Source organism: Micromys minutus (genome assembly GCF_963924665.1).
Source record: "Micromys minutus genome assembly, chromosome: 2".
In the NCBI taxonomy this organism is placed as follows: Eukaryota; Metazoa; Chordata; class Mammalia; order Rodentia; family Muridae; genus Micromys; species Micromys minutus.
The window spans coordinates 70,297,032-70,367,996 of NC_137971.1; the positions used below are offsets into that span (position 1 = coordinate 70,297,032).

At 47.4% G+C, this 70,965-nt stretch overlaps 1 protein-coding gene across 1 annotated transcript; it reads left to right on the top strand.

Moving 5' to 3' along the window:
* The first annotated feature begins 20,588 nt into the window (after positions 1-20,588).
* Positions 20,589-60,362, top strand: RGS10 (regulator of G protein signaling 10). Its single transcript, XM_080913193.1, has 5 exons — positions 20,589-20,692; positions 34,826-34,944; positions 36,028-36,114; positions 47,796-47,939; positions 60,006-60,362. Exons 1-5 carry the CDS (start codon positions 20,644-20,646, stop codon positions 60,150-60,152), a joined length of 546 nt encoding a protein of 181 aa, XP_080769319.1. The 5' UTR covers positions 20,589-20,643; the 3' UTR covers positions 60,153-60,362.
* The last annotated feature ends 10,603 nt before the right edge of the window (positions 60,363-70,965 follow it).

Here is a 70,965-nt window from a genome sequence, read left to right on the forward strand (position 1 = left end):
AATAGTACCCTAGTAATTATGTTCATATAGATGAAAATTGAAGACTTTGGGGGAGTAGATTGATCAGCATGCTAGGGATGGAACACTGCACCATGCTAGGCAAATGCTCTACCATGAAGCTAACTTCTTAGGAGACCCTTCATTTGGGGAAGAGAACTTGAAATGGGATTTTCTATGTAGCCCAGACAGGCATAGAACTCCTGATCCTCCTGCCTTAGCCTCCCTACTGCTGGGATTACATGTATGTGCCACCACACCATAGTGTTTGAGCACCTTGCTAATGAAAAAGTTGGTTCCTGTTCTCTATTGAAGTTGGGCTTGAAAGACAAGCTAGGCTGGGTACTATAATTCTTAAGGTGCTTTGTGCAAATCTCTCTGTTATGGCAAAATTGACTAAGAACCTAAATGTGAAAGAACATTTAGGGATTATGCTTGGCAGTAGAGGGAATACACATTTAAAATTTTATTTTTTTAAAGCATTTTCAAGGGGGAAAGGGTTGGGGGGGCGGAAAGGTAGCTCAATTGTTAAGAGTTCTGCAAACAGGAAGACTAGAGTTAGATACCCAGCACCCATGGTTGGGACAGAGACAGGCAAATCCTAGGGGCTTGTTGCTCAGCCAGTTTTGATGAAATGAGGTGTTTTAATTACAGTGAGAGACTGTCAGAAAAGGGTGTCAGTCTGGTGAGACGGCCTCACTAGCAGATGCTTGCCATCAAGCCCGATGACCTGAGCTCCGTCCCAGGCATTCATATTGCTTAAAAAAAAAAAAGACTTAGGCAAGTTCTCTTTCTGACCTCTCCACATGCATTCCCACGCAGTTACATACACAGGTACTAAGTACTAAGGAAATACGGTACAAGTGAGGCGAGATAGAGAAGCTATTGAGGAAGACATTCAATGTCAATCCTGCTCTATGCTGGCACAGTTGAGATGAACACACCCTAAGCACATGTCCATGAATATATTCCACAATGCAGGGGGGTGCCAGTTACTGATAGCAGTTGCTTCTTTAGTAGATTTAGACCTGTTTAATGGAGAGAGACAGAATGAATTGTGGCTTAGTTTTGTTTTTGTGCGAGAGTTTACACCTGGGGATTTGCTCTTGCTGAGTATGTCCTTCAACACTGAGCTGTAGCCTCTCAGCACATTGCTCTTCACTCTCCTTTTGTTTCTTTAAAATCTGTTGTGTATGAATGTTTTGCCAGCATTTATGTCTGTGCACCAAATGAGGGTCTGATATCTACAGGGACAGAAGAGGGTCGCCTGATCCCTTGAAACTGGAGTTATTAAAAAATGGTTGTGAGCCATCATGGGGTCTGGAAATAGAACCCAGGTCCTCTGGAAAAGCAGCCAGTGGCTCTGAGCTATTTCTCCAGCTCCTCCCTTTTGTTGAGTCAGGATATCAATATGGTGCTTGCGCTGTCTTCCAGCTAGTGGGCTCAAGGAATCTTCCTGCTACAGCCTCTGGAGTAGCTGGGACTGCAGGTTTAAGCCCGTGTACCTGGCTGTTTTCATGTGTGATGTTTTGAAGTCACTTAGAAAATTCACAAAACAAAGCTAGTGCATCTGGACGGCTGTTAGAGGACAGCACAGCTGGCAGTCCTGTGCTGGAAGCAGTGGCTTCTGGTTAAGGTACAGTCATTAAGCTTGAAGCTGGGTTCTGCTTTCCTGGACCTCATTTTGACTTCCATCTTCCCACTGAGGAATTTGTACCATTTCTGGTTATTAAGTGGCACTGTAGAATTGGGTCATTTTAAAGATTATCTGGATTTTAGGATATATAGCCAGCAGATAGAATGCTGCAATCCCCACCCCTCAATTTAAAAGACATTAAATTTGAATATGCCAGTAAACAGAAATTCAAACTTATTTAAGCAAAATGGCAAGAAGAAGCCATATGCAATATTGTGCTAATAATTGATATGTGCATATCCCAGATTTCATAGTCAATAAACTAATTAAAAACTAAAGCTAAGCCAGCTGGAGTGATCTCCCAGTGGTTGTAAACACTGACTGCTCTCTCATAGGACTCAGATTTGATTCCCAGCATCTATATACAGATAGCTCACAGCCATCTGTATGTAACTCCAGCTCCAAGGGATGTAAAGTCCTCTTCTGGCCTCTGCAGGTACCAGGCCCACACATGGTGAACATATATACACTCAGGCAAAACAATAATAAACCCCTAGAGTTGAGGCTGAGGCCATAGCTTGGTCCATAAACTTGCCTTGTAAGCAATGAAGACCTGTCTGTTCAGTCCCCAGAACCCATGATGAAGTTGGATATGGGGACGCACAATTGTAATCCCAGTCCTGGAGATGGGAAGAGAGGCGTGGGCTCTTTAACCAATCAGTTTAGCCCAATGTAGGAGCCCCAGCTCCCACTGAGAGACTCTTTCAAAAAACAAGGTGGGCAGCTTGTGAGGGACAACACCTAAGTTTGACCTCTGTCCTCCACATTCAAGCACACATACATGCACACAAATTTAATGTTTATTTTTCTTTTAAAGTAAAATGGGTTTAGTGGTTGGATGTATTTATTGCTCCCACAGAGAATCTGGGCTTGATTCCCGGCACCCACGTGATGATTCACAACCATTCATAATCCTAGCTACAGGGTATTTGATACCTCTTCTGACCTCCATGTACATCAAGCATGCACATGATGCACATATATAACATGCTGGCAAACTCACAAAATGTATAAATCTAATTTTTAAAAAGTAAAGTGGGTTGGTGAGATGGTGGAAGGGAAAAACTAACTCCTGAAAGTTATCTTCTGACCAGACACTATGGCACATATATACTCTACAACACATTATTCACATAATAATTTTTAAAACAAAACATGCATAGGAGACCACACACACATACACACACCTTTTAATCTTAGTTTGCTCCCTTTTAAAGCAAGGAGTAAACGTGAAAGCATTTTAACTCTGTTTGGCTAGGCTCTAGTATGGTGTGGCTTATGCCATGCCAACTTGGCTGTTGATATGCAGTGTGTCACTGGTTTAAGGGTGTACATATTATCAAGAATAGCAAGGCTGGGCATGGTGGCTTATAATCTCAACATGAAGCATGAGATTCACAAGTTTGAAGCCAGCCTGGTCGACAGCATGTTTCAGGGCAGCCAGGGCTAGAGAGCAAGATACTGGTTCCTCTAGCCACCCTCCCCCAACCAATATATGGCCCTGTTAGCTTCAGTTCCTAGTAAGATATATTTATATTTAGTAAAGCAAATTATTCCTGTATATTGCGCAAATATTACTGGTTGAAAATAACTTCATTTGGGCATTTGCAATGAAAGAAAAGTTCTTTTAAACTCTTCATGTAGTGTGTTATAACCAAGGAGAGATATATAGAATACTAGGATACACACACACACACACACACACACACACACACGTGTGTGTGTGTATACATATATATACATAATATACATTCACATATACATATGTGTATACATATATACAGATATACATATAATATACACACATATATATGTATACTCACATATATATGTATATGATGACCTTATTCCCTGGTTACTTAACTTGATTGAGTCAGTCTTCTTCCATGAGAAGGAGCTTCCAGTAGCAGCTTTTCTCTCTCTCTCTCTCTCTCTCTCTCTCTCTCTCTCTCTCTCTCTCATCTCTTTCTTTTGAGATCAGGTTGGCCTTGAACTCACAGAGAACTTTTTAATTAAAGTTATGTGTGTGGGTGTCTTACCTGAGTGTATGTCTATGCACCATATGTATTCTTAATGCCCTTGGAGGCCAGAAGAGTGTGCATACATATTCAATTTTAGTTACATTTTCAACTGCTTCTTTCTTGTTTACTGTGTGTATGTAGTAGCACATACAAGCCGTGATGCATGTGCAGATGTCAGAGGATGACTGCAAGTTTGACTCTCCTACCATGTCAATCCTGAAGTAATTCAGGTTTCAGGCTTGGGAGCTAGCACCTTTACCTGCTGAGGTGTTTCCCTGGGCAGTATTTTATATATAAATAGGAAATTCAGCCTTTCCTCTGCCATGTTATCTCGGTTTTTTATAGCCCCTGTGATGGCTGCTCTGTGTATCTGTATAATTCTTTGCTTAATGATGCTCCCCAGAGGTTGGCTTCCTTTAAGGTATTCCCAGTGGGGCTTGTGAAGGTGCTTGTGTGCATATTGGAATAGAATTTCCAAGAGTAAAGTCAGCTTAGGTGTACATTCTTACCTTTACCCAGGCATGCATGCCCTGTGTTCCCAGGTCAGGCTGTTCACTGAGACTTTGCTGTGTGCATCTGATGAATGCTTGTTCTATTCCCTCAGCTCACTGGTGACTTGTCACTGGGTGTAGTCTCTGTCAGCTTCTCAGGAACAAGAATAAAGAAAGGATGTGTACAAGAAGTGGAAATCTAAGCTTAATGAAGGATTTGAGATAGTACAAAAATTTCATATCCTGGGAACAGTTCTAATTAACTACATTAAAAAATGTAGGCAGGGAGAGAGGGAGGAAGGGAAGGGAAGAGAGAGAAGGGAGGGAGGGTGGGGTGGGAGAGAGAGAACAGGCATATATACCATGACATAGGGAGAGAACATTGGTTCTCTCCTGCCACCTTGTGGGATCCAGCATGAGGCCTGTGCAGATGTGTCTGCCTGCTGAGCCACCTCCCTGGCCTCATTAAATGTAAAATCAATCCTTTATTCCATGCATTAGTAGAGAATGGACAAGAACCATGGTGTACACACAGGCTAAAGGGCAGCTTTAGGGAGTCAGTTCTCACTTGTCACCCTGTGGGCCTCAGGTATAGGATTCAGGTCATCAGGTTGCGTAGCTTTTGCCTTTACCCAACAAGTCATCCTCAAGGCCCCCAATGTCCCTGTGTCATACTCAAAACTTTTATGTATTTTTTTAAATCCACTGTTATCTGCCTTCCTGCACTGACAACTTTACTGCAGGTAAAGTGTATCATTTCAATCAGGTGCTAAGTGTGGTGGTTTACACCTATAATGACAGAACTCATCGAGCTCAGGCAGGAGGATTGCCCATGAGGTCAGAATGGGCTAGAGAGTTAACTCCAGGCAGTCTGAGCTGCAGAACAAAACCTTGTCTCAAAACAATGATTTTAATCAAAGCGTTGGCAAGACTGAAAAACTGGGATGCTTGTGAACTGTTAGCGGGGTGTAAAACAGTGGAGCCGCCACGGGCGGCAGTGTGGAGGCTCCTAAAAACTGTGAAATAGAATTGTCATGTGACCCTAACCCCACTTCTGGGTGTATACCCAAAAGAACTGAAAGCAGATTTTCTGAGATTTGCATGTCTCAGTTTGTAGCAACACTTCACAGTTGCCAGAGGTGGAGGAGCCTAAATGCTCACATGCAGAGAGATGGATGGAACAACAAAATGGGGTCTATACACAATGGAATATTGCTCAACCTAGAATTGAAATTAAGTTGGATGGATGTGCACCTGTAATCCCAGGACTTGGGAGGTTAAGACAAGAGGGGTCTTAACTTGACAGCCAGCCTGAGCTACATATTGAGACCCTGTCTTATAAAAGTGGAAAAGGAGTGAAAAGAAGAAATGGAGACAAAAACTGGAGGGAGAAAATGAAGCTGTCAGCTTCCATAGCATAGAAGAACCATGAAATCATTTTGCTAAATGAAGTAAGCTAGAGACAAGCAATATGATTTTGTTTACACTATTAATTAAGGCAATCAAATTTAGAATACCTAAACTAGAGTGTCCGCAGTGAAAGGGAAGGGGGTGAAACTAGTTAACAGGTAGACTATCAGACTGACAATATAGAAAATTATGGAGAACTCCTTTGCAATGTGAATTTGTTCCATGTGGTTGAGTTGGACACCTTAACTATGTGGAGTGTGATTTGATGTTGTGTTTAAGGTTTTTTATTTCATTGAATTTTATGTTGTTTGCCTGTATGTATGTCTGTGCATCACCTGAGTGCCCGGTACCCACAGGGGCCAGAAGAGGGTGTCAGAACCCCTGGAACTGGAATTACAGATGGTTGTGAGCCACTGTGGGTAGGTTGGAATTGAACCCGGGTCCACTGGAAGAGCATCCAGTGCTCTTAATCACTGAGCCATCTCTCCAGCCCCTAGAGAAGCTTCTGTTTGCAGTGGGTGCTGGCTAATGAAGGGATTCAGAACCAGTAAAACCACAGAGAATAAGTAACCATCGGGTGCTCAGTCCCAGAGAGAATATTGATACCAGCTCCTTCAAGGCTCAGGAGTCATTACTGATGCAGGAGTAGGAAGAAGTAAGAAACCAGAGGAGAGGAGGCTCCCTGTCTCCTGGACATGACAGCACCTGTCAGCTCGCAGTCTCTATGGTTACCTGCACAACTGTACAAGACTGGGCTCACTGACATACCATCAGGAATGGAGAGAGAGCCCTTCCTTGAGGAGCTATGGACAGTTAATGGTTATAGGAGAGGCCACCCATGCAGAGGCCACACACGCAGGCCTAATTTATCCCAGTAGGTCATATATACAAAAATGGACATGAACGTTGACATTAGGTAGTTCTTCCTCCCAAAAATATGACTCAGACTCAAAATATATTTCCAAATACCTTGACTATATTGCTAGACTCTTCCCTGACTAGATGTAAAATATCCCATTTGTTCTTATCTACATTCTGCCACATGGCTGGTGACCTGTGCTCAAAGGACCATGCATCTCTCTTGTCACATCTTTCCTGGTGAATCTCTCACTTGGCAGTATCCCAGAATTCTTTCTACCTCCTGGAAATCCCACCTAGTTTTTGCCTTCGCTAAAGGCCATTAGATTTATTATTGACAGGTGCCACATCCACACAGACACAAGATGTTCTCTCTACACAAGAAAGCATGAGCTGGGGGAGGGAGCATTGTTAGGAAGAAAGGGTTTCATAGAGAGGAGAGGGATGAGGGGAGCAAAGAGTGGTGACAATGACCTAAACTCATTTACATGTGTATGGAATTGCCAAGGTGGGGAGAAAAGGAGCAAAAGAAAAAAAGAATCCAGCTAACTGTTGGCATATCAATGGGTTGTCTTTTTCTCAAACTGGTATGAGGTAGTTTTAATCTGCTGGCACTTAAAGCCTAATGGCATAAAATATATCTGCAGAAATAATCTCAGTAGTTTTGTTGGTCTCTAAATGCTTGGCAGACACAGTGGACACAGGATGTGTGCTTCAGATGCCACAAGTGTCAGCTGGGACTGGTGAGGATGTAAGGGGAACTCTCCTCCATTGCTGGCAGGACTTGAGAACTTATACAGCCACTGTGGAAATCAATGTGGTGGTTCCTTAGGAAGATGCAAATCAATCAACCTCAAGATGTAGCTATAGCACTCTTGGGCCTATACCCAAAGGACATGTCATCCTACCACAGAGACATGAACTCAGCCAGAAATTGGAAACAACCCACATATCACTCAACAGAAGGATGCATAAAGAAAATGTGGTATATTTACACAATGGAGTATTACTAAGCTGTTAAAAATGTAATTCTCAGGTAAATGAATGGGACTAGAAACATCTGGAGGAGGCATCTCAGAGCCAGACAGACAAATGTGGTATGAGTCTAATCATATGTGAATATTAGCTGAGAAATCAGCGATGACCAAACTATAGTTACGGGTAAATGGGGGGAGCTGAAATGGAAGGACCAAGAGCAGAAGGGAAGGAAAGAAGGGGGTCTGGGAGAGAATATGGGGAAGAGATGGCTAAAATTAAGGGCCACTTGAGAGGCAGCATGGAAACCTAATACAGTAGAAGCTTCCTAAAATACATACACGTTAAGGTGATCTAGAAGAAACCACCAAATAATGAAGGAGACAGAGCCCCAACTGGCCATCTTTTGCCACCAAATGAAGCTTTTAGTACTAGGACTGGCTTACATTTAATTGAGTTGTTGGCCAAAAGGGTCCCATGGTAATCCCCAAACAACCCAGGCTGTTGCCAAGACTATAGGTCATTCTCCACAAATGGATGGCAAGGCCCCATTGCTTAAAACAGCACCCAAACAAACAACTCATCAAACATGGAGAAGTCAAGCTGGTGCCTTCCTAGAGCCTTCACCCACATGTGCTAGCATCTTTGGTACAGGAAGGCATGCTGGATGCTACCAACAGAGAAACGTATACTCCAATCCGGCCACAAACCCAGATCTACACTGGTGTACTATCTGCAAGATACATGAGTGCAATGGTGGCACAAAGTTTGTGGAGTAACCAACCAGTATCTGATTTGACTTGAGGCTCACTCCACAGGGGAACCCATACCTGACACTGCTTGGGTGACTAAGAACCTGAAACCAGATAGACCAGGGACCTGGGGTGAAACTAAATACCACTTACTGTTCTAAACAAGCAAATATGTAGGGCTAAAATGACTCCTCATGACATTTTGCAACCCTCATAAATCAATAACTTGCTCAGCCATCATCAGAAGCTTCCTCCTGCAGCAGGTTTAAACAAATACAGAAATCCACAGTCAGACATTGCTCAGAAAATAAGGGGCCTTGGAATACTTAACCCTAAACTGAATGTCTCTATCAAATCCCTTGCCTTATGGTTCAGGGTACTACGTAGAAGATGCAGAAAGAGCCAGAGGGGATGGAGGATACCAAGAGAACAAAGGCTCTAATTCATCATGATCACAGCACATGTGAACTCTCAGAGACTGAGGCAGCATACACAGGGCCCATGCCGGTCTGCACCAGGTCCTTCCTGTGTATGTTATTGGCTTCTGGTCCAGTGTTTTGTTTTGTTTTATCGATGTAGGGGTTTCTCTATGTAGCCCTGGCTGTCCTGGAACTGGCTCTGTAGACCAGGCTGGCCCCAAACTCACAGAAATTTGATTGCTTTTGCTTCTCAAGTGCGGGGGGGGGGGGGGGGGTTTAAAGGCATGTGCTGCCACCACCTGGCCAGGTCAGTGTTTTTATGGGATTCCTGGATGTGCAAACAAGTTTTTTGTGCCTTCTCTTGGGCTCTTTTCCTTCTGTGTGTTTGTTCTCACCAAATCCAATGTGTTGTTTTTGTTTTATCATTTATTATTATTATTATTATTATTATTATATTATTATTCCTTAGAAGTCTGGTTTTTTTTTTAATGAGATACAGAAAGGGAGTGATCCAGATGGAAGGAAGGTTGGGAGGAATTAAGGGGAGTAGAGGGAGCAGAAACTGTAATCAGAATAAATTATTTTTAAAAAATCTATTTAAATAAAAGGTGGGGACAGAAAGCAAACAACTCAAAATAACTTCAGGAAGTCCCTGAAACTGACCATATTCACTAGGGGCCCCTCTAGATGTGTGTGTACCATATCTCCCCAGGAGAAGTTCATCACACAACAATGCTCCAAGTAGGACATGTGCTTGTTTCTGAAAGCTATCACCTGACATTTTCCCCATTATGGGTCTCACAAACCCCTTTCCAGTACTTGGAAGTGCACTGGTGCACTGGTCCAGCCTAGCTGTATCCCAGTCCCCACACCGATTTCTCTGTTCACTGTCACCAAAGAGCTTTTGGCAGTTTCCAAAAGCCAGTGAGAGCCATAGATAGAGCTATGAAATACTTTTCCAGAAACACTTACGGGACTGATACAGTCTCAAGGAGAAGTTTCTGAGAAACCCAAGCATCATGTAGCCCAGACGAACATTAGAGGCTGTGTGGTAGCAAAGGGTGCTTGCTGTATTGTAAAACCACACTTTCTGCAGTGCCAACCACTTGAAAAGACTTAGTCAACAGTACCGATGCCATAACCAAGTCTGGCTGTGGACTAGACTAGTGAGGTCAGCAGAGCTTTCAAACTGCGTTTTTATTTTCAGTGAATGACAGGTACATACTATAGTGGTGTGGAAACCCAGACTCTATTGGCAGTGTTTGGAAAATACCACCTCCTTCCTGGGTCTTAAGGGCTTTCTCCAGGTTGGTAGGTTTTACTCCCTGGACATTTTTAGAGATTTACTCTCTAGGTTCACAACTGAAAACAACTCACTTTCTCCCAGAACCTATGATAACCAAAATTTCTGGGCAGGGCAGGGGACATTGTGTTTTAGTTGACAAGTAGTATTCCATTATAACCACAAAAAGGATTTTCCCTTCCAGTCAACAGTTGATGGGCATCTGGTGTTTTCAATTAGTGCTATTTCAAATAAAGCAGCTGTGGACATTTTGTATTCAGCTTTTACGTACACTTCCATTTAAACATTTTATTATGTTTTAATTTTTTGAGTGTGAATTGTGTGTGTGTCCATGCATGTGTGGCACAGCGTGTGGAGGTCTGAAGACAACTTTCAGGAATTGCTTTTCCCCTTTCACCATATGGGGTCCAGGGACTGAGCTCAGGTCACTGGGCTTGGGAGCAAGTGCCTTTAAGTGCTGAGCCATCTCGCTGGCCAAATGCTTCCATTTTTCTGTGGACTGTTTGGGTTATTCAATAGACATGTGTCAAATTACTTTTTAAAAGTAGTATCTCTTGTACCAAAGCTGGCCACAACCTCACTGACGCTAAATATGACAATGAACTTCTGGTCCTTCCGCTCCTACTCTGTGAGTACCTGCATGACAGCCATGTACTGACTCCCTTGTAGTGTTGGGGACTGACCCAGAGCCTTGTGTGTACTGGCAAACACTACCAGATGAGCTGCATCCCATGTTGTTATACAGCCCAGGCTGGTCCAGAACACTCCTGTCCTCGAGCCTCTGCCTGGCATGGTGGCATGACAGACTTGCACCTCCAGCAGCAGTTTATGTTGAACTGTCTGTTGTTGAACTGCTTACCCATTTATGCATTTATCCATATGTGCCACAGTAACAAAGAAAAGGAGGCCATGAGTTTGAGAAGGAACAGGGAGGAACAGGCTAGGGGTATAAAGAATGGGTTGCAGAGAGGAACAGGGTAGGGGTATAGAGAAGGGGTTGCAGAGAAGAAGGGGTTGAAGGGAGGAATAGCTGCTACATGTGCAGCTGGAGCTATGGGTCCATCAATGTGAACTCTCTGGATAGTGGTTTAGTCCCTGGGAGCTCTGGTTGGTTGGTATCGTTGCCCTTATGGGGTTGCAAACCCCTTCAACTCTTTCAGTCCTTTCTCTAACTCCTCCATTAAGGACCCCATTCTCAATTCAATGGTTGGCTGTGAGCATCCGCCTCTGTATTTGTCAGGCTCTGGCAGAGCCTCTCAGAAGACAGCTATATCAGGTTCCTGTCAGCATGCACTTCTTGGCATGGGCAATATTGTCTGGGTTTGGTGGCTGTTTATGGGCTGGATTCCCAGGTGGGGATGTCTCTGGATGGCCTTTACTTCTATCTCTGCTCCAAACTTTGTCTCTGTATTTTCTCCTGAGAATATTTTTGTTCTCCCTTCTAAGAAGCACTGAAGCATCCTCACTTTGGTCATCCTTCTTCTTGAGCTTCATGTGGTCTGTGAATTGTATCTTGGGTATTCCAAGCTTTTGGGCTAATATCCACTTTCAGTAGGTACATATCATGGGTGGGGGTTTGTTTGTGTGTGTGTGATTGGGTTACCTTATTCAGGATGATATTTTCTAGTTCCATCCATTTGCCTAAGAATTTCATGTAGTCATTGTTTCTAATAGTTGAGTAGTACTCCATTGTGTAAATGTACCACATTTTCTATGCCCATTTCTCTGTTGAAAGACATCTGGGTTCTTTCCAGCTTCTAACTATTATAAATAAGGCTGCCATGAACATGGTTGAGCATGTGTCCTTGTTGTATGTTGGAGCATCTTTTGGGTATATGCCCAGTGGTATATCTGGGTCCTTGGGTAGTACTATGTCCAATTTTCTGAGGATTGTTTTGTTTTTTCAAGACAGGATTTTTTTGTGTAGCCCTGGCTGTCCTGGAACTCACTCTGTAGACCAGGCTGGTCTTGAACTCACAGAGATCTTCCTGACTTTGCCTCTGCCTGTGCTGCTGGGGTTAAAGGTGTGCACCACTACTGCCCAGCTTGTAAATCTATTTTAGTTTCAAAATATGCTAAGAAAGATAGTAGAAAGGGGATCATGAGAGGGGAAGAAGATACCTTTTTTTTTAAGTTAGTTTATTTATTGACTTATTTAATGTTTATGAGTGCTCTGTCTGCATGTATACCATTCAAGAAGAGGGCATCAAATCCCATTATAGATGATTGTGAACCACCATGTGTTTGCTGGGGATTGAACTCTAGGACCTCTGGAAGAGCGAACAGTGCTCCAAAGAAACCCCCCCCCTTTTTTAAAAACTACTTTTTTCCCCATACAATGTGTTTTGATAATGTTCCTTCTTCTCTCATACGTTGACAAATTTAAGGAGCCACTTTCCAAAGGATTGTCCTGTTTTCTGGTCCCACCAGCAAATGCGCTGCCCTGCGTCTACCACCAGAATGTTCTCAGTGGGTTTTTCTGACATTGTTTTTGTGCTTTTTGATATCACACTGGCCCTCTTTGTGCAGGGCTGTCACTGCGGCCCTTTTAGGCTCTTTTCTTTAGCCTGGGACATTTTCTCAAAATGCGTCTTTTATCTTGTCTTTGGCACTCTCCCGGTAACATCTTTGGACACTTACTTGCCTGGGATTGGCTCACTAACCTTTGTTCTTTCTCTCTAAGTGCCCCTTTCCTCATCGGAGTTTTAGGAGCATTTGATTTCAGTGTCAGACTCTCTTGCTGAAATGTTTTGTTTCCACTTTAGTTTCTACATTCCAACTTCTTTATTTTTTTTTTAAGATTTATTTATTTTTATTTTGGGTACATTGGTGTTTCATCTCCATGTTTGTTTGTGTGAGGATGTCAGATCACTTGGAGCTGGATTAGAGGTAGGTTGGAGCTGCCATGTGGGTGCTGGGATTCAACTCGGGTCCTCTGGAAGAACAGTCAGTGCTTTTAACCTCTGAGTGATCTCTCTAGCCCCAAGATCTTCTTTTAGAGTCTCTCTGTGCCCCTGTGCCTGTTTCTCTCCAACTTTCTTTGGCATTTCTTACAGGTCAGCAATCCTTGCATGTGTGGCTTTCATCTTGGAAAGTGGCTATTAAATGTCTCTCTGGGTTAGGAAACTGTTTTCTTGTGATTGGGCACTGCTAACTGTGATTGGCTGTGGAATTGAGAGAGGGGCAGGACCTGTGGAAATGGCACTGAGTAGGACTCATACCAGAGAGGAGGCTCTAGATACAAGGCAACAGGCAGCGAACACTGGCGGGGCACATGTGCAGGCAGGTAGGGAGCCCCGAGGAGGGTGAACTGGTCACCAGGAGCCTCTCAGGTCTTCCTCTCAGGGTCACATGGAATACTGCCACCAGTGTCAGACAGAGTTTTGGCATGATAAGATCCTTCAGGACGGAAGAGTCCTCTTGCATGCCATAGACAGGTCCGAGTGGAGAGGAAGGAGCCTGGGAAGAAGCCCATCAGCTGGCAGAAGTGGTGGTGTGGATGGAAAGCAAGAGCTTGAAGTGTCAAATTCTGGATTCTAAAGGACTCCCGGGCAGATGCGACCCAAGATGGGATAATGGCTGGCAGATACTTGTCCGAGTGGCTAATGAGGTACTGTTGCCTTTAGCTGGGAGAGAGCAGCTGTGGGAGGAAGTGTCTGTTCTAGAGATGCTGCATTTGAAACGTCTTACTAGACTGCCCAAGGAGAAGTCGAGGAGGTGCCTAGGGCTGAGGATGCAAGTCCCGGGTCTGGAAAGCACACTTGATATAAGCTCTGGGTGACAATGGTGTGCCAGTATAGGCCCCGCCACAGGACCACAGATGCCTCTGTGGTGTGGGAGGCTTGTTGTGGGGAGGCTGCCCACGTGTGGGTTTGGGAGGATAGCAAAGCTCAGTTTAATTTTGCTGTAAACCTAAAAATTGTCCACAAAGTAAACTTGATTTTTTTTTTTTTAAAGATGCTATTCCATGCCCTGAAACTCGGTGGAATAGCAAGGGAATAAATGAGCATGAGCTATGAGCCGGCCCTGAGGAGCAGGCCTGTGGTGCACCATTGCCAGAAGAGGGAGAGGTTACCGTGGGACAGAAAGCCATGGGATGGTGTGCAAGAAGCAACAGGGTAAGAGAGAGGGGCCCATTGTGGACTGCTGAGAGTCAAGTGATGCAGACAGAGGGCTGACTGTGAATCTTTTCACTGGTAGAGATAGGTAATGGACTAGTAAGGGCTGGGAGACCAGGAGGAGAGGGGGGCCAGGAACAGTGAAGGATGCTCTTCACTTGAGGTATGTTGTTGAAAAGGATATGATAAAATTGGGCAAATAGAATAAGACACATTTATTTTAAAAGACATGTTTCCCTATGTAGCCCAGGCTGGCCTCAAACTTACGATTTTCTTGCCTCAGTATCCCCATTGCTAGGATTATAGATGCACACCTCTACGACATTAGGGAGAGTTTAATTTATTATTTGCTTATCTCATTAAAAACTGTAAATGGGAGGACCAGAGAGATGTTGGCTCAGTGGTTAAAAATGTGTACTACTCTCGAAGAGGAGTTCAATTCCCGGTACCCACACTGGGTGGCTTTAGGGAGTTCAGCATCCTTTTCTGATATCTTGGGCACCTACATTCATGTGCACACTCCTATTGGAGGCACACACCTAGCTGGAACTGACACCTTGTGATAGATAACCCAGCTTCCGTCTTCCTCATGCTCCTGCCCCCGGCAACCACCATTCGCTTGGAGGCTGTACAGACGAAGATACCACGGATCCCTTCTGGCATTCGTCTTTCTGTGTCTGGCTTAGTTCACCTAGTACAATGTCCTTCGAGTTCCCCCAGTTTGTCAGAAATAGCAGGATTTCCTTCTTTTCTTCTCGGGACTGTTTTGAATTTGAGATTGGAGAAACATGAGCCTGGCTACAACTGGACAGAATTAATTGGCCTTATTTTTATCTTATGATCTTTTTCTTGAGGTAGGATCTCACTGTAGCCTGGCTTAACCTAGAACTCATTTTAGTCTGGGTTGGCTTCAAACTCTTGGCAACCTTCCTAATTTAACCTCTGTACTTCTGGGATTATAGACTTGAACTAACATGCCCCCCCCCCAATCTGCCTGTTTAGCTGAAATGCTAGCCAGAACCTTCAGCTTTCTCTCCACGGATGCAATGTAGCCTGAGGAGGCTGCTCCCAGTAGCCCTAGGGAGGGTGCTTCCAACACATTCCAACACATTCATTAGCTGAAAATAGCCAAACCAGGTTCAGCTGCTGTCTGGCCTTAAGCTTCCTGATTTGCAACCCGAGATGCTGACCTCCAAGAATCTCTGAGGCCAAGAAGGTATGGTGTGATGTTCAAGAGAGATCAAAGCTGGGAACAGCAGACCCTGTCTGCCTGATACTCCCATGGGAAACCGAGAGTTTTAAGAAAGAAAAACCAATGATGTAAAAATGGCCACCATGAAAAAGAGGACAATGATGGAGCATTAGTAAGTGTAATGATACTATTATGTTACATAATTTCTGTATAACCCGTTAGTTTGAATACTCACTAAAATGAAGTAAAATGTTATTAAAAAAAAAACAGAGTCTTACATATTTGTATCATTAAACCCAAATGGAGCTTTCAGTTAGGCTCCAGTGTTTGATTTCTGGTTCTCTGGTAGAAGTAGATGGATTTTGGTGAGTTCCAGGCCAGTCAGGGATACCTACACAGTGAGACCCTGTCTCAAAAAAAAAAAAAAAAAAAAAAAAGTATAAAAGCTGCAGCTATCTTTCAAAACATTAGTATATAACATAAACATTGGCCTCATCCATTCAAAAGCTCAGGGCTGATTTTACCAACTGAGCTATAAGCTTAGAAAACTTTTATTTCCTCCCTTCCTTCATCCCTCCTTCTCTTCCTCTCTTCCTTCCTTCACTGTATATGTGTTCGCTTGTACATGTGCCACAGCACACATGTGGGACTTTACCAAATGAACTATATTCCCAGCCAGGCTTATCCATCCATCCGTCCATCTGTCCATCCATCCATCCACCTACTGATTTATCTATCTGCTACCTACCTATCTGTTTATTGTGTATGTGCATGGTTAGTGGACAACTTGCAGGAAATCAGTTCTCTTGTTCCACTACTTGGGCCCAGGGGATCCTATTTTTTTCTGTGGAAGTTTTGTTAAACGTCTGCTTGAGCAATACCACACGAGCTTCATTTGGTCTCTTTTTGTAGTTGTTGTAGTTTTCTTTTTTTTTTTTTTTTTTTTTTTTTTTTTTTAGATGAGGTCTCGTATAGTCTAGGCTGACCTCAAACTTAGCACGTGGTCAACAATGACCTTGAATTTCTAACCTCTTGAGTGTCAGGATTAAAAGCATTCACTACACCACCCAGCTTATGAGTTGCTGGGGGTTGGGGGGGGATCCAGGCTTCCTGCGAGCTAAGCACGTGCTCTACCAACTCAGTCACATTTCTGTCTAGCACATGGTCTCTTACAACTGTTAAATAGTCTTTCATAAGAATGTCTTATAGCTTGGTCATCTCCTGAGTGGGCATTTTTATCTACCATAAATAGCACCAAGAAGAGCCCTGAAATGATACATGTAATAATTGCGCTTATTCTTTTTACTTTTTGGCAAAATGACTGGTTGTCAAATTATTTACTGGCTCAATGGACATAAATACTTCAAAGACTCCCATTCACAATGCCAAATAGCATCTTGCCATGTCTGCCTCCTTGAGCAACTGAGTAGCTGTAAGGGCTTGCTCTCCCCTTACATTTTGCAAGAGTTGCTATTAATAATTATACCTTGGGCGCATCACACCATTACTATCATGTCAACTTCCTTTAATGTAAAAAAACAAGTTCAGGACTGAGGTCTAGCCCAGCGGTAGAGGGAGCTTGCCTAGCACTCGCAAGGCTCTGGGTTACATCCCCAGCGCCACACATAAGCAAAGCCAACACTCCCCAAAACCTTTCCGACTGTGTGTAGGCTGAGGCTTTCTATTTACAGAAGCAGCTTGCAGTGGGAGTGCAAGTAGTCTAGATTCCAGTGATTTCTTTGTGCGCCTACATGTGCCAGGCACCATGCCAGGTGCTTTTTGTGTTTATTACGGCTGCAACCACACCTTCAGAATGGTAGGTGGTATCCTGTCCCCACTAGGCTGTGATATGGGAGGATCAGTACTGGTCAGTTTACACCGTCAAGACCGGTACCAGGTCACTTGACTTAGAGCCTAGCATTGATCCATTTGTGTTTTCAACCCTACCTCAAAGGGTTTTACATACACATGTAAACACACGTGTTACATATTATATATGATTATGTATCTATGTCATACCAGCTCTCTCTCTCTTTCTCTCTCTCTCTCTCTCTCTCTCTCTCTCTCTCTCGACTAAATTTCATGTAGCACAGGCTGGAGATCAAACCCACAGGTTGGTATTTGCCTGGCAACTGAACTACATCACCAGCCAAACTTACCAAAGTTTTACTACATCTATTTATTTCGATTTTTCCCCTTGCGTATGGATGTTTTACTTGCACAAATGTATGTACACCACATGCATGCTTATTAGATCCTCTGGAACTGGGGCTACAGGTGGTTGTGAATAACGATGTGACTCCTGAGAATTGAATCCAGGTCCTCTGCAAGTGCAACAAGTGTTCTAATCACTGACACACCTCTCCAGTCCCCACATTGTATAAGTGTATATGAGTATACATTTTGTCTGGGTGTAGTGGTGCATGCCTGTAATCCCAGCACTAAGAAGGCAGAGACAGGTGGATCTCTGTAAATTTCAGGGCTAGCCTGGTCTGAGTAGTGAGTTCTTAAGAGCCAGGCAGGACTGCATAGAGAGACCTTGTTTCAACAAACAAGATGAAACCTGAATGCACATTCCATGGTGTGAATGTGGAAGTTGGAGGACAATTTGCAGGAGTTGGTTCTCTCTTCCCACCTGTGGGTTCTGGTACCTACTGAGCTATCTCACCCATCCTCACCAGAGTTTTTAAACTCCTGGGTAGAATAAGCCGACTGACCCACAAAACTCAATTCTCTGAAATTCCAGCCTCCAGGAAGAACTCCAGGGCCACTGCTACTTGTCTGCTGTGAGAGGTGGCCCTTGATCCAAATGTAAAGCTAGCAGCAGGGAGGAATGGGGCCTAATCTATTTGCCTTTTTGGCTAATCAGCTGCTATCATTTCTTTTAAAGGTGTGAACCAGAGAAGTAGCCACCAGGAGTGACTTGGAGGAGTGATCCTTGGAGGGTGTGTGCCTTTCCTTGGGATAGAGACTTCCAGAACGTACCTGTGTGAAAAGTGAGCTCTACTTTGACAGTTTGAGGTGGTTTCCTCCCTCCCTCCAACTTGTTTGATTTTGTTTTGAGACAGGGTGTCATTGTGTAGCCCTGACTATTCTAGAACTCTCTATGCAGATCACTCTGGCCTCAGACTCCCAGAGATCCACCAGCCTCTGCCTCCACCTCAGTGCTGGGCTCAAAGGTGTCTCTCACCACAGACCTTTTCCTTTAATTCTGGGGCTTCTGCACACACCGTGCGAATGCTGGCTCTTGGATCTTTGGACATTATGCATAAGAATGTTTTATCTGCATGTATGTATGTGTACCCATTGTATGTCTGGTGCTTGTGGAACTCAGAGGAGGACATCAGATCCCCTGGAACTGGAGTGGTAGCAGGCTGTGAGGTGCCATGTAGGTGCTAGGAATCAGGTGCTCTGCATGACCAAGGGCTCTTAACCACTGAACCATCTCTCCAGCCCCGAGTACCAATTTCATGAGTCAAACAAAAAAAGAAAATTAAACTGTTTACTCGTTCTTAACCCTGGTCTTTTGACAAGCTCACAGGACAGAGAAAGGGATCTAAAGCTGTTAACCTTCCCCATTATTTCCCATTGTCTAAGAGGCTCGGAGCTCTCGGTGCAGCCTCAGAGCATACCGCTGGCCACACCAGGCTTGCCGAGGGCATGCACGGTGGGAGGACCCGACTGCTAATGCTGGGTTTAGCTGCCTGCGTCTAACTTCTGCTCCATTGTGCTAGAGTCTCCTCCTTTCCTGTGTTAGCTTCGGTGTATTTGTGATCAGCCTCTGGGGACGCTTTCAATGGAGGTGGGCAGGGAAAATTCTGTTACTGGTCTCAGAATGCAGTGATCTCATTGGGATGGTTCGACTCTCCCTTCTCTCTCTCCTTCCTCCCTTCGTTCTGCTCCCTCCCTCCCTCCCTCCCTCCCTCCCTCCCTCCGTCTCTCCCCCCTCCCTTCCTCCTTTCCTTCCTTTTGACTCCTTCCCTCCTTCCCTTTCTGATTCTATGTAGCCCTGGCGGTCCTAGACATTGCTATGTATACCAGGGTGTCCTCTAACTCAAAGAAGCTTCCTGCTTCTGCCTCCGAGTGCGGGGGTTGCTGGGATTAAAGGAGTGCACCATTACGCCCATGTTGGTTTGGGCTCAGCTTTACCAGAGCCTATGACCCAAGAGCGATTTCAATGACCAGGAAGCTTGTCCCGGGAGTGGGCCAATAGCAGCTGGAAACATTCAGAAAGCCCCGCTTGGAAGCCAGGCTCTCTGGTGGAGCTCACCTGCAAGCCGCAGCTGAAGACCTCTGCAGCCTTCAGGGGACGGCACATCCTCTTTGGAAAGCACAAATGGCCGTGTTTGGAAATGATGGAGTGGGAAAGGGTAGGGAGAGAGATATGGAGAATAACCACAGAGGGCCGGAGCTGAGGTGGCGTTGGGACTGCAGGGTGGACAAAAAGGGAGGAAAATAGAGCAAAATGGGAAGCTCAGAATAGAAGATATAAAGGAAAGTGCCAACTAGTGAAAATCCTGCGAAAGAACGCGCGCGGGGGTTTGGGGGGGCGACTGGGGAATGGTTTAGAAAAATAGCAATTAGCACAGCTAAAAATAAAGACCAATTTCGAGACAAAGCCAGACCCACAAGGAGAAAAATAAAACTCGCCAGAAAGACAATTCCTTGCAAACCAAATGCTCAAGAAAATGGGGCTAGCGACACCCCCCTCTTGGGCTGTTTGGTAAAAAGAAATGGGAAACTAGATAAGCGTGGAGCGCGGCGCTAAGCAGGTGACAGGCACCAGGAGAGGAGCGTTGAGCCCGGCTCTGGGATCTACAGGATTCCGGTAGTTGAGCGCAAAGGTCCTCCCGAGACTGCACCCAAGTGTTGTCCAAGTTAAAAAATGTGCCGGCGCGCTCCGATCCACTCTGGAACCGCAGAGGCTCCGGCAGCTTTCTCCGAGGTCTGTCCCGGAGCATTGAAGCCCCGGCACAGGCGTGGCGTGGGCCAGAGTGGGCGCCCACTCGCGGTGGCTTGGCTCGGGACTCTGGTGACGCCTCCCGGGCTTTCGCGGCGTGAGCAGGCCGCGCGCCCACGGAATCGGGTAGACCCGGGGGCGATCTGGGAGGTGACTTGGGCCTGGCAGGGACACCGAAGGCTGTATGTCTCCAGGCGGCGAGGGGAGGGACCGGGATGTGCGCGGGAGCTGAGGGTCACCCGGGGCCACCGCGCCCTGCCCTGCGCGGGTAACTGGGGGCTGGACCCAGTGCCCACGAGCGCGGGTGGGCAGGGAGAGGGGAGCGCGGCGGGGAGGAGGCGGCGGGCGGGGCCTGGAGGGGCGGCGTCGCGCGGACTCCTCCTCCTCCTTGCCCTCTTTGGGCTGAGCCGCCGCGCTGCCCGGCTGCTCTGTCCTCTGGACGCCCGCGGCGATGTTCACCCGCGCCGTGAGCCGACTGAGCAGGAAGCGGCCGCCGTCTGGTAAGCGGCTGCCGGCACTGGGGCGCGGGAAGGACCGGGTCGCGGGGTCCCTTGGCGCGGCTCGCCTTGCCGCCCGGACAGCAGCCGCGCTCCTCCCCGCTCGCTCTGTCCCAGCCGCGGCGGGAGCGCAGAGCCGGGGAGCCGCCCGGGGAGGAAGTTGGGCTTGAAGCGGGAGTCAAAGCAGCTTTCTAGAGAAGGTATGGGAGCCACGGGAGACACGTTAACAGCCCCACACTCCGAGGCAGCGTGGGAAGCCAGGCTCCCCTCCTGTGTGCAGCCTCCTCCTCGGGCGGAATGGGAAGGATGCTCCGCCGGACCTCTGCATCCCCGGAGTGGCCGGGCCCCGGGGCGCCAAAAAAGTGGAGTCTCAAGGTGGCTGCACACCAGGGCGGGGGAGGAACTTGTGTGACCCGGCGGGGGAGTCACTTTGTTTTTTCCCCTGGACCTGCCCGACCCACAGTTTGGGGCAACTTGGCAAGACAAAGGACCCACGGTGCAGAAATGGTGATTTGAATCCTGTCATCCTTTTTGTTCTTAATAACACCTACTCTTTGATGGCTTATGTTGTGGCCAGGAGCTGTGTTGACACCTTCTATGCTTTCTCTTGTCTTCACCCTTAGAGCAGCCGCGTCGGAGGGGTGGGGCTCTAAAGCCAGGGTGTTGGGTAACCTGCTCTACTCTTAGCTAGCTGATGGATCTTTTAAATGTAGGTTTGTTTGCTTGACTCTGGGTTGGGGGGGTTCGGGGGGGTTTCAAAGGCTTGTTTTCCTGTCGCCCGGAGATTCACTACGTGTTAGCTGGTTTCCTCTTTTCACGTAAATATCAAACGCGGTTAAAAGACTGCCATCAGACATAGACCCAATTCCACTGCCTCCACTCGCCAGCTGTGCAACTTCTTTGTGAGTAGGGATGCGCAAAGTGTGGCTTTAAGTGCTTAATTGGAGCCTCCCCTCCACCCATCAACCTCATGCAAATCATTTCATTAAATATTTAAGACAACCCCACTAAAGTCAGTCAGATTCCATAGAGTTATTGTCAAGAGTTTGCACCACTGTCTTAATATGCGTTGAAATGCTCCATTAGTGTTACCCGAGTGGTCACATTCCCTTGTGACGTTGATGGCTGACACGGAGTGGTGGTCAGATTCTAGGCACCGGAGTTAAACTCCAACCTTGACTCTGCCACTCCGCCACCCTGAATAATGAATGTCCTTGGACCTTTCTGTGCCGCAGAGCTGTGCTGGTGCTGGCTCGGTGTAGCTTGCAAGAACCAATTGCTAAATGTTCAGGGCATCTGGGAACTGGTTGCTAAGCCATAGGTGGACTGAAATGAACTGTGTTGGGACATATCAACATATGTCAGACATCAAGGCTTGATGAACAGTGGATTTCAGAAAGCTGTGGACTTAACTACATACTTAATTTTTAATTTAGATTACATTTACGTTTGTGTGTGTGTCTTCATGTGTGTGTGCGTGTGTGTGTGTGTGTGTCCGTGTGTGTGTGCTTGTGTTTGTGTGTTCGTGTGTGTCTTCATGTGTGTGTGTGTGTGTGTGTGAGAGAGAGAGAGAGAGAGAGAGAGAGAGAGAGATAGAGAGAGAGAGAGAGAGAGAGAGAGAGGGAGAGGGAGGGAGGGAGGGAGGGAGGGAGAAAGAGAGCGCTACAGCTTTCATGTGGAGGTTAGAGGATGACTTATGGAAATCAGTTCCCTTCTACAGATAGGTCCCAGTAATCAAACTCAAGCCATCAGGCTTGATGTAAGCATCCTGCCCAGTGAACCGTATTACTGGCCGTTAACTACAGATTTTAATTCTGATAAATATATGCTCACATTACTCATAGTAGCATAAGCAGTTAAACATGAGAAGCCCCAAGTGCAATGCTGGATACATGATAAAAGGTGTAGGCTTATTAGCTTTCTTTTTCTTATTATGTAGAGGAGCTATGTCAAGCCCTGCATAGGTTGCTTGCTGCTTAGAATTGTATTTGGCCTGAATATAATACAAATAGAACCACTGAATCATGACCGATACCTGGATTTAGGATGCTTTTGCATATGGCCAGATTGCAAATCCCAAACTGAAGTTTGCAGCTTCACAATTGGTGGTACCGTGTATCTGTTCAGGGCAACAGACTAACCAGTGATAGAAAAGCCAGGGGTTAAACATCAGGGCTTGGTGTTAGATGTTTGTATGGCAAGAGCCCAGTTTCCTTGGAATCTGTGGACACAAGCCCCTGCCAGTTTGGTCCCTATCCTTACCACCCAGCATCAAGAAAAGAAGCAGAAAGGAGGGAGGGTGAAGGCTCCTTACAGAGATGCTGTGCAGCAGGTAAGCCATCCGCAGGACGGTTATGGATTTGGGGGAGGGTAATTTTCATGATTTTCTATTGTGGTGTTAGGGGTGTGCCCAAGGCCTTGCACAAGTAGTCAACTGGCCTGCCCCAGAGTGACACCCCCACCTGACCTTCACTTTAAAAGAGGTTTTCCAGAATATCCAACGGAAGCCCCACCAAAGCTGGAATCACCTCTGTAAGAGCCTGGGCTCGGGGTTGCCTGCAAGCCTGTCTCCCCCAGAGCATTTTATGTGAGGCAGAAAGAGCTGAATCTCATCAAAGATGGTATCTATAAGCTGAGACCTGGAAGCTCTGCCTGTTTCTAAGGCTCATAGTCGGAGGCCATTGTTGGAGGCTCTATGTTCTGCCTATCAGGTAGGGGAAGCAGGGGCTTGATGAAAGTCAGACTCCAGTTCAATCTTGGGGAACCACAGAGCTCAGGAAGAGTCACAGCATCAGTTTTAGCAAGTACCCCAGTGATTTTTTTAGACTGGTGTGTGAGGAACCCTCAGAGGACCCTGGCCTCTACCCACAACCCACACTACTAGTAACTGGCAAGATCCTACCTCAGAACCAAAGTAAAAGCCACACCCCTACAGCCAGACCGGGTGGTCTGTCAGAGAGAAGTAAGTCCTCTTTACATTATCCTATTAAACCTTGGCAATGCTTTCAGAGTTATTGCTGGGCTTATGTTTTTTTTTTTTTTTTTTTTTTTTTTTTTTTTTTTTTGTCTGTACAGAAATTTAACAAATTTGTTCTTAACAGTTTTACAGTGGAGTGTCTTGGCAGTTGGGGAAACTTTCCTCTGTAGAAACTCATGGGCTGGGCCTGGGGGTTAGAAGAGAGCAAGGCTAGCCTTCCAAGTGTGGAAAGGCTAGGATGAGATGGCCTTTTTGTACAGATGACATTAGCTCTGTCTGCTTGGGTCCCACCACGAGCAGCCTGTAGACAACCTGGGTAAGCAGAAGGTGAGATGTGGCTTCAGTTGCCGTCACTTGTCAATATTTTGTCTTTCACTTTCTTAGATGCCCAGGCAGGGTCTGGGCTGCCCATTTCCAAAGCTTTCACTGGGAAACCAGGCGCTTCCCTCCCTGAGCTGAGTCCCCTAATGCTGACTTCTGAGGACTTGTTTAGATGGTACTGAATTTATTGTGGTCGCTTCTGCTTCCCCCAGATAGCTGTCCACTGCAGCAGCCCTGCGGGCGACAATGAGAGAAGCCGGGCCTCCGGCAGGCAGGAGCAGCAGCCCCTTGATAAGAACTGTCAGGAGGCGTCCACTACGAGAAACAGTTCCTGCAGACTTTCAGGGACAAATTTCTCTTTGGACCTGGCTCCCATTTCTTGAGGGTCATGCCGAGTGCTCAGGCTTGCCTTACTGCCTCTCCACCTGACTCCCCCTTCGTCTCAACCCAGTTTCCTGCCCCCCCTTACTCTGCCTGCGAGTTATTGGGTATTCCTGTCTCCTTGAGGGTGTCCTTCTAGGCCTGACTGGTCCTCTGCACCTGACAGTAGTTTGTCTCAGAAGTTGGGGTCCCTAGGAATGGGGGCTATTCCACAGATATTCGTCTCTAAAGAAGCAGACAAGATTAAGCTGTTTTGGATCCTCCTCTGGAGCCACCTGAATGCACATCTACTCAGCCACCTTGACAAATAGTTAAGGAGTAATACGGAGGTGACAGCTTCTCCTCTGTCTTCCTCTATCGTCTGGTCGTTTTCCCCCCCTTAATTCACTGTAAACCCGTGACTAGAACCTTTCATTTCTGGAATCTTATAGTGTCATTCCCAGCTTCCTCAGCCAGCTGACAGAGTCCGGTTTCCTTCACTGCGTTGCTTGTCTCCATTCATTTCCTTGTGCTTGTTGGGTTGCCATACATTCTCGGTGATTGTCACCTGTTCTCAGTGGCTCCCTAGTTTTCTTTCAGCACCTCTTGATCAGGTGCTAACCTTAGCTCATTCCTCAGAAAGTGTTGATTATTATAAACTATATTCTGGAGTACCAGATGTGAGGTTGACCCTCGAGGAACACATTGCTTTTGTTCTTAAGAAATGCCTAGGATGGATTGTGGAGAGAGAGCACGGTTGGCAAAGGGCTGTTTATTCAACATAAGACCTGGGCTGAATATCCAAAACCCTGAAGGTGGTGCCTGCTTGTAATCCCGGGGAAGTGGAGACTCATGGCCAGTGAGTTCAGCTTATTTAACACTCCCAGGCTGGCGAGAGACTCCATCAAAAGAAGGTGGGCAGTGCCTGAGAAGAGATACCCAGGTCTGTACAGGCACTTGCACACATACATCAGCACACACAGGGACACACACACTAAGAAATCTGTGGGCTGGGGCTGGAGTTGTAGCTTTCTGAAGAGAATGCTTATTTAGCCGGCCCGACTCTCCGAATTCAGTCCCCAGGACAGCATAGAATTGGCTGTGGTGGGTTTTAGCACCAGAGAGGTAGGAGGGATCAGAAATTCAGGATCATCCTTGGCTACGTAGCAAGCCGAGGCCAATCAGAGCACACACACACACCAACACTCATATCCAAAACAAAGACAAAAGAAAACACATACAACAACAACACCCCCCAAAGAAACCCTACTGTGTACAACAACAAAAGCAAGCAAGCAAGCTAGAAAATAAATGTATGGCTTTATTCATGAATGATAGTGACTCGGGAGGCTGTACTTCAAGACCAGTCAGAGCTACATAGGAAGTTCTTGCCTTAAAACTGCCTTCCCCTAACACACAAAGAAAGCATGACTGATCCTGACAAACTGCGTTTACAGGATTTGGAATCAGCCCAGGACCTATGTGCGTTGGGTAAGTGCTCTACCACTGAGCCACACCCCTAGCCCAGGAGTCCCTTATCTTGAATGGGGGAAAGGTATTTTATGCATATGTCAAGACTCGTTCTTGGAGACAAGTAAAGGAACTTGGGCCATTGTCATTTTTCTGTGTCTTGGGGGCCATTATTGTTTTTCTGGGCCCCTGGCTGCCTAGAAAGTGGGGATTCTTGGGAGGGTACGAACGAACGACAGTCTGGCATTCTTGTTTCCTTCCCTCCAGTCAAAGCTGGAAACTGGCCACCTGGTGTTTAGTGCACCCAAAAGAGGATGTTGAGGATAGTTTTCTGTTTAGACCCAAGAGCGTCAGGGAACCCTGAGCCCCTGTTGTTCTACAAATTGGCTCTGAGAAGGCAGCGGTACTCTGGCCTGCTGGATCTTCCTGGTGGACCGGAGCATGGAACGTAAGGACCATCCCCCTTCAGAACACACTCTCAGCTCAGTTGGGGGGGGGCGAGCGGAACAGGGCCTAGGGAGGAGGGTGTTGTGCCGAGACAGCATGTGACTTCTGAAGGGCTGCTGGGCACACTTGCCTTGTTGAGTCCTGAGCTCTATGGTCAAAGTGTCACAGTGTACCTTCAAGGCTGTGCCACCCTCTCTGGCCTGCTTTCCTGTTCTTGTCTTATGTGCCATTTCTTAGTAGGACTGTTTTAAAATTTTAAATCGTCATCTTTTTTTTTTTTTTTTTTTTTTTTTGCTAATTGTAATGAATTTCTATGACCTCATTTGGGGCCTTGCGTGCCTGATAGGTCATTTTCAGGGGCTAGATACTAGTGATAAATATGTAAAGTATTATTTAGATACAGAATTTCCATGACCCAGTTTCTGTGGAGACAAGTAGATCACCAGTTAAAACAAACAGATTCTCGGATTCTATATTGGGATGTAACTTTGAAAAAACATGTATCATGCTTGATGTGGTATAGGTGATATGAACTTTCTGAATAAGTTTTGTGGGTATAGCTTTCCCCTAAACTACATGCAGAGGAGAATATAGTTTGCTTTTCTCCCTCGTTCCTTTTCCCATTTCTTTCTTTCTAATTTTATGGGCCAGGGTCTTATAGAGCTCACAGTGGTCTCAGGACTCTGCTATGTAGCAGAGGCTAGCCTAATCCTCCTACCTCTTACCCCTTTAAGTACTGAATTCCAGATGAGAGCCAGTACACCGGGCTCGAAGGAGATGGCTTGAAAGGAAGGTGGGGTGTTCTGTCTAACTGCTTTGGAATTTGGGGCTAACATCTCTGCCTTTTCCTGCATGTGAATGTCTCCTTTGTCTCCGTCAGTGTGCTAGAGATTTATGGGCACTTAGAGCAGAGTCTGTGAGAATGTATGTTGCTATTGAGGAAGTTGCATGTTGAGAGCTTATTAAAATATTATTTGGATTGGGGAAATGGTCTACTACACAGGGTCCTTACACGGCTCTCCCTACAGAGTCATAGCAGAAATCTAAGCTGTAAGCGTTCAGGTCTGATGAGTGCCCCAGATGCCTTTTGAGTATGGATTTCTAGGGAATTCCTGTCTGGACAAAGTCTCGATTAGCTGTGACATCATAGCTAATATAAATAATGTATTACGAAATGGATCGCAAGCAACAGGCTCCAGCCATCTGTAGGGCAATGCTGCATGCATCTTTGAAGACAGGCTTTTACCGAAGTCAGAAGCCACACAGAACAGCATAGATGGAAATGAAACTGTCTGCACATTCTGTATGCTAGATGCTCCCAGCTTAGTCTTACAGGACTCCTACCCGACTTCCCCAGTACGGAATTTACCCCAAGTTTCTGTCTTTACACACACAGTAACAATGTAATTGTTATTGGTCAGGCTCATGTTCCTTGACCCACCCCCTCCCCACCCCTTCTCTCCCTCTATTCAGGATCTTACCACATAACTCTGGCTGAACTCTCTGTATAGGCTAGGCTGGTTTCGGATTCAGAGATGTGCCTGCCTCTGCCCTGCAGATGCTGGGACCAAAGGTGTGCACAGCCACGCCCTGCTGTTGTTAGCCTCTTCAAAGCTGCTCCCTTCTGGCCTCTCAATGTAAAGATGAGCAGAAATCAAAATTAAACAGCAATGAAACCTTGTGAGAAAGAACAGGTTCCCTGGTGCCAGACCACCGACCTTCCGACCCAGACTTCCCTTCTTTGCCTGTCTCCCATCTTTGCATCCTCACCTGGAACACTGGGACATTATAAATGTCGCACAAGAGGGCTTTCAACCCACAGGAAAGTGTGGCACACAACCTCACACCTAGAGAACGAATCGTAAGTAGTTTTATCATCAGCTAAAGATAAATGCACTGAAAAATTAGGCCCAGACATGCAAAAAGAAATTTTGAAGAGGGAGAAGTCAAAAGGAAAAGAAAGCAAAGCAAGATGAAGCAGGAAACAGCCAAGCAACGACAGAACCTCCTTTCCTTTGACATAACATTTTAGAGTTGAAATAAAAACGCAAAATATAAACAGACAAAATTGAGACAAACTAATATCACTCCAAATTGCTTCTTATAGCCTGAGAAATCTTAAAGCTGCTAGAAAACCATGTTTAGTGTATTTTCCCCACCTGGGCATTTTAAGCCTGCTTTCTTGCCTATTCACCAAAAATGGAAACTGCCGATGGAAGTGGATGAACAGGCTGGGGAGCTGGCTCAGGCAGTGCAGTGCTTGTCCTGACTGTGAGAGGGCCTGAGTCCGACACCCAGGCCAGGGTGGAAGGAGCCAGTTTACATTGTGATTGTAACCCCAGTGCTAGGGACACCAGGAGGATCCTGGGGCTTACAGCCAGCCAGCCTGGCAGAGCCAGCCAGTCTGGGTAAAAGTGAGAAACTCAGATAAAAGCCAGGTGGAGAATGGCTGAGAAGGACCCTGGGAATTGACCTCTGGCCTATACACGCACACATGTACACACACACACATGTATTCATGCACAAGCATGAGAAAATATCTAGATTTGGGAGACTCTTGGATAAGGTTTGGGCAGCTGTGGAATCTTGGTGTTCCTTTTTTTAAAAAATGTTTTTATTGTCATTATTAATACTAATAATTTTGAGAGGGTCTCCCCATATAGCCCTGGCTGGTCAGGAGCTCCCCATATGTATTGGCCTGGCCTTGAACTCTTGGGATCCTCCTGATACTGCCTCCATGTATGGGATTAGAGATGTGTGCCACCATATTTTAACGTTTAGAAGTAAGCTATTGATACAATTTATTCTTTCAGGGTTGGAGAGATGGTTCAGTGGTTAAGAGCACTGACTACTTTTCCAGAGATCCTGAGTTCAAATCCTAGCAACCACATGGTGGCTCACAACCACCTTTAATGAGATCTGATGCCCTCTTCTGGTGTGTCTGAAGACAGCTACAGTGCACTTCTATATAGTAAATAAATCTTTTAAAAAATTACTCTTTCTCTTGTATGTTACTAGGTAAAATATCATGTTTAAAATGAAACGAGATGGCATAGGATCCCTTAGTCTATATAAAAAAATAGATTAAGTTTTCTGAGTAGGGGACACTGAGTTACAGGTATGTTCTGAATTCAGGTGACTCCTAGGGAGATGATGCCTTGCTGTGACCTAGGTGAGGTCACTGTGTCTCAAAGCTCCTGTGTTGAAATGTAGTTTCCACTGTGAGGTATTAGGAATGTAGAAGAAACATTTTTTATTTTAGATATATTGTTTAGAGTTGGGGGCCTTTGGGAGTTGAATCAATGAGCCAAAACAAACCTCCTGTTTTATAAAGTATCCTGCCTCAGGTATGTTGTTACAGAAATTTAAAAAAAAAGACAAAATATAGATGTCATTATTGTGAATTGTGTTTGTAGATGTTGCTCCAGGAAGATCTGTTTGTTGTAAGAACAACAACAAAAATCTTAATTTTCAGAATGAAGGAGGAGAGACGAGAGGGAGGAGGAAGTGGCAGACAGGAACTCAGCGGTAGAGCAGTTGCCTAGCATGTGCAGGGTCCTGAAGTCAGTCCCCAGTACTGAAAAACAAACAACAAAAACCCTTAGTCAGTCTGAAGTCTTGGAAAAGGTCCAAACCAATATCTAAGGAAAGAGAAAACACATGACAGGAGCCGGCAGAAGAATCCTGTGGGAAAGTTACAGTGGCAGAAATGGCCAAAAGGGAAGGCTTTGGTTAGGACTGAAGTTCAAAAGCCGGCTCAGCAACTAGGAGTGCATACTGGTCCCTGGAGACTGGAGTTTGGTTCTCAGCTAGCTGGTCCAGCAGCTCACATCCACCTGGAAACTCAGCTCTGATGATGCCCTCTTCTGGCCTCCTCAGACTCTGCACTCATTAGCACATACACCCACCTTACACACACACACACACACACACACACACACACAGAGACACACACAGAGACACACACACAGACACACATGCACACACAGACACACACACAGAGACACACACAGAGACACACATGCACACACAGACACAGAGAGAGAGAGAGACACACACACAGAGACACACACACAGACACACATGCACACACAGACACACACACACAGAGACACACATGCACACACAGACACACACACAGACACACACACAGAGACACACAGAAACACACACGCACACACAGACACACACACACACAGAGACACACACAGAGACACACACATGCACACACAGACACACACACACACAGACACACACACACAGAGACACACATGCACACACAGACACACACACAGAGACACACATGCACACACAGACACACACACAGAGACACACACAGAGACACACATGCACACACAGACACAGAGAGAGAGAGAGACACACACACACAGAGACACACACACAGACACACATGCACACACAGACACACACACACAGAGACACACATGCACACACAGACACACACACAGACACACACACAGAGACACACAGAAACACACGCACACACAGACACACACACACACAGAGACACACACAGAGACACACACATGCACACACAGACACACACACACACACAGACACACACACACAGAGACACACATGCACACACAGACACACACACAGAGACACACATGCACACACAGACACACACACAGAGACACACACACAGACACACACAGACACACACACAGAGACACACACAGACACACACACAGACACACACACAGACACAGACACACACACAGAGACACACACACACACACACACACAGACAGACACACACACACACACACACATACTCGTAGTAAAACACACACTTAAGAACTCCAAAGTCAAAACACCAGTAACCAAAGCTTTTGAGAATCTCTCCCCTGAATTACACAGGATTATTTTTACTTTTGATGCAAGTGACATGGAAGCCCTGCAATGTCCCTTGAGGGACTACTATTTTCTGTGTTCCAAGGACCCCGGAGTCCCATGGAGGCATCCTGATAGGACAAATAGGTCTTTCTTATTGGTTCTGTGTAGCGATTCCTTAGCACGTCACCCAGGACATGTCATTGTCTTGAACTTTTGCTTTCCAGTCTAAAGAAGCAGTCTAGACAGTAGCCCTGGAATTGTGTAACTTCGTGTGTACTCACACACGCTCGTGTATGTGTACATGTATGTGCATGTGCATCTGCATGAGCACAACACATGTGGGAACTAGAGATCGATGCCAGGCATCTTCCTCAGTCATTTCCACCTTGTTCTTTGGGAACATGGTTTCTCACAATGCACCTGGAATTCTGTGACCCGGTTAGTCAGCCTTGTCAGTGAACCCCAGGAATCCTCTTGCCTCTACCTTTTCAGCCCTGGGATTACATAGGATGCTAAGCACGGACCTCAGGTACCAAAGGGGCCAGCTCACTTCTTGCTCAACTGAAAGTTGCCTCAAAAAGTTAATGCACAGATTAGTAGTCAAGGGTGTGGTTTGAATTTCCCCAGCGGTGAACCCAGCTCTCAACTGCCTGGGGACAATCTACCATGTCACTTATTTGTCAGAGAGCAGGGCAGTGAAACCCTGGCATGGTATGGTTGATTATTTAAGGGTGCCAAACATTTCGGCATCCTTTCAGACTAAGGCTGAAAACGTGGAAGAAAGCGTGTGGCTACCTGAGGTAGTTCCTAGAATCGTGTGATCCTGTCCTGGTGTTTATTTGCTTAAGAGGATCTGCTGGGGCAGTGGGATAAATGGTCAAACCGTGTTCTCGAGAGCACAGAGGTAAGTTGAAGGGATGCTTGGTGGAAGGAGCCCTCCTTCGGGAACCTCTTGTAATGCTTTTAAAAACCTGACATTTGTGAGAAACTGTGTCTAGAGATAGACATTCTATGGTAGATAAGGAGCCAGGAACTCTTTCTTACCCACGAGCTGCAGAGTCACTTTGGAAGGCCAGCAGGGTCATGTGGTCAATTGTTCTAGGGAGCTTGCTTTGCCGAGAGGCAATGGCGCTGCCACAGATACTTCCCCATATACTACCCAACTAGTGAGCACCGATGCGCAGTCCCTCCGTTTCTGATGACGTTCTGTTTTATAGAGATGCAGGAAATGGACCCCAGAAGAGGAATAGGTTAAGGTGTCAGTGTGGGTGTGGTGGTACAGAAAAGCAATTCCATCCCTGGAAAGGCTAAAAAGAAAGATTGTGAGTTCATGAGTTCTAAGCCAACGTAGGCTACACAGTGAGGCCCTCTCTCTCAAAAACAAAGCAGAACAAACAAAATCAAAGTTAGGATGTGTTGTTTTGACCCCTAAAAGGACATCAACTAACAACTATTAGGTTTATTTTTCTCTCTCCCTCCCACCCCTTGTGCATATGTGTTGAAGCTAGTGGACAACTTCAAGGGATGTTCCTTAGTACATATCTGCTTTTTATTGTTTGGAGATTGGGGTCTCTCAGTGGCCTGGGGCTTTACCAGTTTAGCTAGGCTCACACCTAGGTGCTGCGAATCAAACTTGGGTTCCCACGCCTGTGCAGAAGGTACTTTACCACTAAGCCAGCTCCCTGGGTCCAAGTCTGGTATAGTCTGATACAAATTTTCTTTAAAAATTATTTCACTTTATGGTCTTTTAGTTATTTTCAGTGATTAATATAGTGTTTTTCCCAATCATCATTTAAAAATGATTTGCTTTTTGGTCTCTTGATTTTCTCCTAGATTCAAGCTTTTTTTTTTTTTTTTTTTTTTTTTTAAATAGAACCTTGACTTTAGTGTTTGGAACAAAAATGTCAATTGTGGAAAAAGTACTAGCTGGTGGGTCATTCTTTGTGGAAAAGGGGAGAGAGACTGTCACAGTGTGCTGCTAGCTCTCTGATGGACCTCCTATTTTGTCCCCTGATGGATACATGATAATTATACATATTTGTTAGATACAGTGGGGGCATTTAAGTGTATGTTATATATAAGGATTAGGTCAGGGCACTTGTCCTATCTACCCCTTCAGAGTCTTCTTATTTCTTTGTGCTGGGGACAGGCAGAATCCTCCCACCTGCAGTGGAAGTATTTTGTACTTCTATCTTGAATGTTTAGATAACCCCCAGCTCAGAGGATTTTCCTCAGGTGCACAGACAGATTTTATTCAAGACCCTGTAGCACAAACGAATCAAGTTGGTTTTGAGCTTGGACTCAACCAAAGTCACACACCAGCCATGATGGTGCCAGTCCTGCTGCCCCCACCCCACCCCTCTTTTTGGTAAAGAGGATTTTAAGTATCAAGCTTGTTGATGTAAGATGTCCTGTGCATTCACCCTGGGTAGCAACAGGTCAGTGACATTTAACTGTCACTATCCATCCATCATCCATCCATCCACCCACCCATCCATCCATCCATCCATCCATCCATCACCCATCCATCCATCCATCCACCCACCCATCCATCCATCCATCTATCCATCACCCATCCATCCATCCATCCACCCATCCATCCATCCATCCATCCATCCATCCATCCATTCATCCATCCATCCATCACCCATCCATCCATCCATCCATCCACTCACCCATCCATCCATCCACCCACCCATCCATCCATCCATCCACCCACCCATCCATCCATCCATCCATCCATCCATCATCCATCCATCCACAGGCAGGATCTCATTTTCTCAAGCTGGTTTTGAACTACCTGTGTAGCCAAGGTTGACAGAACCCCCGATCTCTTGCCTCCCGGGGGCTAGGATCCCAGGCATGTGCTGCCATGGCTGCTTTCGTGCAGTTCTGAGGCTGGAGCCCAGGGCTCTGTGTATGCTAGACAAGCACTCTCCGAACAGAGCCACATCCCCCGCTACATGTTTAAGGATATGACATATTTAAAAACAAAAAAACTGATGAACTGAACTACAGGAGTTCAAATAAAAACTGGATAAGTAACTGTGTTGGCAAACCACTCTGGAGGTCCAGATGAGAGCCAAGATGCAGACCGTTGATGCTTTATTTAAAATGTTGGCATTTGTTTGTCATGAGCTTTATCCTGGGACTCAGGATAGAACCCAGGGCTTGGTGTATGCTAGACAATCATTTTACACTCCCCCCATATCCCTAGCCCCATCATGGAGGTCATTAATTTGTATCACACGAAGACATTTATCTCAGTGCTTCAGTATCTTCACTCTTGGTGTGACTGTCCTCATCCTGGCCCTGCTTCCCACTCTTCCTGTGCCACACAGGCTGACGCTGCTGCTCTATAGGAGCAAAAGGGCGGGGGGGGGGGTGAGCTGATGCTGAGTCGGGGGTCAATGGGAGGTGGGTTTTAGAGAGACTCAAGGGCCAGGGGACAAACTGGGACATAACAGAGATGGCGAATCCCTCCATTGTTTGTTTGTTTGTTGTTTTGGTTTTTTGCCTGAACAGTGGAGGGAGCGGTGACTCCCACCTCGGTAGACTAGGTGTGTGACAGGCTCTAGAGTGTGTCGCTTTGGTGCTGATGGTGGTGATGGCCTTACTGTGAGCCTTACAGCCATTTTCTCACATGCGCTGTCTGCATGGGACAGGGTCCTCAAGTGGTGACATTGTGCTGTGTTTTGCAGACATCCATGATGCCGAAGGGGGCTCAAGCAGCGGCCACCAGAGCCTCAAGAGCACAGCCAAATGGGCGTCCTCCTTGGAGAATCTTCTGGAAGATCCAGAAGGCGTGAAGAGATTTCGGGTTCGCCTTTTCATTCTTCATTAGAGTTGATGCAATAGGAAACGTTGTGACACGTGTGGGGTGGGGGCTGGGAGTGAGGGGACCAGGGCGGTGTTTAATACTGAGTGTCTTGGCTACAGACTAAGAACTGTTCATCTGTCATGGCCACCTTGGACTCCCACTAAGGGACATGGAGCCTGTCTCAGGGTTTTTAGTAATGGGGAGGATGGGGATGATGAGGGAAGGATGCTCTACCCAAATGAGATCTAAAAGAGGGTTTCCAGGACTGGCAAAGGTGATCTGGATCTCTGAGATAAAGGTTTGTTCTTTCCAGTCTCAGACCCTCTGGATGCATCACCGATGAGGGAGGTTGGATGGTAACTGACAGAGTGAAGCCGGGGAAGGCATCTCCCAAAAGAGGGCTGATGGACAGGAAAGAGCCAATGCCACCAAGAACTGGCCTTTCCTGCTAGCATAGCGGCAGCTACCCGTGGCAGGTCACACGTGAATCCCAATACTCACGCTGCAACATGGTTTTTTAAGTGATGGGGCAAGGTGCCTCTGGTCCCCATGGAGCCCCTGGGGTGGATGAGCATTGTCTGGATGCCAGTGAGGTTTGAACACAGCCATAGAGCTGACCACGTGCTGACTTCTCCACCAGCGGTCCCAGGAAAGCACACCTCCAACTTAAAATGGTCTCTATCACTGTGATTTGGACGGGCTTAATGTGTTTTCTTTCCTTTTGTTTAAAAAAAAAGGGCCTGGCTTTGGAGGAATGCGCTTTGTTTAAACAGTGTCTGGAAGGGGCTGATATATCTTCCACTTTAATTTACTTTTTGGTAATTTATTGTCAGCCCAGAAATGCGAGTAGATTCCCGCTTCATTTTTATTGTGCCTTGCAATGTCAAAACCATTAAGGTGAAATGCGTAAGAAATACTTGCTTCAACATTAAACACGTTCTTTTGTTTTTCCGGGTGGAGTTTTTTTCAAGGGCTGACTAATCCAGGCTCCTCAGTTCACTTTTGCCAAGTCATCTTCTAAAGGAAGCGCATCGCTTTCTCAGTGAACACTGTATGATTCCCTCTCCCCCCTTTTATCTATAGGAATTTCTGAAAAAGGAGTTCAGTGAGGAGAATGTCTTGTTTTGGCTAGCGTGTGAAGATTTCAAGAAAACGGAGGACAAGAAGCAGGTACTTCTCTGCCATCTGCTTTCCTGATGGAGCTTTTCCTCTCATTACCCCACCTCAGACACCTGTTGCCTAGATTTGGGGAGTGTCTAGACCATTCTCACTTATACCAGGCTCAAGGGAAGACGTAAACATTTCAACGGGTACCTTGTGTTGACCAAATATCAAAAAAATTTTTTTAAAAAGAGAGCAAGTTAGCCATTTCTAAAGCAGGCCAACATTCAGAACAAATGCAGACATTTTCACTTATAGAGTTTGTCATTCTGAGGACTGTTTTCTTCATAAATAAGTCGTGCGGTGTCTCCTCTTCGTGACACTGGTGTCAGATGTGAGCCACGCGATTAGCAGATGTATGTGTGGCTATGAACACACATGGTTCATCAGACAGACTGCCAGTCAGCGAGTCTGTGAATCCCACCAGCTGACAGGCATTCTGTGTAACCCCTCCCAGAGGTGTTGTCTTTTGTCAGAGGCGGGCCTTAGTCTCCATGTAGCCAATGAAGGATGGATGCAGGTGAGCTGGGTGGGTTTTTGATGTTTACCCCTTGTCTTTCTAAGGCCGTAAGTCCTGTAAAAGAGTGTGAGTTCTAGCCATAGCTGTTGGAAGTGAGGGGAAGGGGTTGAGCAAAGGACGCCATGTCCTGTTTCTAGCACCTGCATGGCTCACTGAGGGGCCCCAGGGCTAGACTTCCTGTGCTCAACCTCTGTCTTCAGCCCACTTCCAGGAGGATGCTAGACCTAGGCTTTGCTACGTTTGTACTTCTGTCCCTGAGACCTGGGGGACCCATCTTCCTATAAAGTCTTCTCCCATGATTAGACATTTAGATTCTTCTTTTATTCCTTCTAGTGTTTGATTCAATCTAGGGCGTGGTCCATGTCAGGCAAACACCTTACCACTGAGGCTTGTGCCCAGCCCTCATTGCGTTATCTTTTGAGACACTAACTGTCCAGGTTGGCCTTGAATTTAGTCCTGACAGGCCACTGAATCTGATTAGCTGGAATTACAAGCCTGTGCCTGTAATTCTAAAGTGAATCCATCTAATTTGTCATTATTGGAACTAATTTTTGTTTTTAACCTTTCTGTCTTAGTTACTGTTCTGTTGCTGTGAAGAAACACCATGACCAAGGCAACTTATAAAAGAAGAAAAGCATTTAGTAGGGCTGGCTTACAGTTTCAGAGGGTTAGAGGGTTAGTATGTGATTATCATGGCAGGGAGCATGGTGACAGGCATAGAGCTAGATCACACGTGCGCGCGCGCGCACACACACACACACACACACACATACCAGGAGGGGCAGGCAAGGAGGGAGAGATGGATGGAGACACAGAGAGACAGAGAGACAGAGACAGAGAGAACACCATGAGTAGATATAAGGCTGGTCCTGGCATGGATTTTTGAAACCTGCAACAAGGCCACACCTTCTAATCCTTCCCAAAGAATTCTACCAACTAGGAAACCAGGCAGTTGAGCAAATGAGCTTACAGAGGCCGCTCTTATTCAAACCACCGCACTTGCCTTCCAAACAGAACATTTTCCCACACAGATGTTGCTTGTTGGCTGCCAGGTTTGGAGGTTCTATTTCTAAAATTTGGAATATCCAGGGCCAGCAGCCATTAAATGTTTGCAGACAACAGACTGGGAAGTGTACCTTACTGTTCTCTCTCTAGGATGGAGCAGCCTTCCTCTTTGGAATGGGCAAGAAGCCATTCTGAGATGGGTTTTTCTGGCTTGAGTCTCCAGGGTTGGCCCAGCTCTTCTAGGAATGATTGTGTCTTTCTGCCGTTTTCTGCTCATGGCAACCTGAATGGGGAAAGGACTTAGTGGGGGAAGAGTGGAAAATTGTACCAGCATTGGAAAGGTAGGATTCAGGGGTAAGGTTCCCTGGGAAGGAGCACACACCATTCTCTGTCCCCAGTACTGAAGACAGGCCTGGGAGAACCTTTGTTGCATTCTGGCCTTGAGCATCTGGTGTGACCAGCATCACCCCATGAGCATATAGCTCAGAGTCAGGTGGCCATTCATCTGCTTTGTTCTTTGAAGGTCAGGGGTGGGAAGGACCCACAAGAGAACAAATCTGTCCTGTGGCTCAGAAAGGAAGTAGAGTTCCTGGGCAGAGCTGAGCTTAAACAGTGCACTGGAGGCACCCAGTTATCCTGCACCACACCTACCCTGTGTGTGTGTTCCCCTGGAGTGCTCAGTCTGCGCAGAGTGCCAGAGAAAAGCCCCAGACACACCCACCTCACAGACAAACCAGACAAGCTTCTCTGGAGTACAAAGCCCTGCGAGTGTGAAGCCCGCAGACACAGGAAGTGTGAAGCCTGAGGACACTCGGGTGGTGGAGGTCACTGAGGTCACTGGGAAGTGAGTTGTAGCCTGAAACCTGCAATGGTGGTTGGGGGAAGGGAAGCGGTGATTCCATAAGTAGGAACAGAACTTAGGAAGAGCAAGAAGGAGGGTGGGAGAGTCCTGCTCTCCGCGAGTTGCTGGGATGTGTTTGAAGCTAAGGATAGGCGGGACCAAACTGGGGATGTGTGTGTCACAGCATGGAGGGGACCTGGTGCCCTGGCCCTGGCATGTCCCTATAGGACCGTAATGTTCCGTGTGGCAGAGGCACTACCCCGCTACATCCTATGGAGATCTAGAATCAGCAGCTTCTCTCTTTACTTCCATGCCCAACACCTATCCCAGGGCACCTGGAAGGCTGGTGTCTTTAAGTCTGGAACATACCGAGCAGTGTAATGAATGCCGTATTGATTCTCTACTCTGTCTAAGGAACAGAGATGCTTGTCTCAAGCTCTCCTTTGGAACAGCACGAGCTGGACTTCCATCGCATGCAGTTTCTCAGTGCTCTGATCTCCAAGCTCCGACAGACCGACTCACCAAGCTTTGAATGGTGGCTTTTATAACCCAAAGTAGTAACCTCAGGCTTGGCCACCCACACCCAAGTTCACAAAATAACAACTCTGAGAATGAATTATTATGAATAATTGCCTAGCCAAAAGCTAGGGCTTGTTCCTCGACTAGCTTGTAAGTCAGGTATCCTGTTTGTTCTAGTCTGGGTCTTGCCGTGTGGGGGTGACCTCTCCTCAGGTTTGTGAAACTGTCTCCATCACTTTTTAGGGACAGTCTCCTGTACCTCTGGCTCTCCCAGAAATCCTTTCTCTATACTGGGGCTTCAGCATTCCTATTTCCTGCCTAAGCTCATAAGCCAACAGCCTTTTATTGGCAGGTGAAGTTCCCACACGTTGTACCAAAGATTCCCTCTCCACAAAGTTTCAAGGTCTTTCTACAGTCCTTCTCAGAATGACGTGGTCAGGATGGCATGGGAACACTTTCACTCCCCGACCAATTTCTGTGCTAGTTAGGGTCACCGTAGCTTTAGTGAAACAAAGCAGCTCGGACAGGAAAGGCTATATGTGCTTGAAGCTTCCACATCACAATCTACTCTTGAAGGAAGACAGGACGGGAACTCAAACAAGGCAGAAACCTGGAGGCAGAAGCTGATGCAGAGGCCGTGAAGGAATGCCGCTTACTGGGCTGCTCACCATGGCCTTCTGAGCCCCCGTTTTTATAGTACCCAAGACCACTGGCCCAGGAGTTGCGGCACTTATAATAAACGGGCTCCCATATCAATCATAAATTAAGAAAACTAAGGCTGTCTACAGCCTGATATTATGAAAGCATTTGATCAATGGAAGATCCTGCCTCTCAGATGACTCTAGCGTCTATCAAGTTCACATAAAACTGGCCAGAACAACGCTGCTGGGGAGGGTGGAGCCACTGATGATACCTGGACATCTGAGTCTTGGTCGCAGCATCAGGTTTTCACTCTGCTGTCATGCACGGATGCAGGGGTGTGATTGGAGAGGTCAGCAGCAGCCAGTGTTGGGCTATTACAGGTTAGTTACACAAGCATGCGGAGCCAATCTCTGGACCCACAGGCTCAACTGGAGCCAGCTGCTGGGTAGGTGAAACTAGGCAGTCAGCTCTGAATTACTAGTTTCCAGAAGTGGAGGAGGAGGCAGGCCCTGCAGAAGGCACCTAACTGAATTTCACAATCATACTTACCACATCTGTCCCAAAGGGAGCGTGGGAGGCCTTATCTCTATCTGCAGTCAATTGAGGCAGCTGTGAACCTGATGCAGATCAGCCATTCAAACCTCTGCTGGCTTAAGGACAACTGGTCCACTTTTTTTCTTTTGCTGGTGTGTGCACGTCTGTGTTCCTCACATGTGCACGAGCGCACACATGTGTGGTGTATGTGTGCCTGTATCGTGCATGTGTACATGAGGCTTTTTTTGTATGTGTGTGAGCACACGTGTGGAAGTGCTCATGTACATGTCTGAACACGCATGTGGAGGCCTGAGGCCGATGTGAAGGTATCGTCCTCCATCGCTCTTCCATTTTAGTCACTGAGACAGACTCTCTCAATCAAGCCCAGAGCGTATTCACATGGCTACTCTCACTAGCCAGCCGGCACTGTCTCCTCTTCCCAGGCTGAAATTGCAGGTTAAGGCACCATACATAAGTTCTGGTGTTCACTGTGGTGATGGCTTCACCTCTGAACTTCTCCCCCGTGACGATCTCACACTCACTGACTCTGAGCATCTTGTATAACATTCTTCTCCATCTTTTGTAGTTTGTCTTTCTGTCTCCTATGCCCACAAGCCCAGGCATCATTGTCTTTCTTCCTCTCCACAGTATCCAAACATCTGGATTTATACCAGGCTCACAGTTTGCTTTTCCCCCTCTATGGGATGATGGTGTACCCCCCCCCCCCCAGTTTGGTTGGAGTCTAACCTTCTGAAACCCTGGACATGACAATGGCCCTGAAAGATAGGAATAAATTCTAGCCTGCTGGGGCTTTCATTCTTAGATGCCCCAAAGGGTAGAGCAGCCCTGAGTCTTGATCGTCTTCCTCCGTGGTCCTACAACTCTGCAGACTCCTGGGCAAAGCAGGGCCATGGCCTAGGAAGGTCGCATTGCATGTGTCGAGGGAAGGCTGGGGACTTTGGGAAACAGGGAAAATGACACGTCCTGCCTCCCGTCCTCAGGTTCTCTTGTTCCCTACACCTTCCTTTTGTCAGTACTCAGCACATTCCATTTCTCTGTGGTTTAAAGTTTAAAACCTTTCTCTCATGTGCCTTTTCCCTATGAGTTATCATGTGAGGTATTTGTAGCTTTTAGGGTAATTCGACATTTACGGTTTATAAAACCACAGAGACAGGCTGGAGAGCTGGCTCAGCAGTTCAAAGCCCAGTGTGCTCTTCCAGAGGACTGAAATTTGGTTTTCATGACCCATGTTAGGTGGCTCACGACTCCTGTAACTCTAGTTATAGGGGATATGATACCTCTGGCCTCTATGTGCACCCACACTTATCTGCACAACCCCCAAACATATATAGATAATAAAAATAAACCTTAAAAAAGAACAAAGAAAGCTCCAACCAGGTATATATATTTTGGCTAACCCTGAGTTCACTCATTCATTCATGTAGACATTCGTTCATCCATTTTCCCATTCCTCAGTCAGATCACGTGCGTTTACTATGTGTCAATCATTGAAGAGGACGGCCTTGTGTACAGATCTGTGCAGACCACACCGAGAATGGGACAGAGAGGTGGCATAGGGACTGCTTTTTAGCGTTCACAGCTTGGAGAGAGCTCTGGGCCAGCATATAAATACGATACTGTTTGTATTTTAATAGTATTTTAAAGCTTACAGTCATGAGAGTCCATGGTATTGATTTTGGGTGGGGGGTATATTTTACTTAACACTACAACTTGATCTCATAACTGGATCTATTTGGGGATGATTCTTTTAAAAAGTGCTTTTAAAAGGAGTTTCAAATGTTCCTTCCAAGTGGTTTGTGCTCTGTGAGTGAGTGGGTTGCATAGGAAAAGCACACTGCCTTCGCCACCAGCTCCCTGCAGAACTCAGGTGCTGTCCTGTGGTACAAAGCTTTAATTCATTTAATCCATTTTCACCGTGAGAGTGGCAGTGTCCACACTGAGCCTGAGGAACCTGCTGGGACCCTGCCATTGTACTCACTGCGCCATGCCTCCGAGGCTCCCTTTGTGAGCTGCAGGATGGAATTTGGGGGTAGAGACCTGGTAATAAAGCACCAGCTGCTCCTCTTTCCCTCCCTCCCCACTTCCTTCTGCTGGAGACAGATCTTGTGGTGGTGGTGTGTGTGACACACGTGTGGGACCAGCAGAGAAGGCCAGGTGTCTGGGTCTATCTCTCTTCACCTCATTCCCTTGAAACCGGGGCTCTCTCTGAACCTGGAGCTCACTGTTCTCCAGCTAGGCTGGGTAGACAGCAGGGCCCAACCGGTCTTCCCAAGACAAGCTCTTGTTCTATTGCCCATGCTAACCTTGAACTCTTGGCTTCAAGTGATCCTCTTTCCTGCAGATGTCTGCAGCCATACCACCAGCTCTCTCTCTCTCTCTCTCTCTCTCTCTCTCTCTCTCTCTCTCTGTGTGTGTGTGTGTGTGTGTGTGTGTGTGTTTCCTGTGATAGCCCCTCTCCCCTGAGTTGAGCTCTTAACTGTAATCTTTTTCTTTCTTCCCTTCTCATTTCTTTGGCTTTTCATTCCTACTTTTATTTATTTATTTACTTATTTATTTATTTATTTATTTTAAATATTCCAACTTTAGATGCTCTTTTGGACTTTCCTTGGTTTTGTGTTTTTTCTTTTTTTTTCTTTTCTTTTTTTTCCTACAGAAGGGGCCTTTTAGTCCCTTCCTAGTGAGCTACAAGCCTGATATGTTCATAAACTGGACACATTTCCATCCAGCTGTCAGGGAAGGCTTTGCTGGTGATTTGTATTTAGAACTCATCTTGGCCACCTTATTCATCTTGGCTCGATTTCCCAGGCTCGTCTCTCCTGCTACGGTCCTCTCTGTTCCTACTCTGGTTATTCTCCTTTTCCCGGCCTAGTTCTCGGAAAGTTTTTTGTATCATTTAAAACTTTTAAAGTTAGTGCAGTGTGGAGGTCAAGTTGGGGTCCTGGAGGGGTTGGTGGGGTCAAACCCAGGTCACCAGGCTTGGTAACAAGTGTCTTTACCTGCTGAGCTATCTTACTCACACCCTTCTATTTATGTGATGTGCCAGCTCCATTCTCTTTGTGAAACAAATATGAATGCGGTTCATACACAATCGTGTCCTGCTTTTAAGTGTTCTCTCTTGGGTCAGGAGCAGAGTAGAGAAGAGTGGGCTGATGGGAGATGTGTTCCAGAGTCAGTCGTGCCAGCAGATAGTGTGCGGGTCATATGGAGAGATGTCACAGGGCCTTGACACCTTCCTAGAGGAGAGACTAGAGGAGCACTGGTCAGGAGGTAACCCTCCCTTCTCTTGGTGTCTCTGGGACTCCCTACCTGTGTTGCCAACAGTCAGTGACTCATGGACCAGTATCTTGGAAGACTGTTGGGCTAAATGGTAGTTACAGCATCCAGGGCAGGACCCAGTTTAGAGAGTGGCTAGGAGGGCACAGGGCCTGCTGAAGGAGAAAGGTTGAATCTGAGACTCTCGAGAGAACAAGGCTCTTCTGACGAGAGAGCAGGGTGAAGGAAGAAGGCAGGCACAGTACCCAGGACTGGAGCCAGAGACCCCTGCAAGAGCTTGGCAACCAGAAGTAGCCAGGAGCCCCCAGGCAACTGTAGGCTTCAGCTGAGAAGGTGGGGCTCAGAGCAGGTGGGAGGAGCTACCGTCTAGGGAGGCTGTGAAGCAGAAGCTTTTATGGTGGGGGACATCAGCACGTGCCCCAAGTGGGGGAGAGGGGACCACACCGCATCTTCCCGAGTGCTAGACAATGGATGACTTTGCTGTTCTGAGCAGACAGGTGTCTGGGGCTCCGAGCAAACTGAATTCACTTCTCTTAAACCTACATTGGTTGGGGGCAGGGTTTCAGGTTGACTTCCTACCCAGTGTTGGTACAAACCAAGCATTACAGCACCTGCAAGACAGCATCCGACTTGTGCCTGGAAGGGTAGAGACCGGATACGTCTATCTGTCTGTCTCAGGAAAAGAAGGGCTGTGCTGAGGGTGTGGCTAGCTGAGTGTGCTGACACTTTCACACACGCAGAACTGACTCCACCAAGGGTGCGAGTCTGTTCTTAGTCTTACGGCGGCTAGAACGGGGTTAACGAAACTCTGGAAAAATCTACCAGAATAGCTCAAGTGAGCAGTTCTTCTTTTCTGAACAGTGTTCTCAGCTTGGACACCAGGCCTTCCCGTGACTGGCCTGTGGTCAGCTGTCTCAGGGTTTCCCTTTTCGATCACACTTCCCATCCCAGTGCAGATAAACTCAGCTGCTCACTCATTCCCCTTCACCCACTGGGTCAGCACAGGGGTGCACCCTGTCTTCAGTGACTGGGGAGGGACAGCTAACTTGAGAGGGTTGGTTGAGAGCCAGGGTCAGGACACCTGCAGCCCTGGCATCTGCTTCCTCTCCCCTGGGCCACCTGTCCCCGCATATGGAGTCTCAAGCTTCGTACTTATGTGTCTCATTTTCAGAGCCTGAATTCATGTGGGCCGTGTGTGTGCATGCGTGGTGCGCGGCAGAACACGTGTGCGCGTGTGATGTCTTGGGAGGGGAGGCCTGCAGACTGTTGGATCCACTTTGCTCATCCGGCCAACTGAAATTCTACTTTCATGAAGTAACTTTAAAACAGGAAGTGGGTTTCCAAAAATGTTTCCTTCTGACAGAACGGGGGTGGTGGGAGAGGCTCGTGGCTCTGTGGAGCTGGTGGGTCTCTGAGAGACATGAAGTTTCAAACTGCTGTTCCAGACGGGCCTCATGATGGCCCCCAGACCCTTCTTCGGAATAGTCATATTTATCTTAAGAGGCTCCCATGTCTTTGGGTTTGACATTAATTAATTGCTGCTGTAGTCAGAGAGAACAGACACAAGGCTTTGAGTGCTGACCCCCTCTGGGCACTGTTCCTGAGTCAGCAGAGACAGAGTCAGGCCTCAGCCTCATAGGGTCTTTTGACTCCGGGTCTCTGGCACGAAACGAGTGCATCCTCTTCTATTTTCAAGCACGGTCCATTGAGAACTTCCATGGATTTTCATAAGACCAGAAGTTGTCAGAGCCAGGTATTCCTTCAGCCGCGCTGTGCTGTGCAAGCACCCTCAGGCTGAGAGCCTCTCTGGGGGAAAGCGTGTTTCCTTAGGGCCTCCTGACTTCCCCTGTCTCCTCCACAAACCTCAGCCGTGTGCTACATGTGAAAGGCCTCGCTCTGTGGGGTCGGAGGGGGCCTGAGACCTGAGGTTCACACAGGAGCTATCTCCGCTGCCACAGATGGCTCCATCCCCTTCAAGAAAAGGAAGGGAAGCTCTAGGGAAGTTCCACGTAGAGTGCTGAGTCTGCAGCCCTGCCCACCACAACTTTGAAGACAGGGCTTTAAATAAAGCTGGCTTCTGCCATCAGGGAAGGTCATAGCCCTGTCACGGTTCTTAATTGCTCTTACTATCAGGGCCTGTCACAGCCCTGCCACAGTTCTCAGCGTAACGAGATTGCAGGTGAGTGAACATCTTGCCAGCCCTTGTCTCCAGGATTTCCAGTGGGGCTGCTGGCACACAGTGAGTACTCTGTGATCACTTGAAAACTTCCTCCTCTGGACGACCGTCTATCCCAGAGAGCTCAGGGTGCCTCATGGGACCAGAGCAGGACTGAAGTGTGGAGTCAGACAGTCCTGGTGCCACCTGTCCTGGCTCTGGTCCTCATCAGGAAACCAGCATTAACAGGGGGAAAGGCCAAGAGGTTAAGGGAAGGGAAACAGGCTTTGCATGTCCACAGCACAACAGGTGCTGGTGTCGATACATACACATATGGGTGGTTTCATGGGACTTTATTTGTCCCGGTGAAACACACATAATTAAAAAAGAAAACTTTGGAGCATCTCCATGGCACCGAGTGCATTCACAGTGCTGTGCAGGCATTACCACTTACTGGATCCCAAATCCTTTCAACACCCCAAAAGAGAACCCCCATACCCACCATGCCGCTGATACCAGTGGTCTGTCTGCTCCAGGTGTTTCCAGGTTCTTAGTCAAGGAGTTGAAATAAAGGTGCACAAAGACTGGCTTTGTAGGAAGTAGGAAGGAAACAGGGCTGGAGAGACGACTCGGCAGTTAGAAGCACTGGCTGCTCTTCCAGAGGCCCTGAGTTCAATTCCCAGCAAGCACATGGTGGCTCATAATTGTCTGTAATGGGATCTGATGCCCTCTTCTGGTGTGTCTGAAGACAGCTACAATGTACTCACATTAAAGAAAAATAGATAAATCTTCAAGAAGAAGAAGAAAAAGAAGAAGAAGAAGCTGAAGAAGAAGAAGAAGAAGAAGAAGAAGAAGAAGAAGAAGAAGAAAGTATTTAAAGCTGAGCCATAGTACAACTCAAAATAAAGGCTCTGTCAAGAGGGCCAACAGAGGCTAGGAATGGTGGCACATGCTTTTAAACCCAGCACTAGGGAAGCAAAAACAGGTAGAACTCTGTGAGCTTGACACCAGTCTGGTCTACATAGTGAGTTCCAGGACAGCCAGAGCTACAGAGTGAGATCCTATCATAAAAGCAAACAGTGACGGACGGCCACAAGAGCGAGGGCATACTCAGGGCCCCCAGCCTATTGCCTGAGGCTACTTCAGTGGGTCTTGAGGAAGGAGGGGCTGTTTGCTAAGGGCCATACCGTGGGCAATTCTATTTTAACTGACATGTCTAAGATAGAAGCTTTACTGTGCGTATGTCTCTTCCCACAATGCGTCTGATTTGAATCATATGCACGCTCAGTGGTACATAGGCGTAAGATGGTAAACAGAGAGATTCTCTCTAAAAATTCACTTAGAGGACAGTTTGTCTTATTGCTCAACCACCCAAAACTAGTTCAGGAAAGATTGTCCCCCTACCAGTGTAGCTAGTTATGACAGGAGTATGACTGAATGGGGACATGGATAATGTTCGGTGGTTGTTAAGGGAAGGAGACATTGATTCCATTGTTTGCAGTGAGCTGTTTGTGTAGCTCAACACAGGCGGGGATCCTAGGTCCCTAGGTGCATTGTTAGGAGAGGACACATGTGCACATCACATATGTAGGTGACAGCCCTAGATTGCCGGTGTGTTGTTGGAAGAAGGCTACGCACACATCCCAAGCTTAGTGAAGTCTCAAGATGCTCAGCTGCCTCTGTGCTTGCCCACCTCATCCTCATCCTCACTTCTTCCTCCCTCAATCTCAAGCAATCACTAATCTTTCCGTTCCTGGGCATCAGAATGTTCCTGTGCACGGAATGATACCACATGCAGCTTCTTGTGTCTGGTTTCCTTCGTGTAGCTTAACAATTCCGAGGTTCATTTAGGTTTGAGCTTTGACCAGTGAGTTTCATTCCACCTCAGGACTGGGTAACATTTCCATGCGCTCTGAATTGGGAGGGGTCATGCTGGATTGCCACTTTCATTGTTTCTGAATGGTCAGGGTAGCAATTTTGTTTCAGAAGACTGGGCTTCAGAAGTATCATTAGGTGTGGGATAGGCCAGGCTGCTGTGGGCCTTCTCTGGGAGCTTGGCTCTGGAGGCTGCAATAGCTCCCAGCTGCAGCTCTTCCAGGGCTGGCTGGAGGGTGGAGCTGGCATTAGGCCAGGAAAGGCTGTGCTAGTGGATAACAGTTCAGCTTCTCTGTCTCCTCCAGATGCAGGAAAAGGCCAGGGAGATCTACATGACCTTCCTGTCCAATAAGGCCTCTTCGCAAGTCAACGTGGAGGGACAGTCTCGGCTGAGTGAAAAGTTTCTGGAAGAACCACACCCTCTGATGTTCCAAAAGCTCCAGGACCAGGTAATGTGACCTCCTTACCCGTGCCTTGATCTGAAAAGCTATGCTCACTCCAGGCCTGGGAGAATTCTTCAGGGAAATGCCACATTCCCCAGGAAATACCTCATCCAGCTGTGCAGGCCAAGGTTGCTGAGGAGCTCTGATTGGCGAAGGTTGGGAACCCCAGGTTCTGAATTTGGACTATGTTGACTCTTATTCTATGCGCTATTTGAATTACTGGGGTTCGAAGCCATTTTCATCCAGATGGGATGGGAGGCTGGGTCTGTCTGAGGGATGCAGGTAAAAGAAACATGGCAACCGCTGAAAGGAGGGACAGTTAGCGAGTCCTACAAGCAGTGGCAGGGAATCCAAGACTGTTTTTTTTTTTTTTTTTTGTGCAAATCACTAAACTACTCCCTTACCGCCAGTGGCCCGGAGCTGTAAGTAAATTTATAATATGACCCTCAGTCATAACGGCAAAGTGAAACCTTTTCGGTACATTGTACTTAGAACCAGAAGAGGTAAGTTTGAAAATGGACACATTAAAGAGGTGAACCTGACGTCTTCTGGCAGAATTTCTTATGAGGAATAGTCAATAAATCAAAGGGACATGAACTGATATTCAGACCTGAATTTATAAATGTGTGTACACTTCTGCACTCCTGTGAAATGTGAGGTGGGCTCGGGTCAAGCTTGCACCTCTGCTGGGAGAGCAGAGTGATGTAACACGGAACAGCTGTTGGACGTAGAAAGAGAAGGTTCTGGAAATAGCCACAAGGATTCAAAGAAGCAGGAAAACTGGGGCTGTCTTTGTACAGTTTTGTTTTGTACAGATGCCCGAAGACCTTCCTCACTGCCTGCCTGAAGGAAGCCGCTCACACAGAGGCCCTCCATCTTGAATAAGCCAGTCCTTTGAAGGGTGTGTTAAAACTAATGGTTTGTCCATTTCCAGGGCAAACTGCATAGAACTGAAGGTCACAAACGGTGTGGCAACACTTCCCCATATTCCTAGGGAAGGCTGGTTCTGTAGGGCTCAGGCTAGACACCATGGAGACTGTGCTGTCTGTGTGTTGGCTGAGTTTTGCTTTTGCAGAGGGGCTTTGTGACCACCTGGCACATAGCGCCTAGAACAGCTTTTCTGAACCTGTGGGTCAAGACCCCTTTGGGGATCGCACATCAGATATCCCATGTATCAGATATTTATGTTACGATTTATAATAGTAGCAAAATTATAGTTATGAAGTAGCAATGAAATAATTTTATAGTTGAGGGTCACCACAACCTTGGGAAATGTATTAAAAGGCCACAGGTTCAGGAAGGTTGAGAACCACTGGGGTAGAGGATGTCCCAGCATCCAAGGGGTTTGTTTAATCTCTGCCCCTCATCTGACAGAAAACAAAACACCCTGCAGAAACACAAGCAGAAGTGCTCAGAGGACAGTTTCCAATTGACATGGTGGGTGATGTAGATCCCACGTAAATTCTGAATAAAATTGGGGTCTCTGGGGAGACTTATCAAGGGCCTTCTGCAGGAGTGATTTTGAGCAATAGGCATAGATTTGGGAGAGAGAGGAAGAAAGAGAAAGGCAGTTTTTGTCACTGTAGCCACATGGGAACATCTCTATTCTGGCTCTCGGGGTCTTCTAAAAGGCTCCCACGATACTTTGAGGTACATCAGGTGTTGAGAGCTTGACCAGATACTATGTTCTAGGTTATCCACAGTAACATTGCCTGGTGCTGAGCTATCCCGAGAACTCTTATATCACTTGGATCTCATCTAGTCTCTAGTGAGTGTTCTTATCCTGGTTCTGATGACCGCAGAAACATGGCTCAAGGAGTCGTGGTGGCTCCTTAGTTAAAGTCGCTCAGAAAAACCACGGGTCCTTTGTATCTCTCATAGCCTTCGCCCATCTTCCCGCTCGAGGGCAGCTTCTCTCGGCTAGGCAGAGGCCACGATGGCCTTGGGACAGAGGGAGTACAGGGGTCATGTGGACACAGACACTTGCTCTGTTGGGTTCCAGAGACCGAGGTGGAAATGAGCTGGGAGCCTGGTAGGACTTCACACAGTGGCTTGCATGCAGTGCCAAAGATCCCCACAAGACATCAAAACAGAGGCATCTGCTATGATCTGCACATAGCCTAGACAAATTGGCTGGCACAGAAAGGAGACACACAGCAGACAGGATGAGGGGTTTTGTTTTGTTTTGTTTTGCTTGAGTGACACCATAGTTATTATTTTGAGACATAGTCTGGCCTCAAACTCAAAATTCATTCCTCTGCCTCCCAAATGCTGAGGTTACAGGTGTGTGCCACCACACCTGGCTGGGTGACAAAAGTTTTAAAAATACCTTTAATCTACCCGATAGTAACAGGCACTTGGAAACGAGAATATACCAAAGGCACGCCCCCATGATTTCACCTGGAGATAGCCACTAGGCAACATTTCTTCTGTATGTGCTGTCTTTCGTGTTCTAAAAATAACACATGTGACCCACACTCGTCACCAATGCGGTTCAGAGTTTGGCTGTAAAGGAAGTACTTTTATATCCTGTTGTGAAGCACTGTTCAGACCGACAGACAACCAGAGAGAGAGAGAGAGAGAGAGAGAGAGAGAGAGAGAGAGAGAGGGAGGGAGAGAGAGAGACAGAGGGAGAGAGAGAGAGAGAGAGAGAGAGAGAGAGAGAGGGAGGGAGGGAGAGAGAGACAGAGGGAGAGAGAGAGAGAGAGAGAGAGAGAGAGAGAGAGAGAGAGAGAAAGACAGACAGACAGACAGATATAGGTGGGTGGAAGAGAAAAAGTTGCAGCTATTCCCTCCCTTGGTATCCCTGGAGACGGGATGCAGGAACTCTTCTGGTACACTCAGCATGTGCTGAAGATCTGTCAAGTAGTGTTAGATGGTGTATAACCTACACATCTTCCCACAAGGTTTAACTCCTCCGTAGGTGACTTTACCTTGACATAGTACCATGTCTGTAGTTACATTATATCTCTTAGGAAATTGAGACAGGAAAGGAAAGCTTGGTACACATTCAGCTCCCCCCCACAGACACACACACTTGCGCAGTGTTTGCTGGTTTCCTGGAGGCAAGAGAAGTAGTGAAGACGTCTGGGTTTGGCTGCATGTTGGGAGCCTCTGTCTGTTGGGGACCTAGACACCTGCAGTCTTTGCTCCCACAAAGCTTTTTTGAGGACCCTGCTTTCTTAAGTGAGGGACATTAGAAACATGATGGAGACCTCAGGGTTCTTTTAAAAACATTCTTATTTATTTACTCACTTATTTTTGGTGTGTGTGTGAGTGTGCATGCATGTGTGTGTGTGTGTGTGTGTGTGTGTGTGTGTGTGTGTGTGTGCATGCGTGAGCATCTGTGCACGTGTTGCATAGAGAGGCCAGAGGTTGACACTATGTGCCTTCCTCAATTGCTTACCAACTCTTTTTTTTTTTAAGTGTCTCTCTCATTGGCCTAGAGCTCATAGGTTTGACCAGATTGGCTGGTCAGGGATCTCTCTGCCTTTACTTCTCCAATGCTGGGTAACAGACATGTGACATCATGCCAAACCTTCATGTGGTGCTGCGAACTCGGGTCCACACTCTCACCTCCCCAGTTCTAAGTGCCAGGTCTCATCGAGTCTCATTCACAGCTCCAGCTTCACCGTGACCACCATGTGTCTTATGGTAGACCTTCCTGAATAGGCAACTACCTGCTACTCTCAGCCATCTTCACCAGAAAAGCTTTGAGTGGCCCAGCCACTCCTAATGTGGCCTCATTCTGCTATTTTAGGGGAAGCTGATGGGACAGCATGGCTTTTGTGGGACATATCTGGGGCCGAAAGCACAGCAAACCTCCTTGAGCTCAGATTAGATAGCCCCACATCCTTACACCCTTGAAAGAGCCCCTTAGGTTCTGCTAACTCTCAGTGTGTGCACTGGTCCACCAGGTTCTTCAGTTCAGGGCAGATCTGAAATGAAGCACTGGCAGAAAGCAGAGTCTGACAACCAGGAAGGGGGCAGACCATGGTACTGAAACTTAACCACAGCACAGTGATCTGGGGCTGAAACACGCGGGGCCTATGTTCCCACGCTTGGCAGTAGAGGCTTCTCTGTACTACAGGATGCTAACTTGATTGGTGAGCTAACAACACTCAAGACATCAAGCAAAAGCCAGTGATGGTCAGTGTGGCGTGTGAAGGGTGCGAGGTGTGTGTTAGCAAACACATTAGCAAGAGCCCGAGGAACTAGGGGCTTATCGCTCTTATCTGGGAAGGTTCCCCGAGGAATAAGGGCAGAGAGGATTTTCTGATTGAATTTATAAGTTTGGCTTGCCTGTATGCCCAGTAGTAACTCGGGAGGGGTTGAGGTTGTGCTGTGCGCATCTCTTGGGCACTGTAGTCTAGAGTTGGGGGCTGAGCTGAGCAGGAAGCAACGAAGGAGGCAGAAGCAGGAAGGAAGGTGGCTCCTTTCAGTCACTTCAGTGACTCTGCTAAGAGCTATTTGTGCTGCAAGGAACCCAGCTCCTGTGTATCTGCAAGGACAGAGATAAATGCTAAGAAGGAAACTCAACAGCCAAGAGATGAGTTTAGAGCATCTGGGAGGTGCTCCTGGGGTCCCTGCAGAGCCCAGAGACCCGAAAGACTGCAGGTGCTGGAAGAGGAGACCAGGGGGGCAGGGCGTTCCAGGAGAGGTCAGTGCAAAGGCAGGTGTTGCTGTGTGTCAGGAAGGTCAGTGTCCCTACTGAGTGATAGGTCAGGGGACTTGTTGGATCCTGGTGCCAGTTTAACTGAGGGATTTTGAGATTTACTGTGTTTTTGGGGGGGAGTGGGTTTTGTTTGTTTTTTAAGACAGGGTTTCTCTGTGTAGCTTTGGCTATCTTGGAACTCACTCTGTAGACCAGGCTGGCCTGAATCTCAGAGGTGTGCCTGCTTCTGCCTCCTGACTGCCGGGACTACAGGTGTGTGCTACCACTGCCTGACTGGAGGTTAGCTTTTCATCGGGTAGGTTAGTTGCACTAGTAGGTTTGATCTTGAAAGTTGGGTCCCTTGGCCCTGATGCCCAGCCCTGGCTGTCCTGCCCTAGCTGGGTTAGAAAGAGCAGATGACTCAGTGAGGAGTGACCTCTATCACTAGAGGGTCAACTGTTGGCCCTGGCTTTTTAACCATGGCTTATCATTAGCCCTCTGCCCCTTCCCTGTCTCAGCCGGTCCCTTCCTGGATGTTGTGCTCAGAGTCATGGTCATGGTCACTGTGTGGTAGGTTGTCTTCTGCTATCAGCAGAGGGAAGTAGGGGCTCAGATTCCACATGGGTTCTGTTTCTTAGTGTGACCCTGAGTTCACCTCAGCTCCCCTGTGTCTCCACACAGGACCTCAGTCTGAGCTTCCCTGCACCACCAGGGCCCTCTGTCTGGGCTGTGGCTGGCGATTTTAATCAGAGCCAGGGTGTAGCCTGCCACTGGCTTACGGGTCAAGCCCAGTCCAGAGAGCAGCAGTTTCCAGGGAGGGCTAAAGTTTTGTTCCGGCAAAAGCAAACAGTTCTCTCACATTGATATGTCAGACACCTTCGGCAGGCAGGGAGGGGGGTATGGATAAATTCCAGAAAAGCAGTAGATTCCGAGTCATGGCAGACATTCAGAACAAACATTGAACTTTGAACTTGAACTTCCCAGACTCCAGAGAAGACTGGAGAGTCCACACTGAGGGAAGATATATTGCCTTATGCAGAGGGTCTTTTTGACTCCATTTCTGGTGCTCTTGGAGTTCTGATCCCACCCTTGGCACATTCACTACCCCTAGTCTATGTCTATGAACTAAAGTGCTGTCCAGATGAACTAAACCTTCCTAGTGGCCTGTTCATGCTTAAACGCAGGGTCTGCAGTCTCTACTTGTCACTGTCCCACCATCTGCTAGCTACCCACAGACCTCCTGGGTGCACCGCACTCCTTCTTCAGAAGACAGAGAAGGATCTCCCTCCATTCACAGGGTGGGCACGTCAGCTTGCCGCACCCACTAATCACTGGAGAGGTGTAGGCAGGGGGTTCCTTTCCTCTCGGTTCTATATTCATACAACTAGTAATCAGATCTGTAATCTAGGCACAAGGAGGAAGGAGATAGAGACACAGAGAGACAGAGTTCAGGGGAGGGAATGTTCTAGAATGACTAGTCAGAGAAATCCCATTACCAAACTTTCTGTGACATCGAAGGGTTTAGATAGTTTCTCCTTCTGTGGGTTGAAGTAACCAGAAAAGAAGGGAGGTGGGTATTTCGTTTAGTTCTAATGTACTTGATTCTGAGTGATCAAATATTTATCAGGCTCAAAATGCAGTGGATGGCGGCAGTGGATTACCGGAGTGTCCATTGTTCTGAGGCTGAGTGCTTCTGGGGAGGCCTTCCTTCCCCACAGCAGCCTGCTGGGTACTGCAAAGGTGCTTTTCCCCCTGGCGTCTCCATTGCAGGCCCAACTGAGATTTGAGGAGGTATAGTGGGTGTTTGGGTGATGTAGGGCCTCTGCACTGGAAGCAAGGCACAGGGCACAGTTGTGCAGGCGCAGGATTTGCCTTCACTTTTTCCTCCCAGTCTGCAGCAGGGGATCCCAGGTAACAGGCTAAACAGTTTATAATGCAGGCATGCAGATGTGGGGCTTGCAAACCAGGAGCTTTGCTAAGCTACATCTGTCCTGGCCAAAAAAAAAAAAAAAAAATCCCGGAAGCAGCCCAGCTGCCTACTCACGATTTTTCTGCTTTGCCGCCTGCTGGAGACAAATCTCATGCTCAAAGGCCTTCTTCCTCTTTCTCCCCTGAGTTGTTTCCATTTTCTCCTCTTTCCTGCAGACGTCTAGGATTCTGACCACATGTTTGGGTCCCGGTCACCTTTGCCTGTCAGAGGCCTGGATTTATAGAACCAACTGAGATCCTGGGGCCAGATCATTTCTTGTTGAGCTGAGGCTCAGGAGCAGCTAGGCCGTGCACTGCAGGTCTTCAGATCTGGGGGCTCACGTCTGTGCTTCTGTTTTAGCAGTTTCCCAGTGGTCGGTCTCATACATTTTCAAACAGCAAACACTTCTTGCACATCTAGGAGACTAGGAATCTGAAATCAGCCGTGGGCAGAGTCGGGGTCCCGATGAAGGGCCTAGAAGAGGAACTTGCGGTAGTCCCAGCTTCTGGTCAGTCCCTGCCCGTCACCTGCTCGTCACCTTTGGAGTTCGTAGGCTGTGCCCATGTCACTCCTGTTCTCTGTCACCGTTGTCAGACATCTTCCTTCTTTCTCAGCCTCTCTGTGTGTCCTGCCTCTTTGGATCTGGGTCCCCCACCCTGTAGGGTGATTTCAGCTTGATAGCTATCACCAGATCTGTTTCTAAATACGGTCCCATTTCGAGGTTCTAGGTAGAGATATATTGTTGAAGATGCCACTAACCTGCTGCCTTTACGACTATTCCTTTCCCTCTGACATATTTGTGATCAGGGGTTAAAATTTGGTACATTTTGAGATTAAATATTCAATCACTTAATGCTTATGGACAAGTTTCTGTGTCTAACTCTTTGCAAATCTTACTTCTCTCTCTCTCTCTCTCTCTCTCTCTCTCTCTCTCTCTTGGTTTTTTTCTTTGTTGTTTTTTTTTTTTTTTTTTTTTTTTTTCTGTTTTCCCATGTAAGTGAAGGCTGACCTGGAGCATGTGTGGCACAGGTTGGTCTTGAACTTACGATCCTCCTGCCTCTCCATTCCAAGCACTACTCATCATGTAGACTTTAACATGTACTTATTTCTTCAAGGGGCGGGGAGCACACATGCCATAGCACATATGTTAGAGCCAGGGCAGCTTACAGGAGTTGGTTCTCTCCTTCTACCACGTGGAGTGACAGCCACATGCGGTCAGCCTACCAGGCTTGAGTGTCAAGTGTCTTTACATCGGAAACCTCTCACTGGCCCCCAGACCTTATTTTTAATGACTGAATAGTGTTCTGCACACAGGGGCACACAGCAGGTTAGGTGTATGGGATGGAGAGGTAGGTAGTTTGCCAGGCTTGGCTTCCTGTCTGTCCCTTATGGGCTGACTTTTGTCCTGTCCCACTTTATATGAGGAAATCCTGACTTTTTTCTTTCTTTTTTTCTTTTCTTTTTTGGAAATTCTGACTTTACTGTCCTCTGGGATGTGGCTGTGTCTGGAGACGGGGGCTTAGAAAGGGTAATTAAGTTAAATGAGCTCATATGACTGGGCCCTGATCCAAAGTGACAAGTATTTTTTTCTTTACATTTTAAAGTAGTGTATGTGTACACGTGTGTTGTGTGTGTATTTGTGCATGTGTGTTATGTGTATGTGTGCACGTGTGTGGATGCATGTATGTTGTGTCTGTGTATGTGTGTGAAAAAGGCAACATATATGTATGTGGTGGTCAGAGGACAACTCTGAGGAGTTGTTTTTCTCTTTCCATGTTTATGTGAAGTCCGGAAATCAAATTCTAGGTAGCAGGCTCTCATGGCTAGTAGCCTCATCTGCCCGTCATCTGCTGGGCCATCTTGTGGGCCCTGTGTTCTTATACAACATACACAGGGATGGCCTGTGACACAGAGAGACACCCTGGAAGAAATCAGCTCTCTGTTAGTTTGACCTCAGAACCCGGCCTCCAGAACTATGGGGGAAAGTTGTCTCTGGTTCTGTTTCGCCAGAGAGTGGAACAGACCTTGCCATCCAGCGAGCGCTAGCCACAGGGCCCTGTTTTCTTCCTCTGTGAAGCCACAATCCCCAGGGCCTTGTGATAGTGTCATGGGAGAATGCTCTATCGGATGCCTGGAGTGTGTGGTCACAGGACCTCTCAGCAATGCTGGTCCTCACTTGAATGTCTGAAGAACACATGGGAAACACATGCTAGGCTCCTTCGTGGCTTTTACCCTGTGGTAGGCTGTCACTCCGGAAGGGCTCGTGGTCAGTCTCTGCATGCTCTTCACACATCACCCACGAGGGGCTCTATGGTGGATGTTCCCAGGGACACGCACTCCTAGGCTCGAACTTTGTCAGCAGCAGTGGGAAGCTGCTCTCTGCATGGATGTCATGCAGATATCCAGGAAGATGAAGTCTTCCTGGGCCTGCTGCCCACAGCGGCTTTCCAGTCCCTCTGGCACCCAGAGGAGACAAGAGACAGACATCTGGAAACCACAGCCCAAGGACTTGGGGGCTGGCTGGGCGTTTCACACCTGCCCACCACAGGGAAATGGCCCTTTGCCCTTGATAAATTTTGTGGTGGTGCCAGCAAGATGACTCAGTAGGTGGGAGCCTTTGTGACACAGACTTAAGTTGGATCCTTGGATCCTGTGGTGGAAGCAGAGAACCAGTTCCCCAGAGTTGCCCTCTGACGTAGGTACATGTGTGCCCACACTCCGGTCTTCTCTACCCAAACCCACAATAAGGAGACAAACACTTCATTGTGAGTTACCACGTGGATGCTGGGAATCGAACCTGGGTCATCTGCAAGATCAACAAGTGCTCTTAAGGGCTGAGCCAGCCATCTCTCCAGCCCATAAATGCTTAAAAAAAAAAAGTAGAATAGTTTACATTCAAGAGCTGAGTTGGTGGAGGAAAGAAAAGCCTGTGGCGTGTGAGTTTCAGCTCCAAATGAGGCAGCAGTCCTGATTCAGTCTCCCACCTCCGCACACCCTGGGTGCCCCAGCACACCCCGTCTCTTCTCTCTGAGGTGTGAGCCTCAGAGTTACAGAAGGCAAACAGGATACTCCTCTCCCACCCACAGAGGCTTCAGATGAGAGGCCCTACCTCTGCTTCTGGTGCTGGTTGGCTTTGCTAGGGACCTGAGGAAGTGACAGGCTTGGGGGCGGGCAGTGTATAGGGCTGCATGCCAGAGACCTAGGGAAGTGATAGAAAGGGGGTATAGGGATGCATGCAGGGACCCGGGGGAAGTGACAGAGGGAGAGGGTATAGGACTACATGCCAGGAAAGTTCTTCATAGAACTGGCTCCACTAGTCACACCTGGAGCACTTGTCCTGGATTCTGAGGCAGGTGAGCACATGTAATTTCCCCCTTGGGGGTCCATGTTCTTGAAAGACTGAAAGATGCCTAGTGGTGAAGGGGGCGGGTGATACCTGCTTAGCACATTTGTGGGAAACCTAGGGAGGAGAACCACATCTCTTATCCTTACCCTCCTCACCCTGCTGCTAAGTTATTTTTTAATTTCTGAGGTGTTATATTTTTTTTACAAAGTGATGTATCCAAACCCTAGCAAGTTATACTCACCTCTTAAAGATTACAAAATTGATACAAAATAGCTAACCACTCCGGAGCTTGGCTGAGAGGGGATATCTCTGGGGGACTAGCGGGCACAGGGGAATGGCAGGCACCGGTTGAACAGTTTATGGGCAGCTCAATGTGCCAAATGTTCCCTGAGGTGTAGTCTGCAAAATGGGAGGTTTGGTTCTCCTGCAGCCCTCTTGGGAGCATGAAGGCAAAAGATGGAAGGCTCCCACCCTTTCTGAAGAAACATCTCCAGTGCAGGTGTCCCAAGGCCCAGCCCCAGCATGTTTACAAGATATCAGAATGTTGCCACCTATTTGACAACCCCACCTGACAGTGAGTGGCAACTTGGAATATTTCACTTGGCCAGATTTGAGCTAGTCCAGTATCAGAAGGCACCCTGGTGTGCCTCGTGGCCCTTTAATCTAAAGGAAAGACAGACAGAGACAGTGACACAGAGAAAGAGAGAGAGAGAGAGAGAGAGAGAGAGAGAGAGAGAGAGAGAGAGAGAGAGAGAGAGGGAGGGAGGGAGGGAGGGAGGGAGGGAGGGAGAGAGAGAGAGAGAGACAGACAAACAGACAGACAGACAGACAGACAGACAGACAGACAGACAGACTATGCCTTGCAAAGATGACTCTCTACAGCAGCAGGGAATGTGCCCTTCCTTCCTTTCTCCACGTTGTAGGGTAAGGAAGCAAGCAGCAGTGGACCACATTCAGGGGATGTGGTCCAAAGACAGGAAGGAGGCTTCTGTGTGAGACAGCCCCTGGAGCGTGTGCCAGCAGGTGAAGCTCTCTCTAGCCCCAAGGACTTGGGCTCCATCAGGGGTCCCCTCAGCCCCAATGTACCTCAGAATCACTGCTTTCTAGAGACCTCAACCTGTCTGTCTGTGCAGGGCCTCTGCTGCTGACTCCCATTCTCTGTAACTGAGCCCTGGTCCCGGGCTTCTCCTGACAGAGATTGTGCGTACACTCCCTCCCTTGCCTTAGACACACCCCCTTTGTCTCTTGGCCTGGTAACAGGTTTGAGGTCTCCAATGCCACACTGACTGGGCTTATTCATTTATTTATTCTCAAGACAGGGTTCCTCTCTATAGCCCTGGCTGTCCTAGAACTTGCTCTGTGGACAAGGCTGGCCTCTACCTCATTAGATCTGCCTGACTAGATCTAAATATCAGGTTTTTAAAAGATTTTTTTTTCTGAGACAAGGTCTTATGTAGCTCAGACTGGACTCACATTCACTTTGTAGCCGAGGCTAAACTTGGACTCCTGGGGGCTGGAATTTACTGGCATGTGCCACAACACACAGCCAGAGAAGTTTCTTATCGGACCATGTGAGTCAAAGGTATGATTCAGGCTGTGTGCATCTAAACTTCTGTGGGAAAAGAGGATGTATTTGTACATGTGATTATCTAATCTATAGGCTATAATCTAATCCCTTGAGGCTATTACACGATGATCAATAACATACAGTAAGTCTGCCTTGCTCAGTACAGCCCTACACCAAGTGTTGTTACTGTTGTTCTCGTGTTCTTATCTGTGTGTGCACACGTGCGTGTCTGTCAGTATGGGCAGGTGCATGCCATGGCATGTGGGTGGAGGCTGGAGGACAACTTTTGAGAGTCAATTCTCTCTCTACTGTGGGTTCTGGGGATCGAACTCAGGTCATCAGGCTTCCGTGGCAAGCACTTTTACTTGCTGAGCCATCTCTTGGGTCCTACACTAGCATGGATTTGTGTGTGTGTGTGTGTGTGTGTGTGTGTGTGTGTGTGTGTGTGTGATTCTTCAGCCCATGGTCGGTGTTTGGCAGAGTGACTTATAGTCTGTGTTGGTGGCTGGCATCAGACTCTTCTCTTTCCTCTTTAGATCTTCAATCTCATGAAGTATGACAGCTACAGCCGCTTCTTGAAGTCTGACTTGTTTCTGAAGCATAAGCGGACCGAGGAAGAGGAAGAGGATCCTCCGGACGCCCAAACCGCAGCTAAGCGAGCCTCCAGAATCTACAACACATAAGCTGAACCCCTCACCCCCATGGAGCGGAGGGATGGACTTTCAGAACTGTTCAAGATGTCATTGCTTTGTTGTGTTTGAGGACTGAAGTGTGCAAGGCCTTCCCTCGGGATATGTATTTTATTAACTGTTTGCCCAGTAACTCCTGCATGATAGCTAATCTCCCCTTAAAAACAAAAGTAGCTTTGAAGTTTCAGTTCACAAAACCCATAAGATTCCTCCAACACTGGATACTCAGAGCCTTTAATCCTGATTAAAGCTCTCATGAGGCTACAGATGAAGTCTTTAGCCTCCTCTATTTTGTGACTTTCGCCCTGCCCTTCCTGCTTGGGCTTTGCGTGTCCACAGACCCTTTTGGCTAATGATCAAGTTGGTCTGACAATCACAGGGGTGGTGGGTATTGTTTATGGATTGTTCTGGGGTCAAATAGTTCTCGAGAGAAGTTCAGTATGTCTAAAGCAAATCTCTGACAGCTGCTAATGATCTAGGGGATCGAATGACCACATTAGCAAAAGGCTATTATTTCTCACGTGGGGGTCCTGGGTCCTTAATCTGTGGCATTTCAAGCAACACATATTTAAAGATCATCTCCACAGAAACACAGTCTCAGCCAGGGAGAAATCAAAAGAGAAACTGTCCATGGGTGATGGCTGCTCCGGGTGGTGTCTGTTAGGACCTCAGTGTTGATGGGCTGTCCCCTTCCCCTTCATTCACCGAGGGACAAACCAACCCTGTACCTTCTGCTGAAGGCTAGCCTGGTCTAATTATAAAGAAGCCCGATGCAGCTGGGTAGAGACTGAGAGTGACCAGTGGGTTCCAACCACCCTAGGTCGCTCTTCTGTTATAGTGACACTTTTAAGGTCCCAGATCGGGCTCAGATCCCTGGTGCCCACACCACTGGCAGCCCAGCACTGCTGCTAGACCATCCCCAGCATGTTTGCTGGCTCTCATTGGTACCCACAACACAGCAGCCTCCCTTGCTTATTGGCCTCCTGACTCAAGCAGAATCTCCTTCTACTGAGGTAACTATGTGACTTGTCACTTAAACCAGGACACTTGAGAGACAGGTGAGGTACTTTTTAAGATTATAATGGCCATGCATGTTGTAATCTCAGCTCTTGGGAGGCAAAGGTAGGGTGGATCTTGGTGAGTTCAAGGCCACCCTGGTCTATATATAAAGTTGAGGCTAGCCAGGAATACACAGTGAAAAATCTGCTTCACAAAACAATCAAGAGAGATAGCTCAGTGGTTTAAAACATTTGCTGCTTTTCCAAAGGACCGGGGTTCCATTCCCAACAACCACAAGGTAGCTCACAGCTGTTTATAACTCCAGTTGCAAAGGATCTAATGCCCTCTTCTGGCCTCTGTGGGAACTGCAGGTGCATGGAGCACATACCAAGGCAGGCAAAACACTCATACATATAAAATAAAAAGAAATCTTTAAAAATATATAAATAAATATTCAAAAAACACAAAACCCAAAGGAATTATGGTGGCCCAACATCTCTGGTAAGCCATTAAAGTACACCCTGATGAGAACCCCCTGGTGAACTTGCCCTGTCTGCTGGCTGCTCCCTCCCTTTCCTCTTGGTCCTTGGGGAGGAACGAATGGCCTTTGGTAAGCTATTCTGTGATGAGGATGGAGCAGCCACTGAGCACCTCCTGGCAATCACAAGCCCAGGCTGTTACGAATCCCTCAGGCACATACCTCCTGTGGGTGCCCCTCTGCCTATCTCTAGAGCCTGGGACTGAAGGAAGATACCAAGAGACACTTGAGGACCCTGTTCTCCGAGCCATATAGTTACCATAAGCAGAGGAGACCAGAGCATCCTAAAGAGTGAGAGTCAACACTACAGGTCCTCCAACTATTCCTTTGCGTGGCTGGCCAGGGCCGTGCACACGGACACTCTGCATCACTGAGGAAACACGGTTCCAGGCCAGAATGGTTCAGAAAGCCCACCATAGGCAGTGACCAGGGTAGCTGGAGGCCTCATGCTGACTTTTCCCTTTACACCACTGGGTTCAGAGACATTTTAGAAGACACTAGATGGAATAAGGGGACTCTAACCAAAGGAAGCCAGCAGGCTGTCCTTGTGAAGAAGGACAAAAGCACCCTCCCTCATGTCCCCTCTACTCACTGCTGGACCACCAGAATTTACACCAAACTTAGGTACATACAGAATCCTGTACCTGCAGAAGCAGTTGCAGCGAGACTGAAATGCAGGGATCCATGCAGCCAAAGAAATGCTTCTATCCAGCCTCTCGCTTTTATTTTTCTGTTTGTCTATTCAATCCATTCCCCCTTCTCCCATCCACCCGCCACCCTTCCCCACCCATCTATCATCCCTCCAGTCACTGACCCATCATCCGTCCGTCCGTCCATCCACTGATTAGTATTTAAACTAGGTCAGCAACGTACTGAGGATTGTTAGATGTTAAGACTGGGGGGGAGGGCAGGTGGATAAACTACCGTGACAATTCTCACACCATTGAAATCTATGGATATAGCTTCTCCTCCTCCTCCTCCTCTTTCTCCTTCTTCTGGTCTAGGGAGACCAACAAGCCAGAAGCCGGCTACTCCTGGAGAGATTTGGCTGCACACAGCTCCTAAGAGGAGGGGTGCACAGTCGTGGCTACACCAGGGTGCCATCTGGAGGCAGGACAAGGAGGGTTGTGGAAGGAGCCTTTGTTGTCATTCCTTGGGTAGGGCAGGCAAGGCCAGGACATTTGGTCAATCTGCATACTTTTACTAGGCTTCTGATATGACTGTCCCCAGTTATCTTGTACCTGGCCATGGGGCGGTGAGGACAGGGAGACAGTAGCTCAGCATGAGAGAACATGACACAGGTTTGGTGTCGTTGGTATGCTCCAACACGCTGCTTTGTGAACGAAGCATGCGATCCAGTTGCTTATAGCCTAGAAACTGGTTAGCTCTGGGAGGAACCGCCTAAAGTCATTAAGGGTCCAGATACCACAGCCACAGAACACAAAGTCATGCTTAGTACGACGGTCTCCAGAGACCTCCGGACGCAGCCTGCAGGCCACGGGTACATTTTGCTGCCTTCGCCTGGGCATCTGTTTAAAATCTTGCTCTGCTGATGCCTCGGGCAGTGAATGGCATCGTCTCTGGTGGCTCACAGGCTCCCTCTCTCTCAGGCCACTCACATGCGCCTGCCACCTGCTCATTCCCAGGGTGCACCCTCATCTCCGTTTCCCACCCGCAGAGAACACTGGCCCGGGGACACCCATCATCCCTCTTCTCTAGCCCTCCGCTGCCCTGACTGGCTTTCTGAGAGTAAGCCATCGTGGTTTCCTCCCTGAGGCTTCTGTACTGTCTGCCTTTATTGTTAGAATTGTGTGTGTGTGTGTGTGTGTGTGTGTGTGTGTGTGTGTGTGTATGATAGCACACATATATAGATCAGAAGACAGCTTGCCGAAGGTACTTCCCGCCTCCCACCACATGGGTCCCAGGAACTGAGCTCAGGCAGGCTTACAGGAAGTGCCCTCACCTGGGAGCTATCTCACACTCCTGCTGGGCTTTCCCAGTGCAGACTCCTTTCTAGTGGTGACAGGAACCACTGGAGCTTCCTTCTCTCAGCCTCCTCCCCAAAGAGACTTGGTGTGAGAACACCAACCAAGTGGATCAACAGATCCTTACAAACACATGTTTGCGAGGGGGCAGAATCTGGGGGTGAAGCCATGCCTGTCTTCTGACCCAGCTCTCTTTAGGCCCATCTCCTCACTGAACAGAACCTTTGCAAAGCTGGGCTGGGGTGAATGCTGACCTTTTGGCAAACATGCTCATTTCTTACCCAACAGGAGTTTAATGAGCATCTACTATATATACATCCTGGGTCCAATAATGGGTACAATGTGAATGCCATAGGAGAAAAGGGTTGATGCAGCTGGTCAGGTAGGGATGCAACTGGCCCCAAAGATGATGGGACATGACGGACAGATTGCACTCGGTCCCAAGACTCACAGGCTGTGTTGTACTGGGGGTGTTAAGCAGAGAAGCAAAGCTTCAGGTGCACAGTGGTGGGTAAGCTCTGTTCTTCTTGGGATGAGCTTTCCATTCCAGCCTCAGATGAGGAAGAGCAAAGGGGCTTCCCACAGCTGTGCCGACAGGGACGTGGATATGCATCCTGCCCTGTGTCACAGAGTTAGAAGCTGACTAATTGATAGCTAGCTCCCAGGCTCCACTCTGCCACGTGAGGAACACTTTGTTTATCCGCTTTGCAAACTGTTAGGCAAGCACAGAGCTCAGTCCGGATTCACATCCGCTACAATTTGCTTTCATTTGGCCTGCGGATGGTCACTTAAGTGCTGCTTGGTCTCATACCATTAGCTTTCAGGGGGCTCATTTTTAATCGTCTCTCTGAACGAGGCAGAGGCGGATGGCTAGCAGGGGCACAAAGAAACTCGGATGCTGAGATGGTCTCTAACCAAGAGGAGATGAATTGACCTCTCATAGGAGTCTCACTCATGCTGTGAGTTCAGAGTCACAGGGAAAGCTCTGGGTCCCTCTTGTGGGAGCCTCTGGATGAGGGCTGTGTAGGTGGTGATTGTGCTAAGGGCTGGACTGGAGGGGTGGTCTCAAAGCTGCAGCCACCTAGAGGGGCAGCCATTTTCAGATTCTCACAAAGCCAAAAGACAGAGGCATATGTGGCATGTCCCTGAGTCATTTCCAGGTTTTGTTTTTTTGTTTTCTTTCTCTCTTTCTTTCTTTCTTTTTGGGTACACACTTGTGTGTTTATGTGTGGAGGTGTGCATGCCCGTGGAGAGGCCAGGATTCGACTCTGCTCAGTTTGCTCCCTACCTTGTCATTTTTTTTTTTTTTTTTTGTTCCTGCTTCTCCAGCACTGGGCTTACAAGTGCAGCCACCACGTCTGGTGTTTATGTGGGTGCTGGGGATCCGAACTTGGGTCTTCATGCTTGAAAGCCCGAGTCCTCTAGACTCTCTTCCAGACCCACTGTGCTCTGTCTCCACTGGTACAGTCCTGATCCGGCAGCCTTGTTCCTGACCAATGGCTGCTCTAGCTTCCCGAACCCCCATTTTGCCCAGCATCTGTTAGAAGCACAAACTTGGCAGATGTGCTATGTGCTCACTCACCCTGCCTGAGTCTCCTTCAGGTTCCTCCTAGGAATGAAAATCCAGGTCACAACTGTGGCCTTGGGGCTGCAAGACCAGAGAGTTCATTTGTACTTTACCTTCTGCATTCCCCAAGGCTCATCCTTCCAAGCCCCTCGGACCTTGTGTCCGATCTGCACGTGCTACTTTTTGGCAGCCTTTGCAGGATACCCCCCTCTGCTGAGGGTAGCCACCTCTTGACCTTGTACACCCTTTTGTTCCCATGCATCAAGCCTCAGGCTGACTGCCAGCTCCTGGGAGACCCTTGAATCACCCCCTTACTTTGGGCTTCTCCTGGCTTCCCTTTACTTTTTCCATTTCTGTCTCCCGAGGGGCAGGGACCAGGTCTGATTCCTGGTGAATGCAGTGGTCAGCTCACTGTGTGACACTCTGACACTGGTCACAGAGAAGATGTTCCCTGGGCTGAGTGTATGAGTACAGAAGGGGCTTGGATCTGAAATTTCAATCTGTCTCACTCATAGCTCATGTCACTGACATAGCAGTACAGATTCGAGAATCAGAAGGTCATCCCTCCACACTCTCCTCCCACGTCACAGGAGACACCACACCACAGCAGCTGTGATTCTCCTGGGCTCTGTGGGGAACTGATACTCAGGATTGATAAGCCCTTCACAGGTTTCTAGAGCTCTACCCAGGAGCACCAGAACCAGAATCAGGTCTTCAGGAGGTGGCAATTCAAGACATTTCTTTGTACCAAACTGGGCCAGCTTCCGGCTCAAGCAAAGCTTGGCTATTCTGTTTAGTAAACATGTCTCTGGAAGCTGGGGAGATGGTTTAGTTTGCCAAATGCTTGCTTGCCCTGCAAGCACGAGAACCTGAATCTGATCCCAGAGCTCACATCAAAAAGCCAGGTGGCACTGCACACTTGGAATCCTAATTTCAGCTGGGAAAATGGAGACATGAGTTTCTGGGGCTCACCATTCCTAGCCTACTTGTTGAATTCCAAGCCAGAGGAAGACACTATGGAAAAAATATGGTGGATGGTACCTGAAGAATGGTCTCTAAAGTTGACTTCTGGTCTCCATACACATGTGCACATATTTATACACATGAAAAAAAATGTATCCTGTTTCTCTGGCTTCTACACACACACACACACACACACACACACACACACACGAAGATGGAAAAGTGTACTGTTTTTTAAGGACACACAGTCTTGGATCCGTCTTCCTTTTGGTCTGCAGGGCACAAATGGGGAACCCAGCTCCTGCCCTGGGGCAGAGCCAATGCCCCTTCCAAAAGTCTAGTTTCATGTTTACAAACAGTGGGTTTTTTTCCCCCTTAGTGATATATAGTGAATGCCTTCCCATGCCAATAAACATAATTACACACTATTCCCCCGAAGTCTTGTTTGGAGATTAGATAGAAGATAAATGTTTCCCTTGTGCTGATTCTGGCTCAGTTTGTATTACTGTTTTGCAACGTAGGCAAACTGTTTTCTTCTTATTTAAGCATCGAAACCCTGTTTTTTAAACTGTTATGGCATACAAATCGTCTCCGAGTAACAGATGTCTGCTGGATAGGGTTGTTTCCCAGGAAAATAACCGGCTGCTCTGTGGTCTCCAGAGGAAGGGTGGCTGTGCGAGTCCGTGTCATGTGGTTCATTTGTCACCCCCTCCCCCTCTTAAGACAGAGGGGACAACATAGCCTTTGCTGTCACACTTACAGATGGAGACAGAGGACAGAGGCAAGAAGACTCTGGCCTCGCAGGAAGGTCATCCTGTCCCTCCCTCTTGGAGGAAGGATGTTTATTTCTTCGATTTTCTAGGTGAGCAAGGTCACGACACTGAGACGCCAAACTGTGTGTATACTTGCACTAAGTTGTCAAATTCCCCCAGAATCAATTATCATCGCCAGTATCGTCATCATGATCATCACCCAACATCACCACCAACCTCCACCACCATATCATCACCACCACCATCGTTACCGTTGCTGTCATCATCAGAACCCCCAAGACTTAAGTTTCACAGGCTACCCCTCTGGATCAGATCACATTGGGGCTGTGGTTCCAACACATGACTTTTGGAGGGACCCAAGGGTTCAGGCTCCAGCACTACGTGAGACTCATAAGTGAGCATGTGTCATGTGCAAGGCGTGGTGCTGAGTATACATGGGGTTGATAAATATTAGTGTACTGGGGAGTCGTGTAGCTACAGAGGTTGTCTGGTCTGTCCGAGGTCACACAGGAAGGACAATTTCCTTGTCTGAGTTCTAGACTGGCTCTCTTTTTGCTGACACCTGCCCACTCCTAACTCAAGCTACTCCTGGTGATGTTCTAGTAGTCACAGGAAGCAACCCAGGGCCAGAGCTGGGTCTGCATGTCATTCAGATGATTAGTGTCCTGATCCTCAGAGCGGGATCTGCTGAGGCCCGGAAGATAGCCAGCCAAGGAGCAAGTAGGGAAGAGAGAGTGAGAGCTAGCCGCAGAGACCCGGACAGCCGGGACATGGCTCGCCCTGGCACATCTGGTACAGCTGGCTGGCAGAAAGGTTCCAGGACTTGGGAGATGGCTCAGTTGGTATAGTGTTTGTTACATAAGCACGAACACCTGAATTGGCCCCCAGTACTCCCACGAAGAAAAGCTTCATAAGAGTTCATAGCTGCAATCCCAGTGCTGTGGAGGGAGAGACAGAAGGGGCCTCTGGGGCTTGCCGGCCTGCCAGTCTAGCCAATCAGTGAGCTCCAGGTTCAGTGAGGGGCCCTGTCTCAAAAAATAAGGTGGACAGTGATAGAAGGCACCTGATACACACACACACACACACACACAGAGAGAGAGAGAGAGAGAGAGAGAGAGAGAGAGAGAGAGAGAGACGCACACACACACATGCACACACACTTGCAGATACACACCAATACACACACATACACAGACAGACACACACACACACAGACACACACACCATTGCAGGATGTTCATGCAGTTCGCAGCTCTACCTCACTGGGGCGATAGTGAGCCATGGAGGGAGAGAGCCACTTAGCTCCTGGCAAAGGATGTTTTTGCTGAGAAAGGACCTTCCCAGGCCCTGGTCACCATTCTGAGTGGATTCTCTTATACCAGAGGATGCCCTAAGAGGCCCCTTTCTCGGGTCTGGTTGTGAAGGCTCTTGTACTAATCTTCAAAGACAGGCCAGGTTCATGCCAAGTGACCTGTATGTCCCTGGTCAGCAGGCCCAGGGCTACCTGAGCAGGAAGAAGCTCAAGGTGCTTCCTGGTGCCCTGAGACTTCCTTCAACTCGTGTTTTTGCTTTTGATTTCATCTCCTGCTTTGGGGTCTGCCACTCTCAAAGACTCCACATATTCCCAAGAGGATATCAGTGGAATACTCATTTTGTTTCAATGTGTGGGAACAACATTTTAGGGATTTTTTGTTGTTGTTGTTGTTGCTTCTTGGTACTGGGTCTTACATATGCAACCAAGGCTGGCCTTGAACTCATGACAATCCCCCTGCCCCGGCTTCAGTCTCCCTTACTGCTCACAAGTGAGATTACAAACATTTATCACCATATCCAGCAGAAGTAGTATTTCAATGCAAGTTGGACTGGACTTAAAAGAACTTAAAGTTTTTTTTCCCCCCAAAATAAACTGCCTGAGTCTAAAGCTTCATTACCAAAGATCAAGACATGACTGGCTGGGTACACAGAAGCTTAAAGGTTTAAAATAGTTGAGATATTAAACTCTCCTCTAACCCATTACTCGACCCGTAAAGTAAACACTAAAATTCTTATCCTGAGCCAAAGAGATGACTCAGCAAGTAAAGGTACTTTGTCGCCATGCTGATGACCCGAGTTGGATCCCCAGGTCCCACATAGTAGGAGAGAAGCTATACTCTGACCTCTACACGTGTGCTGTGTCACCGTGGCCTGGGCACCACTCCCCTGACATACAGGTGCACACGTAATAAATAAAGTAATAACAATTTAAATCCTCACTCTGCCTTGGATGTTTCTTCTAGAAACTATAGTCATTATTTCTTAAACATCAGAGAGAAGAAGCTAAAATCTGATTCCTTCTACTCCTGCTAGCTGGAGTAATTTTCTTGAACAGATGAATTATCTAAAAGAAAAAAAAAGTTTCAAAACTCAGAACCAGATTGATACCACCGGCTAATTTCCTGTTTCATATCCTCTTTTTTTATTATTACAGCATTTTAATTATCCAGACTAATGGATTTTAATTATCCAGACTAATAGATTTCATTGTGACAATTTCATACATAAACGTTACATACTTTTTGTGTTGCGTTTCTTTTTAATCACAGCAACATGATGAAACTCTGACTTTTGAAAGGTCTGACTCTGTCTAAAGGAATGTACAGCTAATGCCAGTGACAAAAAGAACTCGCCAGTGAGAGAGCAAGGGCAAGAACAAGCCGGCACAGAGCAAATGTCCTTCTTCCGAGTCCTTTATACTGGCTGCCAGCAGAAGGTGTGGCCCAGATTAAAGGCGGATCTTCTCACCTCAACAGATCTGGCTTAAAGGTGTATTTTTCCAACCCAAAATATCCAGAGTAAAAGTGGGTCTGCTGAGGCTGGAGAGATGGCTCAATGGTTAAGGGCACCGACTGCTTTTCCAGAGGTCCTGAGTTCAATTCCCAGCAATGACATGGCAGCTCACAACCATCTGTAATGGGATGCGATGCCCTCTTCTGGTGTGTCTGAGGACAGCTACAGTGTACCCAAATAAGTAAATAAACTTTTTTAAAACGTGGGTCTGCCCACTTCAAATGATTTAATTAATTAAAAAAATATATACCTTGCTGGTATACCAGCTGCTTGTGTTTTAGTTAATTCCAGATGTAGTCAAGTTGACAACCAAGACTAGTCATCACAGATCACTGCCTCTTTTTTGGTCAGGAGGCCATTGCTCATGTCCTGGCTGTCTCCTGAAAACACAGAAGTCTTGTGGGAATAGAAGAGGCCATTAGAATGTCAAGGCAAACATCTATGAGATTCCCCTCCCCCCAACCCCCCCACATGTGTGCTAGTGTGTGTGTGTGTGTACATGTGACTGCATGTGTGGGGGTCAGCATATTTTGGGTACCTCCCTTAGTCCCTTTCTGCCTTGCTTTCTGAATCAGGATCTCTCCAGGATCCCTTTCCCTAGGGCTGGGATTATACATATGTGCCACTGTGCCCAGTGTATGTAGGTTCTGGGAATCAAACACAGGTCTTCGTGGTTGTATTTTACCCACTGAGTGAGTCACTTTCCTGTCCCCATTCTCTGCTAAGACAACTCCTCTAGGTCTCCTCTGACAGAACTGACTCCAGGGAAGAAAATAGGGAAAGACCTAGGACAAAGCCTGCTCCTCATCAGCCAGCGGGGACCGAGGAAGCCTGACCGTGCTTTGCTAACTTGCTCTCTGGAATGTGTTCTGGCTGAGGCATCATGGGACAGCCACAAAGCCCCAGATGAGCTGCCAACGTTGAACAAGCCCAGGCCTGTCCTTGAGTTCTTCCTGCAGCCCAGTGGTAGGATCCATCTTGCTGAGACATAGCTCAGTGGTAGCAAATTCTTCTCCCATGCAGGAGGCTATAGGTTCAGTCCCTGGCATGGAGCTGACTTAAGTTGGAGTGGATCTAATGATGTCATTGCAGTTTCCCAAGGATATGGATAAAGTTGTCACTAGGTGACTACCACCCCACCTCCCCCTAACTAAAA

Excerpts from the sequence above, each read along its gene's own strand:
- RGS10 (XM_080913193.1), top strand. The coding sequence starts at position 20,644 with ATGTTCACCCGCGCCGTGAGCCGACTGAGCAGGAAGCGGCCGCCGTCT. Across the intron at positions 20,693-34,825 it reads CAGGAAGCGGCCGCCGTCTG|ACATCCATGATGCCGAAGGG; the intron begins GTAAGCGGCTGC and ends TGTGTTTTGCAG. Across the intron at positions 36,115-47,795 it reads AAACGGAGGACAAGAAGCAG|ATGCAGGAAAAGGCCAGGGA; the intron begins GTACTTCTCTGC and ends TGTCTCCTCCAG.